Below are 68,897 nucleotides of genomic sequence, written 5' to 3' on the forward strand. Positions count from 1 at the left end.
GTTGGGGACAAGGGGGGTGGCAGCGCCGGGCCCGGGCTGGTGGTGGCCTCTGTTGGGACAGAGCCCTGGTGGCAGCCCGGGACTGTCCCAACCTGAGAAACTTTCAAATTTTGGGGGTTGGGACAGTGGCAATGCCACCACGAATTTCTGCCTTCAAAATCCTGAATTCCTCCCTTCCAAAATCTGAATTTCTCCCTTCAAAATTCTGAATTTCTCCCTTCAAAATCCTGAATTTCTCCCTTCCAAATTAATTCTGCATTTCTCCCTTCCAACCTCTGAATTTCTCCCTTCAAAATTCTGAATTTCTTCCTTCCAAAGTCAGAATTTCTCCCTTCCAACCTCTGAATTTCTCCCTTCCAACCTCTGAATTTCTCCCTTCCAACCTCTGAATTTCTGCCTTCCAACCTCTGAATTTCTGCCTTCCAACCTCTGAATTTCTCCCTTCCAACCTCTGAATTTCTCCCTTCCAAATTAATTCTGCATTTCTCCCTTCCAAAGTTAGAATTTCTCCTTTCAAAATTCTGAATTTCTTCCTTCCAACCTCTGAATTCCTCCCTTTCAAATCCTGAGTTCCTCTCCTCTAAATCCTGAATTCCTACCTTGTAAGTTCTCATTTTCTTCATGTCAAATTCCAAATTCCTCCCTTCCAACCCCTCAATCCCTCCCTTCCAACTTCTCCCTCTTCTCCCAAAACCCCCCATCTCCCTCCAGCCCCGTTTTCCACAGCACAGAGGATCAAACGCCGCCTTTCAGCTCCTTCGTTATATTTAATTTATATCCTCTCCTCTTTCCACCCAACAATGAACGGCCGCGAGCTGCCTGCACCACAATTAAAATAACAATACCGAATTTTGGCTGGGCGCGCTCAGGGGGGCCTCAGGTGCTCTCTTATCTTGTCCCTGTCTGATAAGGGACAGGGAAAGGTGGCAGGAGGCTGCGGCCACCCCCTGCATCTTTTATAAGCATCACACAGCCCGAGCAGGGCAGAGAATTAAATAGGGGAGAGGCAAAAGTTCAAATATTTCTGATCTGGGAATGGAGAATTGAATTGTGGAGAGGTAAAAATTCAAATATTTCAGACCTGGTAACAGAGCATTACATTGTGGAGGGGCAAAATTTCAATTTTGCCACAATTTAGTTCTCCATTCCCAGGTCAGAAATATTTGAAATTTTGCCCCTCAACAATTTAATGCTCCATTCCCAGGTTCAGAAATATCTGAAATTTTGCCTCTTCAGGATTTAATTATCCATTCCCAGGTCTGAAATATTTGAATTTTTGCCTCTCCACGACTCAATTCTCCATTACCAGGTAAGAAATATTTGAAATTTTGCCCGTCCACAATTTAGTTCTCCATTCCCAGGTCAGAAATATCTGAAATTTTGCCTCTTCATGATTTAATTCTCCGTCCCCATGTCAGAAATATTTGAAATTTTGCCTCTTCACGATTTAATTCTCCATCCCTATGTCAGAAATATTTGAATTTCTGCCTCTCTGTGATTCCCGGAGCTGCAGGAGCCCGGGGCGGATCCCGCCCCGAAGGGCTCGGGATGGGCTGAAAAGCGGAGCTCGTTCCCAGCGGAGCTTCGGGAGCGGCGCTGATTTATTCCCGTCCCGCGTGTTCCCGGCCGGGTTAAAACGGGCCGGGGATCGCACAAAAACTCCACGGCTCGGAGCTCCCTCCCCGCGGCGCCACGAAACCCAAAATCCTGGAAAATCCTGGGAAAATCCTGAGAAAATCCTGGGAAAACCCTGGGAAAACCCTGCGGGGAGAGCCCGGCCCGGGCCGCTCGGGGGTGGTCGCGCTGCTGCGGGACCCCCGGAACGGGAACGCCCGGTCCGGCTCGGCCCGGTTCGGCCCCGGGGCTGCGCCGCTCTCTGGGCTCTGCCTCCTCCTGAGCCCCGCGGCTCCTCCTGAGCCCCCCGGATACTCCTGAGACCCCCCGGATCCTTCTGAGCCCCCCTGGATCCTCCAGAGCCCCCCTGGATCCTCCTGAGCCCCCCCAGATCCTCTTGAACCTCACAGATCCTCCCGAGACCCCCGGATCGTCCTGAGACCCCCCCCCCCCCGGATCCGCCCTAGCCCCCCAAATCCTCTGGCCTCAGAGTGGAGCTCTGCAGCTCCTCCTGAGCCCCTCAAATCCTCCTGAGATCCCCCGGATCCTCCTGAGCCCCCCCAGATCCTCCCGAGACCCCTAAATCCTCCTGAGCCCCCCCGGATATTCCTGAGACCCCCCGGATCCTCCTGTGCCCCCCTCGGATCCTCCCGAGCCCCCCCAGATCCTCCAGTCTCAGGCTGGATCTCCCCAGCTTCTCCTGAGCCCCACAAATCTTTCAAAATCATCCCTGAGCCCCCCAGATCCTCTTCACTCCCCCAGCTCCTTCATACTCCTCCCTGAGCCCCCCAGTTCCTCCTGAGCCCCCCAACTCCTCCTGAGCCCCTCAGCTCTTCCAGTCTCAGACTGGATCTCCCCAGATCCCCCTGAGCCCCCAAATCCTTCATAATCATCCCTGAGCCCCCCTACAGCTCCTCCTGAGCCCCAGAGATTCTAAATAATCATTCCTGAGCCCCACAGCTCCTCCAGCCTCAGCCTGAACCTTCTCAGCTCCTCCTGAGCCCCCCAAATTGTCCTGAGCCCCCCAGATCCTCTTTACCCCCTCAACTCCTTCATACTTATCCCTGAGCGCCCCCCCAGCTCCTCCTGAGCCCCCCAAACTCCTCCTGAGCCCCCCAAACTCCTCCTGAGCCCCTCCAGCTCCTCCTGAGCCCCCCAAATCCTCCTGAGCCCCCCAAATCCTCCTGAGCCTCACAACTCCTCTGGCCTCAGCCTGGGCCTCCCCAGCTCCTCCTGAGCCCCAGAGATTCTTAATAATTATTCCTGAGCCCCCAAAACTCCTCCTGAGCCCCCCCAAACTCCTTCAGTCTCAGACTGGATCACCCCAGCTCCCCCCGAGCCCCCCCAACTCCTCCACCCTCAGCCCCCCCAGCCCCCATAACTCCCCCTGCCCCTCTCGGAGCCCCCCCAGCCGCTCTCAGCCCCCCCAAAAGCAGCAGCTCGGACACCCCGCTCTTCCCCCGGGGCACTCGAGGTGCCAGGCCCGGCTCTGGGGGCTGGACCGTCCCCAAGGTCCATCCCAGCCCGGGATTTGTGCGGTGGGAATTCCTCACCCCGGGATTTGTGCTGTGGGAATTCCTCACCCCGGGATTTGTGCGGTGGGAATTCCTCACCCCGACCCCCGGCCTGCAGCGCTGCTCCCTCGGAGCACAGAACAAAAGAGGGCAGCGGCTCCTCCGCGGGCTCGGGGCAGCGCCTGCCCTGCCGTGAGGGGATTGTTTTGCTCCAAAAATCACATTTTTTAAAGGAAAACCAGCAGCGGGTGTTCCCCCAGCTGGCAGGGGTGGGACAGCGGGAGCGGCGCTGCCAGCGCGGCCCCCGGGGGGATTTGGGGGTGGTCTCTGGGTGGTCGAAGCTTTTTGGGGAGCTTTTTTGGGAGCTTTTTTGGGGGGTTTCTGCAGCCCCACGTGCAGGCACAAAGCCCGGCTGGCACCAAGCAGCCGGGAATGCTCACAATGGGATGAAGCTGGAACGTGGCTTGGGACAAAGAGGCCACAGCCCCGAGGGGACAGCACCCCTGACCCCCCAAACCCACAGGGCCGGCTCTCAGGGACCCCCAAAGGTGACGCTGACAGCCGTGGCCACCCCGGCGTCCCTGGGAGTTTGTTTGGGTTTGTTGGTGGCGGGTTGGGATGGCAGAGCTGAGCACGAGGAGGGTCGGGACAGCGGCGGCTTCCAGAGCTCAGGGCACCCCAGAGATCCCGACTGCATCCCAGAGATCCCGACTGCATCCCAGAGATTCCCTTCACCTCCATCCCAGAGATTCCTGTCACCCCCATCCCAGAGATTCCCTTCACCTGCATCCCAGAGATTCCCATCACCTCCATCCCAGAGATTCCCTTCACCTCCATCCCAGAGATTCCTTTCACCTGTATCCCAGAGTTTCCTGTCACCTGCATCCCAGAGATTCTCATCACCTGCATCCCAGAGATTCTCATCACCTGCATCCCAGAGATTCCCATCACCTGTACCCCAGAAATTCCCATCACCTGCATCCCAGAGATTCCCATCACCTGTATCCCAAAGATTCCTTTCACCTGCATCCCAGAGATTCCCTTCACATCCATCCCAGAGATTCCCTTCACCTGCATCCCAGAGATTCCCTTCACCTGCATCCCAGAGATTCCCGTCACCTGCATCCCAGAGATTCCCGTCACCTGTATCCCAGAGTTTCCTGTCACCTGCATCCCAGAGATTCCCGTCACCTGCATCCCAGAGATTCCCGTCACCTGCATCCCAGAGATTCCCTCCTCACATCCCGACTGCATCCCAAAGATTCCCTTCACCTGCATCCCAGAGATTCAGGCCACTTGTATCCCAAAGATTCCCTTTACCTGTATCCCAAATATTCCCTCTGCAGAGCCTGCCTGCATCCCAGAGATTCTCTTCAGGTAACCCAGTGCATCCCAAAAATTCCTGTCTCCTGTATCCCAAAGATTCCCTCCACAATATCCCACCTGAATCCCAGAGATTCCCTTCACCTGTATCCCAAAGATTCCCGTCACCTGCATCCCGGAGATTCCCTCCTCACATCCCACCTGAATCCCAGAGATTCCCTTCACCTGGATCCCAAAGATTCCCTCCATACTGCCAAGTGCATCCCAAGCATTCCCATCACCTGTATCCCAAAGATTCCTGTCACCTCCAACCCAAAGATTCCTGTCACCCCTATCGCAAAGATTCCTGTCACCCCTATCCCAAAGATTCCTGTCACCCCTATCCCAGGGATTCCTGTCACCCCTATCCCAAAGATTCCTGTCACCCCTATCCCAAAGATTCCCTCCTCACATCCCACCTGAATCCCAGAGATTCCCTTCACCTGGATCCCAAAGATTCCCTCCATACTGCCAAGTGCATCCCAAAGGTTTCCCATCACCTGCATCCCAAAAATTTCCATCACCTGTATCCCAAAAATTCCCATTACCTGTATCCCAAAGATTCCTGTCACCCCTATCTCAAGGGCTCCTCTCACCTGTATCCCAAAGATTTCCATCACCTCTATCCCAAGGATTCCCGTCACCTTTATCCCAACAATCCCTGTCACCGCTATCCCAGGGATTCACTCTCCCACCCCACATCCTCACCAGGAAATTCCCAATCCTTGTGTCCCGACTCCCAGGGATGCTCTACCCCCACTCCTCACCCTTTTTTGGGGGGTTTTGGACCCCCCAAACCTCTCCTGGGGGGTTCAAACCAGCCCTGAGCCACCTTCACCCCACGGCTGCTCAGCCCTGGAGAGTTCCAGTCCCAGCTGAGCACGAGGAATCCCAGAAAACCCCAAAATTAAAAATAATCCCCCTGAAAAAGTGGTTTTAGTGTGGTGCCCTTCCCAGGGACCCCAGAAAGCCCCCAAATTAAAAATTATCCCACTTAAAAAGTGATTTTAGTGTAATGCCCTTCCCAAGGACCCCAGAAAACCCTAAATTAAAAATAATCCCACTGAAAGAGCGGCTTTAAAATGTTCCCCTTCTCAGAAATGCCAGCCAGCCTCAAAAGGAAATATAATCCCAGTGAAAAAGGGGTTTAAACATGCTCCCCTTCCATGAGACCCCAGAAAACCCCAAAATTAAAAATTATCCCACTGAAAAAGGGGTTTAAACATGCTCCCCTTCCTGGGGACCCTGGACAACCCCAAAATTAAAAATAAACCCACTGAAAGAGCAGCTTTAAAACACTCCCGTTCCAGGAGACCCCAGAAAACCCTAAAATTAAAAATTATCCCACTGAAAAAGTGATTTTAGTGTAATGCCCTTCCCAGGGACCCCAGAAAACCCCAAATTTAAAAATGATCCCACTTAAAATGTGATTTTAGTGTAGTGCCCTTCCCAGGGACCCCAGAAAACCCCAAAACTAAAAATAATCCTACTGAAAAAGGGGTTTTAGCATGGTGCCCTTCCCAGGGACCCCAGAAAACCCTAAAATTAAAAATTATCCCACTGAAAAAGTGATTTTAGTGTAATGCCCTTCCCAGGCACCCCAGAAAACACCAGAATTAAAAATAATTCCACTGAAAAAGTGGCTTTAAAACACTCCTGCTCCAGGAAACCCCAGAAAACCCTAAAATTAAAAATTATCCCACTGAAAAAGTGATTTTAGTGTAATGCCCTTCCCAGGGACCCCAGAAAAAGCCAGAATTAAAAATAACCCCACTGACAGAGCAGTTTTTACCCCTCTCCCTTCCCGGGGACAGAAACGCTTCCCCTGCAGCCCATAAATGAAATTTAAACCCCTCCAGCACATAACAGCTTTACGAGCTGCTCCATCTCCCCCAGCCTGGCAGGGCACAGATGGAATAATGGACATTTCGGCAGGGAGACAAAAAGTCCAGAAATTCCCCTCAGGACATCCCAGAGCTCCAGGATAAACTTAGGAAGAGCGGAGATGGATTTAGGGAGAGGGGAGGGTTTGGGTGGAAGTCAAAAAAGCAACGCTCGGGAGCTGAGTTTTTCCAAAAGAGGGAAAAAAGGGATTAAAATAAGAAAAAAATTGGGATTTCTGTGCTGTTGGGAAGGGAGAGGTGCCATGAGAGGGAGGTGATGATGATGATGGTGAAAATGTGTCAAGAAAAAAAGTCCTGTTGTCAAAGGGCAGCTGCTATTTTTAACCGCACAAAAGGCTCCGAAAGTCGCTGGGTTTTGAAAAGAAAAGAGGAGAAAAAGAGAATAAAAAGAGAGGAAAAATAAAAATACTGTATCAGTGCCGGCGGAATGGATCCTGCACCAAATGAAATCGAAGCGAGAGGAAAAGAATGAATTACAAACAGGAGTTATCGGCGCGATAGGAGAGGGAGGGAGGGGGGAAAAAATCACATTAACCGAGGTAATTCTGCTTTTTTCACTCCTCAGACCCATCGCTCCCGCTTTTCCTGCCTGGCACCAGCCCCTGGAAATCGCTCAGAAAAGCGCCCGAGGTTTCTGTTTATTCTCATTTTTTTCCCTTTTTTTCGCCTTTTTTCACTTTAAAACCCTCCCCGGCAGGACCGCGCAGCTCCCGCGCTTCTCTTCGCCGCTAAACTTGGCCGGGTTTAACTCGCTGAGATTTTTCAGCTCAGGGATGGAAAAAAACCGAATTTTCACCCAAATCTGCACCCGCGGCCCCGCCAGGGCCGTCCCCGCTGCTCCGCTCCCCCGAGACCCCCAGCTCCGGGGATGTCGCAGTGGCGGTGACAAGGTTTGTCCCAGCAAGGCGACAGAGTTCAGCGCTGTCACCGCTCCCAAAGCCTCCCTCCGGTCGCGCGCTGTCGCGACAGTGTCGCGGTGTTCGCGCCTCTCCAACACCCGCGTGTGGCACCGGCCGGGTTTTCCTGCCCTGCAGGGGTGGCCGGAGCCATCGTGTCCCCAAGCCAGGTGTCCCCTGTCCCCGCAGCGACACCTGGAAGGGGGGGATGGACCTGTCCCGTGGGGGGACAGGGACAGGAGGTGGCGACAGGGGGGACCCCAACCCGCTCCTGCCGTGTCCCCACCCCCGCCAGGACACACGCGGCTCTGTCCCCGCCACCACAGCGCGTCCCCCTGTCCCCGCACACAGCGGGGACACCCCCAGACCCCGCCGGGGGGGGTGGGCTGCCCTCCTGTCCCCCCTGTCCCCCTGTCCCCTCTGTCCCCCCTGTCCCCCTATCTGTGCCCGGGGCGAGGGCGCGCAGAGCCCGGGGGGTCCCGGTGGGGCTGTGGGACGGGGCTGGCGGGATTAACCCCTCTCCTGCCGGGTTTAACCCCTCTCCTGCCGGGTTTAACCCCTCTCCCGCCGGGTTTAACCCCTCTCCTGCCGGGTTTAACCCCTCTCCCGCCGGGTTTAACCCCTCTCCCGCCGGGCTCCCCCGGAGTTTGCAGCCCCGAACTTTGCGGCTGAGCGGGGCCGGACTCTCCGCCCTTTCCCCCCGTTTTCCCTTCTCCTCTTCAAGCCGAGGGGCTCCGGGCGGGTTCTCCCTGTCGGTTCCCCCAATCGCGACCCTCGAGGATGTTCCCCGATCCCTGAGAGCGCTCCGGACCCCGCACGGTGCTCGGACCACCGGGGCTGTGCCGGTGCCCCCGGACTGTGCCGGTGCCCCCCGGGGCTGTATCGGTGCCCACCGGGGCTGTGCCGGTGCCCCCCAGGTTGTATCGGTGTCCCCCAGAGCTCTGCCGGTGCCCCCCGAGCTGTACCGGTGCCCCCCGGGGTTATATCGGTGCCCCCCGGAGCTGTGCCGGTGCCCCCCGAGCTGTACCGGTGCCCCCCGGGGTTATATCGGTGCCCCCCGGAGCTGTACCGGTGCCCCCCGAGGCTGTATCGGTGCCCCCCGAAGCTCTGCCCGTGCCCCCGGCCGCACTCACGGCTCCGCTGCGCTGCCTCGCCGAGCCCCGCTCCTGCCGCCGCCGGTGCTGCCGGTGCCGGTCCCACCCCGGTGCCGCCGCCGGTGCTGCCGGTGCTGCCGCCGGTGCCGGTGCGGGCTCCGCCTCAGCTCAGCTCCGCTCCATGTCCCCAGCGCCGCCCGTGGGAGCTGCCCCGGCGCCGGGCGTAGAGAGGGAACGAGGAGGAGGAGGAGGAGGAGGAGGAGGAGGAGGAGGAGGAGGAGGAGGAGGAGGGGAGGGGAGGAGGAGGGGGAGGGACGCGGTCCAGCCAGCCAGCAGCCGGCTCCGGGGCGGCCGCTGTGCCCTGTCCCCTCCCCTCGAGAGCCCCCGGCCCGCCGGGGACCCGCGTGTGACAGCGCCGGCGGCTCCCACGCTCTGCCCGCAGCTCTGCCGGGACCCCCCAAAGGCCGGGGCGCCACTCGGGGGGTCCTGGGGGACACCCCGAGCCCCCAGCAGGGACCGGACCCCCCTCGCTCCCCGCTGGGGGTGGAGCCGTGCCTGGATTTTGGAGAGCCCGGCCCACATTCCCCAGGGAGGGGTCCCAAAATCACCACGCGCCCGCGGCAGACCCCAAAACCCGGCTGAGAACTGCCCAGATCACCCCAAATTTACTCCTCCGCTGGCGCTGGTTCCCCCCGCACCTCCCCTTTCCCAAAAATTCCTGCCCGTTCCCAGAAATTCCCGAGGAACCTCGGGCCCCGTGGGACGATCCCTGCGAGGGCAAAGGCAGGAGAGAAGCGGAAACCTCACCTGGGCAGGCCAGGTGGGAACAAAGGGGACTCCATCCTCCCCCAGCGTTTCCCTGGATGCCCGCCCGGCCCTTTGTGGGTGGCAGCCCGGGTGGAACGGTCCCGCCGCGGGGAATTCTTCCCGCTGCCAGCCGGGCTCGTGGCCAGCGTGGAAAAACTTCCTGCAGCCCCAAATCGATCATCCCCGGCCCGTGAACACCTCACGGGTGAGGCCCTCTGAGCTCACCTGCGCCAGCGCCTCCCAAACTCGCAGGGTTTGGGGTTTCTGAAAGATTTTGCTGGTTCCAATCCCTGAAAACATCTCCAGGCTCCTCCCCCAGGTGCAAACTTTCCCTGGTGGGGATCCCAAAAGGGTTTCCCTTTTCCAATCCCAAAAGGGTTCCCCCCTTTCCAATCCCAAAAGCATTTCCCCTTTTCCAGTCCCAAAGGGTTTCCTCTTTTCCAGTCCCAAAAGGGTTTCCCCTTTTCCAATCCCAAAAGGGTTTCCCCTTTTCCAATCCCAAAGGTTTCCCCTTTTCCAATCCCAAAGGTTTCCCCTTTTCCAATCCCAAAGGTTTCCCCTTTTCCAATCCCAAAGGTTTCCCCTTTTCCAATCCCAAAGGTTTCCCCTTTTCCAATCCCAAAAGGGTTCTCCCTTTTCCAATCCCAAAAGGGTTTCCCCTTTTCCAATCCCAAAATCCCCTTTTCCAACCCCAAAAGGGTTTTCCCCTTTTCCAATCCCAAAAGCGTTTTCCCTTTTCCAATCCCAAAAGCGTTTTCCCTTTTCCAATCCCAAAAGGGTTTCCCCTTTTCCAATCCCAAAAGGGGTTGGATGTGTTCCATCTATTCCATCATTAAATCAGAATTTCAGGGAAACCCATGGAATCATTCCTTTAAATGTTAAAATACTCAAGGATTAAGCGCTGCTAAACCCTTTTTTTTTTTTTTTTTTAAATTTTTTTTTTGCACCCACCCCCTTTTGTGTCCCATGGCGGGGCTGGCACGGAGCAAGGGGAACGGGCACCCCCCTGGCTGGACAGACAGACAGACGGACAGCAGGACAGCAGGACAGCATTCCCACCCTCCCTTTGTGATGGAAATCCGGGAGCCCGGCTGGATCCACGAGGGTTTTTCCTACCTGGGGGCCACCCAGGCTCCCCCCACGCCCCCAAATCCCCCGGGAATTCCATCCTGTCCTTCCCGAGGGAATGAAATCCCTTCCCGGGAGCCCCGGGAGAGGGAGAGGGGGCGGCTCGGACCCGCCAGTGTTGACAAGGAGCCTTTTTTTATTTTTTATTTTTTTTTCCCCTGCCGTGAAACCTTTAAAATGTTGTGTCAACACGGAAGAGCTGTTTATGTTCCACCAGCCGGGAAAGTTCCCATTGACTCCGGGCTCTTTCCTCCCCCACTCCGTTATTTTCTTCCCTGGGAATTTCTTTTCTTTTTTCTTTTTTTTTTTTTTTTTTTTTTTCTTCCCAAGTGTTTTTTGTTTAGTTTCTGTTTTTGTGGGGTTTTTTTTGGTTTTTTTTCACCCAAGGGCAGGAGAGAAGAGATGGAGCCACCAGGAACACTCCCATTAAAACCAGTGAAATATTTCCATTTAAACCGATGGGACGTTCCCATTGAAACCAGTGTGACATTCCCATTTAAACCAGTGGAACACTCCCATTTAAACCAGTGGAACACTCCCATTAAAACCAGTGTGACACTCCCGTTTAAACCAGTGGAACACTCCCATTTAAACCAGTCAAACATTCCCATTAAAACCAGTGAAATATTTCCATTTAAACCAGTGGGACATTCCCATTAAAACCAGTGAAATATTTCCATTTAAATCAATGGAACACTCCCATTAAAACCAGTGGGACATTCCCATTAAAACCAGTCAAGCATTCCCATTTAAACCAGTGGGACATTCCCAAATTCCCATTCCAAACTGGAGAAACTGAGGCCCAGAAAGACCCAGAGGCAGCTCCTCCCCCCCCCCCCCCCCAGAGCCCCTCCCCAGCCCTGGGGACACCTTGCCCCAGTGGGGACACCCTGTCCCAGTGGGGGACACCCTGTCCCAGTGGGGGACACCCTGTCCCAGTGCCACCCCTCGCACGGGCAGCCTGGGGTGTCCCCAAAGCCACCAACCCCTCTGTGTCACCCCCTGAACCCGAGAGGCCTCAGGAGTGGGGGGTTCATGGGGGACCCGCGCCCCCCCAGGCTCTGCTGTCCCCAAGGTCCCCAAAGCCACTCCAGGGGCGGGAGGGGACAGGAGGCGCTGTCCCCGAGGGGCAGGGACACGAATCCCGAGGGACAGGGACACGATTCCCCGAGGGACAGGGACACAATCCCCGAGGGACAGGGACACGATTCCCAGAGGGACAGGGACACGATTCCCGAGGGACAGGGACACAATCCCCGAGGGACAGGGACACGATTCCCGCGGGACAGGGACACGATTCCCGAGGGACAGGGACACGATTCCCGAGGGACAGGGACACGATTCCCGAGGGACAGGGACACGATCCCCGAGGGACAGGGACACGATTCCCGAGGGACAGGGACACGATTCCCGAGGGACAGGGACACGATTCGGGACAGGGACACGATCCCCTCGGGGCCGGGGAAAGAGGGAGCGGGAGCTCTGCTGGGGTGGCCATGGCAACAGCGCGGCCACCGCGGGTTTCACTTTCCGTCCCTTCCTCGCCCGGCCGGTGGCCCCGGTGGCCCCGGTGGCCCCGGGGCTGGTGGCAGTCCCCGCCGGCGCCTGGCGAGTCCCCCCAGTGCCACCCACCCTGCAGCCCCTGTGCCCGGCAGTGCCTCGTGGAGCTGCTGGACACCCCCAGGACCTGCTGGACACCCCCAGGACCTGCTGGACACCCCCAGGACCTGCTGGACATCCTCAGGATGTCCCAGGAGCAGCTGGACACCTCCAAGACCTGCTGGACACCACCAGGATGTCCTGGACATTCCCAGGATGTCCCAGGACCTGCTGGACATCCCCAGGACTTGCTGGATACCCCCAGGACCTCCTGGACACTTCCAGGACCTCCTGGACACTCCCAGGATCTCCTGGAGGTCCTCAGGACCTCCTGGACACTCTCAGGATCTCCTGGACATCCCCAGGACCCCCTGGACACCCCAGGACCTGCTGGACACTCCCAGGACCACAGGCCTGAGGTGCCAGGATGGGGACGGTGGCACAGACTCTGTCCCTGTCCTGTCAGACGGGGTCACGCTGGACCCGCTCCCCTCCTGCTCCCACCTGGCCGCACCTGGGCGAGGCAGCAGGACCGGCCCGAGGGCTCTCACCCCCCCTGCAGCTCCCCCTGTGCCCCCTGAGCCGCAGGAAGCCGGGACAATGGCTGGAGGGGCGGGCAGGGCCGGAGGGGGCAGCGAGGGGGAAAGGCTCTGCCAGCGCCCGCCTTCCTTTTCCCAAGCCCCCCGCCCTGCCCGCAGCCCCCGGAGCCGGCGGAGCTGAGCCGAGGCTCCGGCCCGGGGCTGGCTGGAGGCGCCCGGGGCTGGCTGGAGGCGCCCGGGGCTGGCTGGAGGCGCCCGGGCCGCGGGAGCCCCGGGCTGAGTCATGGAAAGGCCGCAGACAATGGCCGGGCCCCTTCGGAACCGGCCCGAGGGGGCAACGCCGCCAGAACAAACCCGGCCCGGCTTCCTGCACGGAAACGGAGCCATTGTTCGGGAATGGCACGGGCTGAGCTCCTCAGCGGGCTGGGAATGGCACAGCGGGACCCTCCGAGGGGACCCCGCAGGGTTCCTGTGTCCCCTCACCCCTGTCCTCGTGGGAACTCCATTCCAGTGTCCCTCAGCCACTCCTGTGTCCTCAGAGCCATTCCCGTGTCCATCAGTCATTCCTGTGTCCCTCTGTCCATTCCTGTGTCCCCAGAGCCATTCCCGTGTCCCTCTGTCCATTCCCATGTTCTTCCAGCCACTCCCGTGTCCCTCTGTCCATTCTCGTGTCCTTCTGTCCATTCCCATGTCCCCCTGTCCATTCCCATGTTCTTCCAGCCATTCCTGTCCTTGTGTCCTTTCCCATGTCCCCTCAGCCATTCCCGTGTCCTCTCTATCCATTCCTGTGTCCCCAGTGTCAGTCCCATGTTCCCTCACCCTGGTCCTCATGGAACTCCATTCCCGTGTCCCTCTGTCCATTCCTGTGTCCCTCTCTCCATTCCCATGTCCCTCTGTCCATTCCCATGTCCCTCTGTCCATTCCTGTGTCCCTCTGTCCATTCCTGTGTCCCTCTGTCCATTCCCATGTTCCTCTGTCCATTCCTGTGTCCCTCTGTCCATTCCCATGTCCTTCTGTCCATTCCTGTGTCCCTCTGTCCATTCCCATGTCTCTCTGTCCATTCCTGTGTCCCTCTGTCCATTCCCATGTCCCCCTGTCCATTCCCATGTTCTTCCAGCCATTCCTGTCCCTCTGTCCATTCCCATGTCCCCTCAGCCACTCCTGTGTCCCCTCAGTCATTCCTGTGTCCCTCAGTCATTCCCACGATCCTGCCTTGTGTCCCACCCGTGAGAATCCCGGGATGAGGCAGTGCAGGCACTGCCACTGCCACGGGGTCACTGCCACCCCCCCGAGTGCCATCAGCTGGCGTGGTGGCACTGGCCACCTTCCAGCACCCCAGTTCCACCTTCCAGCACCCCAAATCCACCTCCCAGCACCCCAAAATCCAACTTCCAGCACCCCAAATCCAACTTCCAGGACCCCAAATCCAGTCTCACCCCTGGCTCACCCCACCCCTGCCCACCCTGGATGTCCCCACCGTGTGTCCCCCCCCTCCCCACGTGTGACACCGCCTGTGCCACCCTGCAGGGACATCCAGCCCCAGGCAGGGCGCGGGAGCAAAGTGGCACCGCCGGGACTCTGTTCCCGACCTGGTTCGGATTGTCCCTGTCCCTGTCCCTGTCCCTGCCCCTGTCCCTGTCCCTGTCCCTGTCACCAGGGACCAGCCCAGCCACACACGCGGCAAAGCCACCACGGTGGGGGGGGACACACACAGCCAGCCTGGCACTGTCCCCACAGCCCGGGGACACGGAGGGGACACGGAGGGGGTGACACTGAGCGGGAGAGACACGTGGGGAGGGACAGGGGGACAGCGGGAGGGACAGAGGGGACAGCGGGAGGGACAGAGGGGACAGCGGAAGGGACAGAGGGACCGCGGGAGGGACAGAGGGACACCGGGAGGGACAGAGGGGACAGCGGGAGGGACAGAGGGACAGGGAAGGGACAGAGGGGACAGCGGGAGGGACAGAGGGACCGCGGGAGGGACAGAGGGGACAGCGGGAGGGACAGAGGGACAACGGGAGGGACAGAGGGACAACGGGAGGGACAGAGGGGACCGCGGGAGGGACAGAGGGGACAGCAGGAGGGACAGAGGGACAGCGGGAGGGACAGAGGGGACAGCCGGACCACACAGCGGGCCTGCAGGGGCAGCGGGGCCGAGCTGCGCCCCGACCTCCCCCGGGGCTGGAGCTTCAAAGGCGACACCGGGGCTGCGGCAGGGGCTGTCACCCTCCGGGGACAGGGACCCGGTGCCACCCACGGCCCGGCGGGCTCAGCGCCACCGAGGGGCTTTTCTTGTCCCCCCGCCTTTGTTTTGTGTTTCGTGCTTTTGTTCCCCCCTCTTTGGTGCTTTGTTCCAGCCCGTCCTTTGTTCCGACGCCTTTGGTTTCTCTCCCCTTTGATGCTTTGTCACTCCCTTCATCTTGGTGCTTTTCTTTTCCCCTTTTTTTGGTTTGTTTTGGGCTTTTTTTTTGCTGGGTTTTGGGTGTTTTTTTAAAGCTGGCTCTTGGGGTTTTTTTTGGGATTTTGTAGGGTTTTGTTTTTTTCTCTCCTGGCCTTGGCGTTTTTTCTCCTTTCTCCTGCCTCGTCCACTCCGCGGGTCACATGGACGGCCCCGGATTGTCTCAAAAATCCCCATTTGTCCTGTTTTGGTGCCTGCATTTCCCTGCCTTTATGTCCTTTTTTTCTTAAGAGACTCTCAGCGATTTCTCCTCGCGGCTGCTGAGGGAGGAGAGCGGAGGGGGGCTCGGGGCTTAATTAATTAGCGAGTGTAATCTTTAGCTGCGGGATGTGCGGAGCATCATTACGGCTGTCATTAGGGCGCTGAGGGTTAGCGAGGGTTTAAACACCAGCTAATTGCAGCCAAGAGCTCCCGACTCCGCAAAAAAATTAATAATAATAAAAATATCCAGAGGGAAGAACAGGGATTTTGGGGAGAATTGGGAGAAATTTCCGATGGGGAGGGTAAAACAGGGGAGACCCCAGTGGGTGAAATGTTGCTGGGAGTAAGGAGGGTGTTCATATCTCCCAAAAAAACCCCAAAATCGTCACTTTTAGGGGTGTTAAATGTCATTTTAGGAGACGGAACCCAGGGGAGCGCCAGCCCAGGGGCAGAGTCGGTGCCAGGGGAGGGTGGAGAGGGTTCGGCCGCCTTGAGGGAGGCGATTTTTCCCTGCTCCCATCACCCAGCAGGGCCGGGGAACCCTTTGGATCCGGGAATTCTGCGGGAATTCGGGGCTGGCGAGCTGGGGCAGGACAAGGCAGCGCCAGGGGGAGGTGACACCGAGGGGACAAGGACTGATCGGAACAACCGCCCCGAGGCTGGCGGGGCTCGGAGCCCACCGCAGGATCAGATACCGGGGTTCACTCGGGAGCCGTTTTCTCTCCAAAGCGCCCCAAATCCTCCCCCCCTGCCACCCCCCGTGCCCTCAGCGGGGCAGGGAAGGGGACGGTGGCACCGCTCAGATGTCGCATCACTCCCAAAACGAGCCCGGGTCGGTTTTTGGGCGCCCCAAACCCGCTCATCCCGCGGTTTCAGCAGCTGCCGAGGGGAGGAAACAGCAGAAATAGCAACAGGATGCGCCCCCAGATAAGGTGATCGATATCAGAGGGCGCCGCTGCTCGGAGGCAGAGCCGAGCCCGGCTGCTCGCAGCGAGCGGCTGCAGGAGATCGGCCCCGATAAGTTCATTGACACCCCAATTTCTGCCGTCCCCGCTCGGTTTTGGTGACGCGGTGACGTCCCCGGCGTTTTGGAGGGGGAGGATTTGGGAGTGGGGGAAAGGGCGGGAGGATTTTGAGCTGCTGAGCCGTGGGGTGTCCAAAGGAAGGGCCGGGGTGGGTCAGGGGGGGTCTGGGCGCACCCCGAAAGTGCTGGGGGTGACCGTGACCCGCAGCACGGCAGCTGGGAAGGGTCCAGAGGAGGATTTTTGGGATGGTGACGCCTCCATGGTCCCACGAACGAGCGCAGGCACAGCCGGAGCTCCCCACGGGATCGTCCCGAGGGAGAGGAATTCCAGGGAATGGGCACAGGCAGGAATTCCCGACCGGGAGGATCAGACACAGGAGCCGCCAGGGGGTAAAAGATTGCCGGGAGTAAGGAGAGCGCTCATATCTCCCAAAAAAACCCAAAATCGTCACTTTTGGGGGTTTAAATGTCACTTCAGGAGACAGAACGCAGGGCAGCGCCGGCCCAGGGGCAGAGCCGGTGCCAGGGGAGGGTGGAGAGGGTTCGGCCGCCTCGAGGGCGGCGATTTTTCCCTGCTCCCATCACCCAGCAGGGCCGGGGAACCCTTTGGATCCGGGAATTCTGCGGGATTCGGGGCACAGAGCGGCCCCAATCCCACCGGGAGCACCGGGAGCTGCCGGCCTCAATCCCACAAGGAACACCGGGAGTGCCAAAATCCCAGCCCGGCGCTGCCGGGATCACCCAGGACACCCCCGGTGACATCCCGGGGACATCCCGGGGACATCCCGGGGACATCCCCGCCCCTCCGCAGAGCCCTGACCCGCACTTTGTCCCCCCCAGGCTGTGCCACCGCCACGCTGGTGCCACCCGAGGGGTGCCAGGGGGCCGCACCAGCCCGGCCGGCACCTTCAGAGCTTAAAAACCAAAGCGCTGCCAACAAAACGAGTCGCCAAAACCCATCCTGCGGGCCCGGCTGCCAGCGCGAACTTTGGGCCGACAAACCCCGGATCGCCCATCCTAAAACCCTCGAGGGGCTCCCGCGGCCTGGTGGCACCGCCTGGATGCCACCACCTCCCGTGGCATTGTCACCGAGTCACCCTCAGCTCGCTCCAAAGCACTGAACCTGTTTGGACGGCAGAGCTGGCACCGGCAAGGCTAAAAAAAAAACCCAAAAAACCAAAAAAACCTCCTGATCTCTGTATCTGCAGCCATGCAAGGAATATTGTTCAGCGCAGCACAAAAGCATCCCTGAAAATAGAAGCGCCAGGGCCAGGCCTGCCAGTGGCAGTGTGAGATAACGTCTACTCGCAAACAGAGTGTCTTTGTGCCGCTGTCACTGTCCCCATTGTTCACCAGCCCATTGCCTCGGGGATATTGTTCCCTCCTTTTGTCTCAGCCCGGCTCCTTTTTGTTTGACTTTACTTTACCATTTCATTCCTCTCCTTTGTGGCGCCGTTCTTGCTTTTGTCTCTCTCTCTCTCCCTTTTTCTCTCTCTCCCTCTGCCTTTTCTCTCTCTGGCTGATTTGTATTTAGCGATTGTTCCCGGCTCGCAGCGAGCACAAAGTGCTGCGGGCTCTTTTCTCACTCCATTCATTCCCTATTCAGGTGCGTTTGTTTGCCCATAGGTACCGGCAGGAGAAGGGTTTTTTTTTGGGGGGGGGGATGAGGGATTTTGGGGGGTCCTGGAAGCCAGCGAGGGGTGCTGGAGGCTGCTGGTGGCCTTTGGGGACAGCCGGGTCCCCCATCCCAGAGACAAAAAATAAATAATAATAATAATAATAAAAAAATTAAAATAAATAAATAAATAAAAAGGACAAGTGAGACCCGGAGGAACGGCCGAGGATGGTGACAGGGACACGGCGGTGTCACCGGAGAGGTGACCGGGCCCGGTGCCAGCACCGGGATCCCAGAGCGGATCCCGGAGCTGATCCCGGAGCTGATCCCAGCCCGGATCCCAGAGCAGATCCCAGAGCAGATCCCAGAGCAGATCCCAGCTCCGCCGAGCATCCCGAGCCTGGATCTGCCCGCCCCGAGTCCCCACAGCCCCGGATCGCCACCAGCCCTGGATTTGGGGAGCCCGAGGAGAGAATTCCGTGCTCTCCTCCGCGGCTGCGCCCTCCCCGAGGGGCCCTGGGGGCACCGGGGTGGGCACGGGGTGGGCACGGGGTGGGCACGGGGTGGGCACCGGGGTGGGCACCGGGGTGGGCACGGGGTGGGCACCGGGGTGGGCACCACCCCCCGCCCGCTGCCCCCCGGTGAGGGGGATTCACCCCTCCCCTCCTCCGCCTGCTCGTGGAGACCACCGCGAGAGGCTGGAGGTGGCCTGGGGACATCTGGGGACATCTGGGCAGCGGCTACGGGGTGCCCCAGGCCCCGCAGGATGGGGGGCACCCCCTGCCCCGCGCTGCCTCCTCCGCGGGGCGCGGGGCGGGCTCGTTCCCAGCGCCACGAGGAGGAGGAGGAGGAGGAGGAGGAGGAGGAGGAGGAGGGTTCGGATTGCCCGGGAATCCTTCAGGGCGAGCTGACGAGCGGCCACCCCCGGAGACAACAAAGCCCCGCTGTTCTCCGGGCACGGCCCGCGTGACCCGACGGGACTTTTCCATCCCCTCCCCGCCGCCCACACCCCGGGGATGGGGAAGGGAAACCTCCTCCTCCTCCTCCTCCTCCTCCTCCTCCTCCTCTGCCTGGAACAACCCACGCGAGCTGGAAAGGCCGCGGGGACCCCCCCGTCCCCACCCCGAGACTCACCCCGGACCAAGGGAGCGAGCGGGACCGGGGCCACCGAGCGGGACCGGGGCCAGCGAGCGGGACCGGGGCCACCGAGCGGGACCGGGGCCAGCGAGCGGGACCGGGGCCAGCGAGCGGCGGCCGCGGTGGCTCCTGGGGGCCAGCGGGAGCCCCCGGGCCGGGCGGTCCCGGGGCGGCGGGGGAGGCGTGCCCGGGAACGGAGGGAGCGGACCGGGGCCATTGTCCCATTGTTCGGGCTGCAAAGGGACAATGGGCCATTGTTGTCCCCGGGGATGCCATTGTTCGCTCTGCCTGCAGAGCCTCGGGAGCTTTCCCGAGGGCCGCTCCGTGTGTGGGACGCTGGAGAACAGCGAGGCGGGAATGTTTCCTTCCCCATCCCCATCCCTCTTTTTCTTTTTGGCTCGGTTTTCCTTTCCTGAAAAGGCCCGGGAGCAGCCAGAGCCCCCCCAGACCCCGCGGGGAGGGGCTGGGAGTGGGAAAAAATCCATCCTGCATCCCTCCATCCCTGCGGATCCCAGAGTGAGGGCACAAACCCGGGATTGGGGTGGGACAAGGAGCCGCCTCTGGCTCCGGGAGCGTCCACCCGGCGTTATCCCGATTTTCCGGCCTCGTCCCGCCCCTGGCATCCCCCAGACCCAGATCGGGCCCGGCACGGCGCGGTTTGGCTCCGAGGAAAATCCCCCGGGCAGCGCGGGAAGCGCTCGGGGAGGGAGAGCCCGGCCCGGAGCGGCACCCCGGGGCTAAATCCCGCGGCTGCTCCCTCTGGAAAATTGAACCTTTCCCTCTGGAAAACGGAACTTTTCCCTCTGGAAAATTGAACTTTTCCCTCTGGAAAATTGAACTGAGGCGCTGAGCGAAGGTGGGGGGAGAGGGAAGGAGCGGAATTCCAGGAGCGGGGAAGGAGCAGAATTCCGGGAGTGGGGAAGGAGCAGAATTCCAGGGGTGGGGAAGGAGCAGAATTCCAGCCCGAGGCGGGCCGGGGATGGATGGAGCAGGAGAGGGATCCGCCGGTGTCCCCACTCCCGGTGTCCCCACCCCCGGTGTCCCCATTCCCGGAGCCCTGTGGGGACACAGTGCCAGGAATTCCCCTTGGAATTCCCGCGGCTGTGGCTGCTCCGGGGGATCCCGGGGGGTTCCCGCGGGGTTCCCGGGGGTTCCCGGGTCTCCATCCCCTCCAGCCGCCAGCCCGGGGAGGTGGCAGTGGCCGGGGACAAGAGGAGGTGACACAAACCAGGGAGGTGGCAGTGGCTGGGGACAGGGGGAGGTGACACAAACCCGGGCAGGTGACACAGACCCAGGCAGGTGGCAGTGGCCGGGGACAGGGGGAGGTGACACAAACCAGGGAGGTGGCAGTGGCTGGGGACAGGGGGAGGTGACACAAACCCGGGCAGGTGGCACAGACCCGGGCAGGTGGCAGTGGCCGGGGACAAGAGGAGGTGACACAAACCCGGGCAGGTGACACAGACCCAGGCAGGCGGCAGTGGCCGGGGACAGGGGGAGGTGACACAAACCTGTCCGAGGTTCTTTAACGCTCCCCGAATGTGATTTACACACTCACACCTGCACTCACACTCACACCTGCACTCACACTCACTCACACCCGCACTCACACTCACACTCACACTCACTCTCACACTCACACTCACACTCACTCACACCCGCACTCACTCTCAGTCTCACACTCATTCTCACACTCACACCCACACTCACACTCACACTCACACTCACTCTCAGTCTCACACTCACACCCACACTCACACTCACACTCACACTCACTCTCAGTCTCACACTCACACCCACACTCACACTCACACCCGCACTCACACTCACACTCACACTCACACCCGCACTCACACTCACACTCACACCCACACCCACACTCACACTCACACTCACTCTCAGTCTCACACTCACACTCACACTCACACCCGCACTCACACTCATTCTCACACCCGCACTCACACTCACACTCATTCTCACACCCGCACTCACACTCACACTCATTCTCACACTCACTCTCAGTCTCACTCTCGCTCCCCCCGGTTTCCTCTCCCCCCTCCGCCCCCGGTCCTTCTCTCACTTCCTCCTTATCAGATCAGCTCTGCTGATCACGGCTGTAAATCCAAGGAAAAGGGGTCGGGAAAAGCGGAGCCCGCCTGGAATCGCTGCCCTGCCCTCCTCCTCCTCCTCATCCCGGGAATTCCCGCCGGGATCGGGATCGGGCAGAGCCGAGCCCGCAGCTCCCCCTTCTGTCCGGAGCCCTCGGGAAGTTTATTCCCCGTTTTGGGAGAAATTTGGGATGCTCCAGGCAGAATTCCTGCGGAATTCCAGCAGAATTCCCTCAGAATTCCTGCAGAATTCCCACAGAATTCCCTCAGAATTCCCACGGAACTCCTGCAAAATTCCCGCGGAATTCCCGCAGAATTCCCACAAATTCCCATGGAATTCCCCCCTCCCTGCCCACGGCTCCAGCCGGGAATGCTGGAGGGGAGAAAAATCCCCCGGGTGAGGAGCGGGAAGGGATTTCTTGGGAAAAAGGAATTTGATTTTGGGGTGAAGAGATTGATTTTGAGGGAAAAAAAAGGATTATTTTTGGGATAAAGGGGGCAGTTTTCAGGGAAAAGGGGTTGGTTTGGGAAAAGGATTTTTTGGGGGGAGAAAGGGATTTGTTTTGGGAAGAGGGGATTGAGTTTCTTGGGGAAAATTTTTGGGAAGAAGGGATTTTTTAGGGTGGAAGAAGGGGCTGGTTTTGGGAAAAAAGGGATTTGGTTTGGAAAGAAGAGATTTGGTTTGGGATAAAGGGATTTTTGAGGAAGAAGGGATTTGTTTTGGGGGAAAAAAGGATTATTTGGGGGGAAATGGTTTTGGAAAAAGGGATTTTTTGGGGGGAAAAGGTGATTTGTTCTGGGAAAGAAAGGATTCTTTTTGGGAAGAAGGGATGGATATGGGGAAGATGGGATTGATTTGGGAAAACCAGGATCCAATCCCACAGGGAAAAACCCCTGGAAAATCCTTCCCCACCCGAGACCGAAACCCCAATCCCAACTTTAATGAAAAACCTTTTTTATTCCCCCAAAAAGAAAACCCCGAACTACAAAACAGAATTCCCAGAGGATCACAGGGATCTCCACCTCCGGCTCATCCCGGTTTTCCAGGCGGGAATGGCCCCGCCCTAGCTGGAGACGCTCTGCAGGAGGGTGATGTTGTCCCCCTTCAGCATGATCCGACCTGGAACCAACGGGATCAGGGAATTCGGGAATTCTGGGATGGGAGAGCCCCAAACCCCGCCCGGCCCACAGCTGGACTGGGGCCCCACAGCTGGACTGGGGCCCCACAGCTGGACTGGGATCCCACAGCTGGATCCCACAGCTGGACTGGGATCCCACAGCTGGATCCCACAGCTGGATTGAGATCCCACAGCTGGATCCCACAGCTGGACTGGGATCCCACAGCTGGATCTCGGCCCCACGGCTGGATCGAGATCCCACAGCTGGACTGATATCCCACAGCTGGATCGAGATCCCACAGCTGGATTTTAGGGTCCCACAGCTGGATTGAGGACCCACAGCTGGATTGAGGCCCCACAGCTGGATCAAGGCCTCACAGCTGGACTGAGATCCCACAGCTGGATCAAGGCCCCACAGCTGGATCGAGATCCCACAGCTGGACTGAGGCCCCACAGCTGGATTTTAGGGTCCCACAGCTGGATTTTAGGGTCCCACAGCTGGATTTTAGGGTCCCACAGCTGGATTTTAGTCCCATTCCTAAGGTCCACACCTGGATTTACAGGCTCCACATCTGGATTTTAGGTCCCACCCCCAGGTTTCAGGCTCCCAAATTTGGATTTCCGCTCCCAACATCTGGATTTCAGGTCTCACACCTGGATTTCAGGGCCCAATTCCCAGGTCCCCACAGCTGGATTTTAGGGTCCCACAGCTGGATTTTAGGGTCCCACAGCTGGATTTTAAGGTCCAACATTTGGATTTAAGATCCCACAGGTTCCCTCAGGTTCCAGGATCCCAAACCTGGATTTCAGGGCCCAACCCCTGGTTCCAGGATCCCACAGCTGGATTTTAGCATCTAACACCTGGATTTTGGGGTCTAACACCTGGATTTAAGGTCCCATACCTCGATTTCAGCCCCCAAACCTGCATTTCAGGCTCTGACACCCGAATTTCAGCTTTTAACACCTGGGATTCACATCCCACACCTGAAGTTCAGGATCCACAGCTGGATTTTGGGCCCCACACCCCAATCCCAGCCCCCACACCCCAATTCCAGCCTCCCACACCCCAAATTCGGGCCCCACACCCCAATCCCAGCCCCCCACGCCCCCCTGACCTACCCAGCTGCTTCCTGGACTTGGTTTTGGAGTGAATCTCCTCAGCATCGTCCAGCACCAGGTTCATGTACTCATCAAAACCCTGCAGGAGCAGCACCAGCCTCAGGCAGGGGGCTCAAAACCCCTCCCAAACCCCAGAATTCCCGGGAAAACAGGAATATTCTCACCCCACGCAGGTTTTTTTATGGGAAAGAAGGAATAAATGGGTTTAGGAGAAGCAGAAAAGCAGAGAGGTGGCCCCAAAGCAGAGGGGTGACAAAGGGACAGTGCCACTCACGATGATGCAGCCTTCTATCCTCATGTTCACCTGCTCGTAGAGCCACACCTGGATCCTGGATCTCTGGAAATGATGGAGAGGGAGGGGAAAAACAGGGATTGGGAACATCCCTGGGCAGCTCTGAGGGGTCCCTGAGGGTCCTCCCCACCCCAGGCCAGGCTTGGGAATGTCCCAAGGATGGAGGGGCATCAGGAACTCTCCTCACGTTTAATGGGTTTTAAAAGGAAAGAAAAGGGATTTAAATTGGGGTTTGGGAGGGAATTCTTCCCTGGGAGGGGCTGGGATGGAATTCCCAGAGGAGCTGTGGCTGCTCCATCCCTGGGAGTGTCCCAGGCCGGGCTGGAGAGTGGATAAAATGGAAAAAAAATGGATAAAATGGATGAAAAGGATAAAAAAAACTGGTTAAAATGGTTAAAATGGTTAAAATGGCAGCCTGGGATAGTGGGAGGTGTCCCTGCCCGTGGGATTGGATGATCCCTTCCAGCCCAAACCATTCCAGGATTCCATAAAAAATCCCAGTTCCAGGGCTCCTGACTCATTCCCAGCTCACAAATTCCCCCATCCCTGGGAGTGTCCCAGGCCGGGTTGGATGGTGGAAAAAATGGGAAAAAATGGATTAAAATGGTTAAAATGGCAGCCTGGGATGGTGGGAGGTGTCCCTGCTCATGGGATTGCATGATCCCTTCCAACCCAAACCATTCCAGGATTCCGTGTGCTGGTTTGGGTGGGATTTTGGGAATAAATCCTTCCCTGGGACTGGGATGGGATTCCCAGGGAATCCGTGGCTGCCCCTGGAGCCCTGGGAGTCCCCAAGGCTTTGGAATAAATTGGGATCATGGAAGGTCCTGCCCATGGCAGGGGTGGGAACAGGACAATCCTTAAGATCTCCCAACCCAAACCATTCCAGGATTCCATAAAAAATCCCAGTTCCAGGGCTCCAGCTCCCAAATTCCCCATCCCTGGGACACTTCCCACCCGAACCCCCCGGGCCCGTCCCGGTACTCACGTTCTGCAGGTAGCGGAAGATCAGGTTCTGCACCGGGAGTTAAGGACACAGCACGGCCGGGAGCCCGCGGGGACAGCGCCCGGGGAGGGGACCCGGAACCCCCGGCAGCTGAAACCCGAACCCCTGAGGGGAACCCGAACCCCTGAGGGGAACCTGAACCCCTGAGGGGGAACCTGAACCCCTGAGGGGAACCCGAACCCCTGAGGGGAACCCGAACCCGCCTGAGGGGGAACCCGAACCCGCCTGAGGGGAACCAGAACCCCCTGAAGGGAACCCGAACCCCCCTGAGGGGGAACCCGAACCCCTGAGGGGGAACCCGAACCCCCCTGAGGGGGAACCCGAACCCGCCTGAGGGGAACCAGAACCCCCTGAAGGGAACCCGAACCCCCCTGAGGGGGAACCCGAACCCCTGAGGGGGAACCCGAACCCGCCTGAGGGGAACCAGAACCCCCTGAAGGGAACCCGAACCCCCCTGAGGGGGAACCCGAACCCCTGAGGGGAACCCGAACCCGCCTGAGGGGGAACCCGAACCCCTGAGGGGGAACCTGAACCCACTGAGGGGAACCCGAACCCCTGAGGGGAACCCGAACCCCCCTGAGAGGAACCCGAACCCCCCTGAAGGGAACCCGAACCCCTGAGGGGGAACCTGAACCCCTGAGGGGAACCCGAACCCCTGAGGGGATCCGAACCCACTGAGGGGAACCCGAACCCCTGAGGGGAACCCGAACCCCTGAGGGGATCCGAACCCCCCTGAAGGGAACCCGAACCCCTGAGGGGAACCCGAACCCCTGAGGGGATCCGAACCCCCCTGAAGGGAACCCGAACCCCTGAGGGGAACCCGAACCCCTGAGGGGGAACCTCCAGAGGGGGAACCTGAACCCCTCTGAGGGGGAACCTGAACCCCTCTGAGGGGAACCCGAACCCCCCTGAGGGGGAACCCGAACCCCTGAGGGGGAACCCGAACCCCCTGAGGGGGAACCCGAACCCACTGAGGGGAACCCGAACACCCTGAGGGGGAACCCGAACCCGCCTGAGGGGAACCCGAACCCCCCTGAAGGGAACCCGAACCCCTGAGGGGAACCCGAACCCCCCTGAGGGGGAACCCGAACCCACTGAGGGGAACCCGAACCCCCCTGAGGGGGAACCCGCGGCCCTCAGGAATGAAAGCCGCGATCCCCCTGGATGGAGCCGTGATTAAACCCGCCAGCCCCGCCCGCGCTCCCCGCGCTCCCCCGGCGCCCCGAGGGGCTCGCGGCAGGATACGATGGGCTGCACCATCACCTTCTGCACCTTCTGGCCCTGCCCGCGGTACGCCATGGCTGCACCGGGCAGCAACGCGGGGCGCGGAGGGAGAGCGGAGGGAGAGCGGCGGGACAGAGCGGCACCACGCGGGGCACTGTGGGATAGTGGCGGTGTGAGGAGGATGGAACCGCGCGGGGCACTGTGGGATAGTGGCGGTGTGAGGAGGATGGAACCGCGCGGGGCACTGTGGGATAGTGGCGGTGTGAGGAGGATGGAACCGCGCGGGGCACTGTGGGATAGCGGCGGTGTGAGGGGAATGGGGGAGCGCGGGGCACTGTGGGATAGTGGCGGTGTGAGGGGAATGGGGGAGCGCGGGGCACTGTGGGATAGCGGCGGTGTGAGGAGGATGGAACCGCGCGGGGCACTGTGGGATAGTGGCGGTGTGAGGGGAATGGGGGAGCGCGGGGCACTGTGGGATAGTGGCGGTGTGAGGAGGATGGAACCGCGCGGGGCACTGTGGGATAGTGGCGGGACAGAGCGGCACCGCGCGGGGCACTGTGGGATAGTGGCGGTGTGAAGGGATGGGGAGCGCGGGGCACTGTGGGATAGTGGCGGTGTGAGGGGATAGAACCGCGCGGGGCACTGTGGGATAGTGGCGGTGTGAGGGGATCCGGGAGCGCGGGGCACTGTGGGATAGTGGCGGTGTGAGCGGAATGGGGGAGCGCGGGGCACTGTGGGATAGTGGCGGGACAGAGCGGCACCGCGCGGGGCACTGTGGGATAGTGGCGGGACAGAGCGGCACCGCGCAGGGCACTGTGGGATAGTGGCGGTGTGAAGGGATGGGGAGCGCGGGGCACTGTGGGATAGTGGCGGTGTGAGGGGATAGAACCGCGCGGGGCACTGTGGGATAGTGGCGGTGTGAGGGCAGCGGGAATTTTTTCTTACTTTTTTTAAATCATTATTTTCAGTTCGATTTTTTTGTTTTTGCTGTTAGTAGGGTTTTTTCCTCTCTATTATTAGGATTTATCTTTTTCTATTATTTTATTTGGTTTCAATAACCACAATTCTTGGAAAAAAAATTAAATTCAAATGTTCCTCTGGCTCAGAGCTACAGCAGAGCTCTGCCTTGAAGCACCCGAGCTTAAAATCAGGTGGATTTTTGTGCTCTTACAGACACCACAGTTCTCCTGTTGCTTTGTCCCACAAGGTCACAAAAGACCTGAGAAGCCAAAAATCGCTGAAATCGCCCAACCCCGGTGTCCTCCTGTCCCTGTGCCCTGGGATGAGATCCCAAATCCCCCCCGGCTGCCCCCTCCTGTCAGGAGCTGTGCAGAGCCAGAAATTCCCCCTGAGCCTCCTTTTCTCCAGGCTGAGCCCCTTCCCAGCTCCCTCAGGACCCTCCAGACCCTTCCCCAGCTCCCTCAGGACCCTCCAGACCCTTCCCCAGCTCCCTCAGGACCCTCCAGACCCTTCCCAGCTCCCTCAGGACCCTCCAGACCCTTCCCAGCTCCCTCAGGATCCTCCAGACCCTTCCCAGCTCCCTCAGGACCCTCCAGACCCTTCCCCAGCTCCCTCAGGACCCTCCAGACCCTTCCCCAGCTCCCTCAGGACCCTCCAGACCCTTCCCCAGCTCCCTCAGGATCCTCCAGACCCTTCCCCAGCTCCCTCAGGATCCTCCAGACCCTTCCCAGCTCCCTCAGGACCCTCCAGACCCTTCCCCAGCTCCCTCAGGATTTTCCCCATTCCCTTCCCTGGACAAGCTCCAGCCCCTCTGGCTGATCCCACCACCCCCTGCTCCTCTACCTCATTAATTTCTAATTAATTAAGTTGTTTGATCCCATTGTTTAAATAACGGAAAGCAGAGGGCTCTGCACAGACACCAGAGTGAGCAGCCTACCTTTAATCCCTTAAATAGAATCATACAAATATAAAATGGAAGAATAAAATATTTACAGAAGAAAAACAACAAAAAAAACCCAAAAAAAAAATCTAACGAAACCCACAGGGATTCCAGCCAATCCCATCTCCCAACGGGCTGGAAAAAGGGCAGCAGCCACGGGGGAACATTCCAGAAGCTTTTCCTCCCTCCCACAGCGATCCCGGGGGGATGTGGGGGGCTCATTCCAGTCCCTGGGCAGGGAGGGACCCTCAGGACCCCCGAGGCACTTGAAGCTGTCCCTGCTGTCCCCAAACTCCTGCGGCAGCCAGGGGGAGCTGGGGCTGCCCACGCCAGGATCCCAGCAGGGAAATTCCCCCTGCATTTCCCAGCCCTGGCAGCGTTTGGTCCAAAATCCCAAATAATCCCAAATAATCCCAAATCCTGCTCCCTGTCCCAGCCTGGTTTTCCTGAATTTCCCCCAATTCCGAGTCCGGAGGCAGCATCCATCCTCCAATTCCAGAGCTGACACAGTAACTCCGGGATTTTCGGGATTTGCTGTCCAGGAGGGAGCAGGGAGGGACCCGTGTCCCCCTGAGGGGACTCCAAGTGCTTTGTCCTTGGAGGAGCCGCCGGAATTTCGGGATAACAGCGCAGACTCTGCCTATTCCTAACAATCCAGCTGGGAAAAGCATCTCCTCCACGGCTCCAACAACATTTACAGGATTTGTGTGAGGGGTGAGGGAAGGAATTCTGTTTTTAGGTTGGATTTTTTGGTTTTGTCTCTTTTTTCCCCACATTGTAGTTTTTTTTTAAAATCCTCCCCCTCTCAGCTGTCGATCATCTCGGAAAGTTCCAGAAGGAGGTCGTCCTCGTCCTTGCCGGGGTCCAGGTCGATCTCTGCCTCCAGCTTTCCCCCGGAGATCTCCCAGATGAGCTTCTCGAAGTCGTCCTCCACCGACAGCGCCGGTTTGGCGGCGCCGGCCGAGCTCAGGCGCCGCAGCTTCAGCGGCACCTCCAGCGAGGAGGAGGAGGAGGAGGAGGAGGAGGAGGAAGAGGATCCCGACACCTCCGACTGCGCCACGGAACCCCCCTGGCTCCCAGCCTGCAGCTTGGGGCTGGGGCAAACAGGGGAAACAGGGAAAAATCAGCGTGGGAGAGGCCTGGGGTGGAGTTTAATGCTTGAATTTTGCACCCGGGTGGGAATTCCGGGAGGCTGGGGATGGTTTGGGGGGCTGGGATGGGTTTTGGGAAGTCCAGGATGGGGTTTTGGAGTCCTGGGTCGGTTTTGGGGAGTCCTGGGTCGGTTCTGGGAAGTCCTGGATGAATTTTGGGAAGCCCAGGATGAGTTTAGGGAAGCCCAGGATGAGTTTTTGGAGTCCTGGATCAGTTTTGGGAAGTCCAGGATGAATTTTTGGAGTCCTGGATGGGTTCTGGGAAGCCCAGGATGAGTTTTGGGAAGCCCAGGATGGGTTTTGGGAAGCCCAGGATGGGTTTTGGGAAGCCCAGGATGGGTTTTGGGAAGCCCAGGATGGGTTTTGGGAAGCCCAGGATGGGTTTTGGGAGTCCTGGATGGGTTTTGGGGAGTCCAGGGTGGGTTTCGGGGAGCCCTGGATGAGTTTTTGGAGTCCTGGATCAGTACTGGGAAGCCCAGGATGAGTTTTGGGAAGCCCAGGATGGGTTTTGGGAGTCCTGGATCAGTTTTGGGAAGTTCAGGATGAATTTTGGGAAATTCAGGATCCTTTTTGGGAAATCCAGGATGAGTGATTGGAGTTACCTGCTCTGGGAATTCTCTCCTCGAGGGATGGAGCCCGGGCTGTCCTCTGGAGAACTGGCAACAACAACCTGGGGATGAGCAGCAGGACAAATTTTAGGATATAAAAATCCCAAAGTTCAGGAGATTTTTTCTTTTCTGCTTCAGGGCACTCCCAAAATGAGGAATTTTTAAGGGATTTTTAGCTTGGAATGGACAAAACCCTTCCTAAAATCCCAGCAGGGAATTGTGGAGACGCCTCCAAAGCAGGAATGTGCTGCCCCCGACGCTCGTGGGGTGGAAAGGGAAGGGAGAGCTGGAGGAGGTTTCATTTTCCAGGGTTTTTTTTGGGAATAAGGAGGGGTTTGAGGCCTTACCTTGGCTGGGGGCTCCTGGGGGTCCCCGCTGGTGGCACTGAGTGGCTTCACGGCCACCACGGCCGGGGGGGGCCCCTCGGGGCCCTTCCTCTTCAGGGGCTGCTTGGGGGGGGCTTTGCCATCCAGAGGCTTCAGGCACACCTTGGATTTGGCTGGAATGGGAGGAGCAGGAATGGTAAAAAACTCAGATTTGGGTAAAAAAAAACACCAGGGTTTGTTCACAATCGCGGAATTCCGGGATGGTTTGGGGTGGGATCAGCCAGGGTCACCCTCTGTGCCCCCAGGGGTGACCCCAGGGTGGCCTTGGGCACTTCCAGGGGTGGAGCAGCCACGGATTCTCTGGGAATTCCATCCCAAAACCCCATCCCTGGCACTGGGGAGTCATTGGAAGCCATCCCCTGTGTCCTGTCCCTCCGTCCCTCATCCCAAAACTCCCTCCAGCTCTCCTGGAGCTCCTGGAAGGAGCTCTGAGCTCTCCCTGGATCCTTCTCTTCTCCAGGAGAACATTCCCAACATTCCCACAGAGAACGAGCTCCAACCCCTTTGTCCAACCCCTTTGTCCAACCCTTTTATCCAATCCCTTTGTCCAATCCCTTTGTCCATCCCCTCTGTCCATCCCTCTGTCCATCCCCTTTATCCAATCCCTCTGTCCATCCCCCTTTATCCAGCCCCTCTGTCCATCCCCTCTGTCCGTCCCTCTGTCCGGCCCCTCTGTCCATCCCCCCTGTCCATCCCCCCTGTCCATCCCCCCTGTCCATCCCTCTGTCCATCCCTCTGTCCATCCCCTCTGTCCATCCCTCTGTCCATCCCTCTGTCCATCCCTCTGTCCATCCCCTCTGTCCATCCCCTCTGTCCATCCCTCTGTCCATCCCTCTGTCCATCCCTCTGTCCAATCCCTCTGTCCAATCCCTCTGTCCATCCCCTCTGTCCATCCCCTCTGTCCATCCCTCTGTCCATCCCTCTGTCCATCCCCTCTGTCCATCCCTCTGTCCATCCCTCTGTCCAATCCCTCTGTCCATCCCCTCTGTCCATCCCTCTGTCCATCCCTCTGTCCATCCCCTCTGTCCATCCCCTCTGTCCATCCCTCTGTCCATCCCTCTGTCCATCCCTCTGTCCAATCCCTCTGTCCAATCCCTCTGTCCAATCCCTCTGTCCATCCCCTCTGTCCATCCCCTCTGTCCATCCCTCTGTCCGGCCCCTCTGTCCATCCCCTCTGTCCATCCCCTCTGTCCATCCCTCTGTCCATCCCCTTTATCCAGCCCCTCTGTCCGTCCCCAGCTCTGGATTTGCCCCGAACATTCCCCACCCTCCTCCCGGTGCCTGCAGCATTCCCGGGATCCCAGAGCCTCCCCCATTCCCTGGGAACGGATATTTGGGAATGAGTTATCCCTGAATCCCCACCCTGCTCCCAGGACATTCCCAGGATCCCAGAGCCTCCCCTGGGAATGGATTTTTGGGAATGAGTTATCCCTGAACCCCCAGCCCTGCTCCCAGAGCCTCCCCCATTCCCTGGGAATGAGTTATCCCTGAATCCCCACCCTGCTCCCAGGACATTCCCAGGATCCCAGAGCCTCCCCCCTTCCCTGGGAATGGATTTTTGGGAATGAGTTATCCCTGAATCCCCACCCTGCTCCCAGGACATTCCCAGGATCCCAGAGCCTCCCCCATTCCCTGGGAATGGATTTTTGGGAATGAGTTATCCCTGAATCCCCACCCTGCTCCCAGGCCATTCCCAGGATCCCAGAGCCTCCCCCATTCCCTGGGAATGGATTTTTGGGAATGAGTTATCCCTGAACCCCCACCCTGCTCCCAGGACATTCCCGGGATCCCAGAGCCTCCCCCATTCCCTGGGAATGGATTTTTGGGAATGAGTTATCCCTGAATCCCCACCCTGCTCCCAGGACATTCCTGGGATCCCAGAGCCTCCCCCATTCCCTGGGAACGGATTTTTGGGAATGAGTTATCCCTGAATCCCCACCCTGCTCCCAGCGCTCACCTCTGGTTCTCCTCTCTCCCAGCTGAGCTCCCTTTTTCCCTGGATCCTTCTCGGGGCTCCCCGTTCCATCCTCCTGGAATTTCCCCGCTTTCCTCCTGCCCAGGGCCGGCTCGGGGCTCCCCGATCCCGGCATTTTATCCTGGTTTTTATCCTGGTTTTTATCCTGGGTTTTATCCTGGGTTTTATCCTGGGTTTTATCCTGGGTTTTATCCTGGGTTTCAGCTGGAATTGTGCCGGGTCCCTTCTGCGCTTTCTCCTCCTGCCGCTGTTTCTGCTGCCGTTTCTCCCACATGATTTCCTCCAGGCTCTTCACCTGGATTCCAGAATTCCCTGAATTCTGAGAAGGAATAAAAACCAAAACACAACACCCCAAGAGGGTTATTAGGATAAAAATCTAGGGATAAAAACCTATGGATTCACTAAGGAATTTTGGGTGGTAATCCCCTCAAAATGGCTCCATGTGGCACCATTAAAATCCAATTTTTCCTTATTTTTTTTGCAAGATCCAGCCCATGGAAATGCTCTTTAAAAACTGCAATTCCCAAAAAAACAACTTTTCATGGAGCACAAAGCTCTGCCTGTAGCAAATCCAATTTTTTCAGGGAATATAAAACCATCCAAGCCCCTCCACAGAGCCTGATTTCCTCTAAAATTCCAATTTTGAGGGTTAAAATATCCAGCTTGGCATTTTAAAAATGGAAAAAAAATTCCAGGGAAAAATGACTGAAAACAAAAATATTTTGCCCACCTCTGGTATTTTATTCATTGTCAGGCATAAATGAAATAACTTAAGTGATTAATTAATTCAAAGGGAAGATGTGAATTAAGCATTTAGAATTTCACAATTCCCAGATGAGGAAAGGTGGGAAAAACAAGGAGGAGGAAACAAAAAAATGCCAAAATCATTGAGAAATTTTATTATTTTATGCCCCAAATGCTCAGGAATGTGAGGAATTAATCAGAAAATTGAGAAATTTTATTATAAATTTGTTCTCCCTCCCAGACTCACCTCAGCAGGTGCAGAGCTCCCCTTGAGGGAAGGTTTGTTCAGCTCCACGATCATTTTTTCTTCTCTTCCAGGTGCTTTAAATCAAGAAAAAACATCCAAAAGTTCATTTTTTGGTGTCTTGGGGGGGTTATTTCCCTGTTTTTATGATCAGGAAGCAATTCCTGCAGGATTTTGTCTCTCCTTCAGTCCCACTGTGGATTAAATAATCTGAATAATGAAATTTTGGATGCCCTCATGCTGATAAATCCTTCCCAAATTCCCAATATTCCAAAGGGGAATGGAATGGATTCCAGCACAGGGAAGATCCCACAAACCCAGGGCAGAAAAAAAAATGGGAATTACACCACAAAGCTCCTCAAGGAATGGATTTTCCAGTGGGAAACACAGGAAATTCATGGAGAATCACAAAATCCTTTTATAACTCTGGAAAAAATGAATTTTCCAGTGGGGAAATTATCATGGAATTCATGGAGAATCCTGTGATACTTTTAATTTTGGAGCCTGAAGGAATGGATTCAAGGAATCATTTTCCAGTGGGAAATACAGGAAATTATCATGGAATTCATGGAGAATTCCGTGATCCTTGGAACTCTGGAGCTCCTCAAGAAATGAATTTTCTTCGAGGAAACTCTCATGGAATTCATGGAGAATCCTGTGATCATTTTAACTCTGGAAGGAATGAGGGAGATACGGGAAATTCTCATGGAAATTCATGGAATTCATGGAGAATCCCACGACCCTTTTAACTCTGGAGCCTCAAACTTTTCAAGGAATGGGATTTTCCAGGGGCAAACACAGGAAACTCATGGAAAATCCGCAATTTTAACCCCAAAAGCCTGAAACCTTTCAAGCACACCCAGAAGGACAAATCCAAGCGATTCCTGAGCAAACAGGATTTGGTTTCAAGGAGAAGCAGAATTCCCAGGGGAAGGAGGCAGAATTCCCAAGGGAAAGCAGAATTCCCAAGGGGAAGGAGGCAGAATTCCCAAGGGGAAGGAGGCAGAATTCCCAAGGGGAAGGAGGCAGAATTCCCAAGGAGAAGTGGAGCTCCCAGGGGAAAGGCAGAATTCCCAAGGGGAAGGCAGAATTCCCAGCGGGACACAGAACTCCCAGGGGGAAGGAAGCAGAATTCCCAGGGGGAAGGAAGCAGAATTCCCAGGGGGAAGGAAGCAGAATTCCCAGGGGAAGGCAGAGCTCCCAAAGGGAATCAGAGCTCCCGGGGGGGAAGCAGAATTCCCAAGGGGAAGCAGAATTCCCAGAGGGGAAGGCAGAATTCCCAGAGGGGAAGGCAGAATTCCCTGCAGGGAAGGCAGAATTCCCTGCGGGACACAGAGCTCCCACGGGGACACGGAGCTCCCACGGGGACACGGAACTCCCTGGGGGACACGGAGCTCCCACGGGGACACGGAGCTCCCACGGGGACACGGAGCTCCCACGGGGACACGGAGCTCCCAGCGGGACACGGAGCTCCCAGCGGGACACGGAGCTCCCAGCGGGACACGGAGCTCCCAGCGGGACACGGAGCTCCCAGGGGGACACGGAGCTCCCACGGGGACACGGAGCTCCCACGGGGACACGGAGCTCCCACGGGGACACGGAGCTCCCACGGGGACACGGAGCTCCCACGGGGACACGGAGCTCCCAGCGGGACACGCAGCTCCCAGCGGGACACGGAACTCCCAGCGGGACACGGAGCTCCCTGGGGGACACGGAGCTCCCTGGGGGACACGGAGCTCCCAGCGGGACACGGAGCTCCCACGGGGACACGGAGCTCCCAGGGGGACACGGAGCTCCCAGCGGGACACAGAACTCCCAGGGGGACACACAACTCCCAGGGGGACACACAACTCCCAGCGGGACACAGAACTCCCAGCGGGACACAGAACTCCCAGCGGGACACAGAACTCCCAGGGGAAGGGAATTCCTCCTCACCCACGAGCTTGGTGACCCGCAGCAGTTTCCTGCCCCTCAGGGCGGCCTCGGCGGGGGCAGCCGGGGCAGGGCCGTTCTCCCCGCTCTGCTGCATCCTCAGCGCCTTCTCCCTCTTGATCTCCTCCAGGGTTTTGATCCGAACTTCTCCGGCCCCTCTGGCTCTTCCCGGCTCTGCCAGCTGCACCCTGCCTGGCACTGCTGGAGCAGGAATGTTCTGTTTCCTGGGATCAGCCTCAGCTCTGGCTCTGCTGGGGAATTCCTCGGCTTTCTCCTTCTCCTCTCCGGATCTTTTGTGGTTTTTCTCTGCCAGGGCTCCCGGCAGGGATTTGATGCGGGCGGCCGGGGAGGCTCTGGATGCCGGATTGGGATCTTCGTTTTTCCTGCCCTCCCCTGGGATCCTGCCCGGGGGCTCCCCTCGCCTCTGGTTGGCTTTTTCCAGCCGGATCTCCTCCAGGGTTTTCACTCGGATCTCCTCGATGGGCTTGGTGCCTTTGTCTGCGGGCAGGGAAATCAAAGTCCGGGAAATGAACTTCTCCTTGTCCCTCAAGGGCAGGGAAAAGCCTCCAGAGCTCCTCCAAGCACTCAGGGAATTCGGGATTGAGGCTCCCTTGGGTTGGGAGGACTTCAGGGATCACCCAGGGACATCTTCCCTATCCCAGGGTGCTCCAACCTGGCCTGGGACACTCCCGGGGATGGGGGAATTTGGGAGCTGGAGCCCTGGAACTGGGATTTTTTATGGGATCATGGAATGGTTTGAGTTGGAAGGGATCATCCCATGGGAAGGGACACCTCCCACCATCCCAAGCTGCCATTTTAACAGTTTTATCCATTTTTCCCCATTTTTTCCACTATCCAACTGGCCTGGGACACTCCCAGGGATGGGGGAATTTGCGAGCTGGAGCCCTGGAACTGGGATTTTTTATGGAATCCTGGAATGGTTTGGGTTGGAAGATCTTAAGGATTGTCCTGTTCCCACCCCTGCCATGGGCAGGACCTTCCATGATCCCAATTTATTCCAAAGCCTTGGGGACTCCCAGGGCTCCAGGGGCAGCCACGGAATTTCTGGGAATTCCATCCCAGTCCCAGGGAAGGATTTATTCCCAAAATTCCCAAATGGAATCCTGGAATGGTTTGGACTGGAAGGGATCATCCAATCCCATGGGTAGGGACAGCTCCCACCATCCCAGGCTGTCATTTTAACCATTTTAATCCATTTTTTCCCATTTTTTCCACCATCCAACCCGGCCTGGGACACTCCCAGGGATGGGGGAATTTGTGAGCTGGGAATGAGTCAGGAGCCCTGGACCTGGGATTTTTTATGGAATCCTGGAATGGTTTGGGTTGGAAGGGATCATTCAATCCCACGGGCAGGGACACCTCCCACCATCCCAGGCTGCCATTTTAACCATTTTATCCATTTTTTTAATCTTTTTCATCCATTTTATCCATTTTTTTTCCCATTTTCTCCACCATCCAACCCGGCCTGGGACACTCCCAGGGATGGGGCAGCCACAGCTCCTCTGGGAATTCCATCCCAGCCTCTCCCAGGGAAGGATTTATTCCCAAAATCCCATCCAAACCCATTCCCCTCATCCTTGGGAATATTCCCTCTCCACCTTTCCTGCAGGTGAATTCCCAAAATTCCTCCTCTCCAGGCTGAACAATCCCAATCCCCTGAACAATAAACTCTCCCTCCTTTACCCCACTTGGATTTGGGAATTCAGAGCCAGCCATCCTTTAAAATTTCCAATTTAAGGCTGCATGGAAGTTCTTGGAAGAAAAGAAAAAAGAAAGAATGTTTTAAATCTGATTTTTACCTGTCTCAGTGCTGCTCTGCTCAGAGGGCAGCCCCAGCCTCTCCTTCAGGGTCTTCAGGACTTGCACTAAAAAAAAAAAAACAGAGGAAAAGTTAAAAAGTGGCAAAAATCCCAATTTTGGGTGGGAAATGAGACAGGAGAGGATCTCAGTGGGATTCAGAGTGACCTTGAACCCTCAACCAATGTGAAAAAAGAAAGAGAAGAAGGAAGGAGGAACAGAAAATCCCAAACAGAGAAGCTGGAAAGAAAAACTGGACAGAAAATCCCCAATTTTGGGGATTCCAGGTGTGAAATTTAGATGTTTTTGGTACCTGTGCCTCTCCTCGGGGCTTTGTCTGCGTTTTCCTGCAGCTCTGCCTTCCTGCCCAGCCTGTCAGCAACGTTCCTCCTCAGGGGAAGGAAAGTTTTCCCTCCTTCAAAATGACAAAAAATGAGAAATTCTTTCAGAATGTTCCTCTGCAGGAGGGTTTAGAACAATCCCCCACTAACCTAAACCCTCCCAGATTAAATTTTAATATTTTTTGGGGTTTAGCTGCTAACAGAATTTGCTTTTTTTGATGGAAATACTTCACAAAAAGCTCTCACCCATGAGGGTTTTCCTTTTTCCCAGTCTGTCAGGAAGGTTCAGCTGGATCACGGGATCCTCCCCTAAAACAAGGAAAAACCTTTGCAGTGCACCAAAAACATCCCAATACAGCCTTTATTTCCCCCAAAATTCAATTTTCTGGCTGCCAAACCACAGGAATTAAGAAATGCTGGGAGGAGAAATTGTTTTAATGATAAAAAATCCTGAGATTTAATTCCAACCAAATTATAAATCCCCAACTTTTCCAACACAGCATTTAAAACTGAAATCAGGAAAGGTAGGAGCACATTTGAATTCTCTTAATTCTCAATAATTTGATTTAGGGGCTGGGAATGCTCTTGATTTTGGGAATTTTTGGGAATTTTTGGGATTACCTTCCTTGGAGGAGAGGGTCACAGTTCTCAGCACGGTCCGGACGTTTTCCTTCTCTGGCACGGGAATGTTCCGGGCTTGGAGGGGATCCACAGCCACTCCTGAAGGACCTTCTGCATGGAAAAACATGGAAAAATCCAAATATTTACCCATTTTCCTTGGATTTGCCCTCGGAATTCCAAGCAGATGCCAGAGTAGCCATTCCAAAAAAAAAAACATCCAAGTCTGTCCCTGCAGGATCTCCCAATTTCCAAATAAAAAATTTCCTTCCCCTGTAAATTATCCAAGGAAAATCAGGATTAAATAAAAGGATGAATGGAAGGCAGGAGGGATTTTAGGGATATTAACTCACCACCTTGTTTTTTGGCTTTTTCCTTGAGTTTCTTCAGTTTGATCTCTTCCAAGGTTTTTATCCCGAAATTTAAGTTGTCGTCTGGAAGCACAAAACAGTTCAGGAAATGGAGTTTATTTGGAATAAACTAAATAAATAAATTCCAAAATATTGGGAATAAACTCTGTCAACACCCCCCAGGAGTTAAACAGCCCCAGAACAGGAGGGATTTTGGAAAATTGGCAGCATTTTTCACCCTCCAGGGGAAAATCCAAACTCCTGAGCACAAATTCATGGAGAGGGATTAAAGATTCCTGAATTCCCTGGATCTGGATTTCCACAATGCCTCAAGGGACATTTTCAGACATTTGAACCCTTCAAATTCCACTTTTCAACCCTTCAAATTCCACTTTTCAACCCTTCAAATGCCACTTTTCAACCCTTCAAATTCCACTTTTCAACCCTTCAAATTCCACTTTTCAACCCTTCAAATTCCACTTTTCAACCCTTCAAACTCCACTTTTCAACCCTTCAAACTCCACTTTTCAACCCTTCAAACTCCACTTTTCAACCCTTCAAACTCCACTTTTCAACCCTTCAAACTCCACTTTTCAACCCTTCAAACTCCACTTTTCAACCCTTCAAATTCCAATTTTCAACCCTTCAAATTCCAATTTTCAACCCTTAAAATTCCAATTTTCAACCCTTTAAATTCCATTTAAACTCCATTTTCACCCACAAAACCAAACCAGGAGGATTTTTCCCTGCGATTAGATGGGAAGGAACTCCCGGATTCCATTCAGCCTTCCTGAGTCCTATTTTATTCTAGGAATATTTTAGGAAAATATTTTATTTTAGAAATGCCTCAAGGGACATTTTCAGACATCTGAACTCTTTAAACTGCACTTTTCAACTCTTTAAATTCCATTTTTGTCCCACAAAACCAAACCAGGAGGATTTTTCCCTGCGATTAGATGGGAAGGAACTCCCGGATTCCACTCAGCGTTCCTGAGTTCTATTTTATTTTAGGAAAATATTTTATTTTAGAAATATTTTAGGAATATTTCTGCTTTTAATTGTTAAATTCTTCTCCTGCAGCTCCTGGAATACCTTGCTTTGCACTGGGATTGGATTTCCTGGTGGAAATCACCCTCAGCCCGTTGTGGGTTTCTGTGGGGGGTGGCTGGACCGGGGTTTTGGTTTCTTCTCCTTCTTCAGAAAGTTGGTCTGGAAGGGAAAATAAACCCAAATAAAATCATTGATGGAGTAAGGATTTAGCCAAAAGTTTTTATTTTTAGGTGGTTCAAGATTTCAAGCTATTTGAGCCTCTTTTCTGCAGCTTAAATCGCTGCACAATCCACAAATTTTGTGATTTATATCTCGATAGAGAGCAGAAATATCTGAAATAAACTCAGGATTTCTCACCATCATCATCATCATCCTCTTTTCTGCAGCTTAAATTGCTGCACATTTCACAAATTTTGTGATTTTTATCTCAACTGAGAGCACAAATATCTGAAATAAGCTCAGGATTTCTCACCATCATCATCATCCTCTTTTCTGCAGCTCAATCCACAAATTTTGTGATTTACAGCTCAACTGAGAGCAGAAATATCTGAAATAAGCTCAGGATTTCTCACCATCATCATCCTCATCCTCTTTTCTGCAGCTCAAACCGCTGCACAATCCATAGATTTTGCGATTTTTATCCCGCCTGAGAGCAGAAATATCTGAAATAAACTCAGGATTTCTCACCATCATCATCCCCAGCTTCTTTTCTGCAGCTTAAATCACTGCAAAAATTCACAAATTTTGTGATTTCCAGCTCGACTGAGAGCAGAAATATTTGAAATATATTCAGGATTCCTCACCATCATCCTCATCCTCTTTTCTGCAGCTCAAACCGCTGCACAATCCACAAATTTTCTGATTTTTATCTCAACTGAGAGCAGAAATATCTGAAATAAACCCAAGATTTCTCACCATCATCATCCTCTTTTCTGCAGCTTAAACCGCTGCATAATTCACAAATTTTGCGATTTTTATCCCGACTGAGAGCAGAAATATCTGAAATAAATTCAGGATTTCTCACCATCATCATCCTCATCCTCTTTTCTGCGGCTTAAACTGCCACACAAATCACAGATTTTGTGATTTACAGCTCGATAGAGAGCAGAAATATCTGAAATAAACTCAAGATTTCTCACCATCATCATCCCCAGCTTCTTTTCTGCAGCTCAAACCACTGCAAAATCTATAAATTTTGCGATTTTTATCCCGACTGAGAGCAGAAATATCTGAAATAAACCCAGGATTTCTCACCATCATCATCCTCTTTCTGAAGCTCAAACCACCTCACAACCTATAAATTTTGTGATTTATATCTCGATAGAGAACAGAAATATCTGAAATAAACTCAAGATTTCTCACAATCATCATCCTCTTTTCTGCAGCTTAAACTGCCACACAAATCACAGATTTTGCAATTTATATCTCAACTGGGAGCAGAAATATTCAAAATAAATTCAAGATTTCTCACCAGCACCATCCTCACCCCCTCTTTTCTGCAGCTCAAACCGCTGCAAAATCTATAAATTTTGCGATTTTTATCCCGACTGAGAGCAGAAATATCTGAAACAAACTCAAGATTTCTCACCATCATCATCCTCATCCTCTTTTCTGCGGCTCAAACCACCTCACAACCTATAAATTTTGTGATTTATATCTCGATAGAGAACAGAAATATCTGGAATAAACCCAGGATTCCTCACCATCCTCATCCTCCTTTCTGCAGCTCAAACCGCTGCAAAATCCACAAATTTTGCGATTTTTATCCTGACTGAGAGCAGAAATACCTGAAACAAGCCCAGGATTTCTCACCATCATCATCCTCATCCTCTTTTCTGCAGCTCAAACCACCGCAAAAATTCACAAATTTCACGATTTTTATCCCGACTGAGAGCAGAAATATTTGAAATATATTCAAGATTTCTCATTATCCTCATCCTCATCCTCTTTTCTGCAGCTCAAACCACCTCACAACCTATAAATTTTGTGATTTATATCTCGACAGAGAGCAGAAATATCTGAAATAAACTCAGGATTCCTCACCATCATCATCCTCATCCTCTTTTCTGCAGCTCAAACCACCTCACAACCTATAAATTTTGTGATTTATATCTCGATAGAGAGCAGAAATATCTGAAATAAATTCAGGATTCCTCACCATCATCATCCTCATCCTCTTTTCTGCAGCTTAAACCGCTGCAAAATCCAGAAATTTTGCAATTTTTATCCCGACTGAGAGCACAAATATCTGGAATAAACCCAGGATTTCTCACCATCATCATCCCCAGCTTCTTTTCTGCAGCTCAAACCACCTCAGAACCTATAAATTTTGTGATTTATATCTCGATAGAGAGCAGAAATATCTGGAATAAACCCAGGATTCTTCACCATCATCATCCCCAGCTTCTTTTCTGCGGCTCAAACCACCTCACAACCTATAAATTTTGTGATTTATATCTCGATAGAGAACAGAAATATCTGGAATAAACCCAGGATTCCTCACCATCATCATCCTCTTTTCTGCAGCTCAAACCACTGCAAAATCCACAAATTTTGCGATTTTTATCCCGCCTGAGAGCACAAATATCTGGGATAAACCCAGGATTCCTCACCATCATCATCCTCATCCTCTTTTCTACAGCTCAAACCACCTCACAACCTATAAATTTTGTGATTTAAAGCTCGATAGAGAACAGAAATATCTGAAACAAGCCCAGGACTCCTCACCATCATCATCCTCGTCGTCGTCGGCGGCGTTGATGACCACGGGGGGGTGAGTGGGGCTGGGGACGCTCTCGGAGTTCTCCACCTTCATCACCCCCCGGAGCTGCGGGGACGGGTTGGGCTGCACCGAGAGTTTGCTCTGCTGCAGCTTCACCTCGTCCTCGGCGGCCTCGGGAGGGCTGGGCAGGGTGGCTGAAAAGGAAAAATATTCTAAATATTGCAAATTTTGACCCTCAAGATGAAAATTTGGTGGTAGAAACATCTGGGTTTGGTTCCTTATTCCTCACTCAGAAAGGAGAAGGGAAAAGGAACCTTGAAAAGCAAAAATCACCAAGACAGAGCAGGGAAAAACTTCAAAATTTGAATTTTGTTTCATTTCCCTGAGTGCAAACTTACCTCTTTCAGGTTGGCTGGGAAAAAACTCAAATGTGACTGAGAAATCCCAAATTTTGACCACAAACATTGTAAATTTGGTAACAGAACACTCCTGGATTCAGTTCCTTATTCCCCAGCCAGAAAGAAGGGAAAAGGAACCTTGAAAAGCGAAATCACCAAGCACAGAGCAGGAGAAAATTCACTTTTGCTCAGGGAGAAGTCAGAGCCCATCCACACAATTTTAAGGGATATTCACCATTAATTCTTGGATATTTTGAGGAAAAAAGAGATGGAGAACTCACTTCTGCTCAGGGGGAAGTCAGAGCCCATCCACACAATTTTAAGGGATATTCACCATGAATTTTTGGCTATTTAGAGGAAAAAGGAGGTGGAGAACTCACTTTTGCTGGGGTGAATTTAGAGCCCATCCACACAAATTTAAGGGATATTCAGCAGGAATTTTTGGATATTTTGAGGAAAAAAGAGATGGAGAACTCACTTCTGCTCAGGGTCAATTTAGAGCCCATCCACACAATTTTAAGGAATATTCACTATTAATTCTTGGATATTTTGTTGCAAATGAGGTGGAAAATTCACTTTGGAAGTCAGAGCCCATCCACACAATTTTAAGGGATATTCACCATGAATTTTTGGCTATTTAGAGGAAAAAGGAGGTGGAGAACTCACTTTTGCTGGGGGGAAGGAAGAGCCCGTCCACGTAGCGGCCCTTGGTGTGGTGGAAGGCGCAGTTGTGCTTCTGGCAGCCTCCAGGCTGGTTCTCCCAGTAACAGGCGATCTCACTGCGCTTTTTCTGAGGGAAAAACACAAATCCAGGCTCAGGGAATTCCCCCTCGGATCTCCAAACTGGCTCAGTTTGTCAGCAGGGCACAGAAAAGGGGGGAATTCACTCCTAAGGGCAGCTGGAAATATTTCAGGGATTCCAGACAAGGTTTTGGAGGCTGGAAAATGGAATTTATCTGGGTTTTTAAATTATTATTCAACAGGGCAATGTCCCAGAGTTAAATTAATCCAAAATCCAAAATAATGGGATTATTCAGCGGGAAAAATTCCATTTTCAGATTTCAATTGCTGGTGAAATCCGCCTGAATTTATCTTCCAGAGCTTTAGTTCCTTCCCTTTTTTTTTCTTCTTATCTTACACAATTCCAAGAGCTCAGGATAAAATTTTGGGGAGGAATCCCGAGCCATGGAATCTGATTCCCACCACATTTGAAGAGTGGGATCCATGGTGGGAAAAATCCTGGGAATAACAGCATTGGATCCCCCACTAATGAAGATCCCCGACTAATGAAGATCCCCGACTAATGAAGATCCCCGACTAATGAAGATCCCCGACTAATGAAGATCCCCGACTAATGAAGATCCCCGACTAATGAAGGTCCCCCACTCTAATGAAGGTCCCCCACTCTAATGAAGGTCCCCCACTCTAATGAAGGTCCCCCACACTAATGAGGATCCCCCACACTAATGAGGATCCCCCACACTAATGAGGATCCCCCACTAATGAGGATCCCCCCACTAATGAGGATCCCCCACTAATAAAGATCCCCCCCACTAATAAAGACCCCCCCCACTAATAAAGACCCCCCCCACTAATAAAGATCCCCCCCACTAATAAAGATCCCCCCCACTAATAAAGATCCCCCCCACTAATAAAGATCCCCCAATTAATAAAGATCCCCCAATTAATAAAGATCCCCCAATTAATAAAGACCTCCACTAATAATGATCCACCACTAATAAAGATCCCACGACTAATAAAGACCCCCACTAATAATGATCCCACACTAATAATGATCCCACACTTAATAAAGACCTTCACTAATAATGATCACACACTAATAACTCCATAATAATAATAATCATAATAATAATAAACATTTCCTGCTGAGACAAACACCTTAAAAATCCACTTTTTCCCTCCTCCACCTCCCTCCTGGTCACCCAAACCTCTGTAAATCTCTGCTGGAAAAGCACATTTCCCCCTGCTGCATCCCAGGGGGGCTCTGGCAGGTTTTTGGGGTGAGGAGGGGTTTTTGGGGAGCACTCACGTCGATCTCCATGTGCCTGAACCTGCAGACATTGCGGAAGCAGCGCCCCTCCTGCCACAGCGTGCACACGGTCTCGCTGCCCAGCGCCGCCTCGCAGTGGCGGAAGGAGCAGGAGTCTCCCTGGAATCCGCGGGAAAGCGGGGAAAAAAAAGGGGGAAAAAACACACTCAGCTTTAAAAAGTGATAGGGGTTGGAAGGGAGAATCACAGGGGGTAGAAAAAATGGGGTGGGAGAAGGAGAGGGGTTAAAAATGGGGTAGGAAAAGAATAAAGGTTAAAAAATGGGATGGGAAAAACAGAGAGGTTAAAAAATGGAATGGGAAAAGAACAAAGGTTAAAAATGGGGTGGGAGAAGTAGAGAGGTTAAAAATGGGGTGGGAGAAGTAGAGAGGTTAAAAAATGGGATGGGAAAAGCACACAGGTTAAAAATGGGATGGGAAAAGAACACAGGTTAAAAAATGGGATGGGAGAAGTACAGAGGTTAAAAAATGGGATGGGAAAAGCACAAAGGTTAAAAATGGGATGGGAGAAGTAGAGAGGTTAAAAAATGGGATGGGAAAAGCACAGAGGTTAAAAATATGGGATGGGAAAAGAACACAGGTTAAAGAATGGGATGGGAAAAGTGGAGAGGTTAAAAATGGGATGGGAAAAGTGGAGAGGTTAAAAATGGGATGGGAAAAGAGGAGAGGTTAAAAATGGGATGGGAAAAGAGGAGAGGTTAAAAATGGGATGGGAAAAGCACACAGGTTAAAAATGGGATGGGAAAAGCACACAGGTTAGAAAAAATGGGATGGGAAAAGAACACAGGTTAGAAAAAATGGGATGGGAAAAGCACAGAGGTTAAAAAATAAAGGGTGGTGGAAAGGGAAATCACACAGGTTAAAAACAATCCTGTTTTCAGAACTGGGGGCAGAATAATGAATGAACGAAGAGGGATTTGTTTCCTCCCTCCTCCCGCTCTTTGCCTGGACATCCCAGAGGGAAGGCAGGAATCCCAGAGGGAATCCCAGAGGGAATCCCAGAGGGAATCCCAGAGGGAATCCCAGAGGGAATCCCAGAGGGAATCCCAGAGGGAATCCCAGAGGGAATCCCAGAGGGAATCCCAGAGGGAATCCCAGAGGGAATCCCAGAGGGAATCCCAGAGGGAATCCCAGAGGGAATCCCAGAGGGAATCCCAGAGGGAATCCCAGAGGGAATCCCAGAGGGAATCCCAGAGGGAATCCCAGAGGGAATCCCAGAGGGAATCCCAGAGGGAATCCCAGAGGGAATCCCAGAGGGAATCCCAGAGGGAATCCCAGGGGAATTTCACAGGAATCCCAGGGGAATTTCACAGGAATCCCAGGGGAATTTCACAGGAATCCCGGGGGAATTTCACAGGAATCCCGGGGGAATTTCACAGGAATCCCGGGGGAATTTCACAGGAATCCCGGGGGAATTTCACAGGAATCCCGGGGGAATTTCACAGGAATCCCGGGGGAATTTCACAGGAATCCCGGGGGAATTTCACAGGAATCCCGGGGGAATTTCACAGGAATCCCGGGGGAATTTCACAGGAATCCCGGGGGAATTTCACAGGAATCCCGGGGGAATTTCACAGGAATCCCGGGGGAATTTCACAGGAATCCCAGAGGAATTTCACAGGAATCCCAGGGGAATTCCAGAAGGAACGCAGGAATTCCAGAGGGGTTCCAGAGGGAACTCAGGAATCCCAGAGGAATTTCACAGGAATCCCAGGGGAATTTCACAGGAATCCCAGGGGAATTTCACAGGAATCCCAGGGGAATTCCAGAGGGGTTCCAGAGGGAACTCAGGAATCCCAGAGGAATTTCACAGGAACCCCAGAGGAATCCCAGAGGGATCCCAGAGGGATCCCAGAGGGAATGCAGGAACTCCAGAGGGATCCCAGAGGGAATGCAGGAACTCCAGAGGGAATGCAGAAATTCCAGAGGGAACTCAGGAATCCCAGAGGAATCCCCGAGGGATCCCAGGCCCTGCTCACCTTGTTGCAGGTGGAGTAGAAGTAGAAGTAGCAGTCGTCTCCCTGCTTGGACATGCTGCAGGAATCCCTGGCACAGCTCCGGCTCTGCTCCTCCCCAGGGCTCTGCTCCAGCCTGGGACAGGACTGGCTTCTCTTCAAAGGCTTCTCCTGGCTTAGCAGTGACAGCTTCTTTTTAAAAGTAACCCTAAAAGCAGCGAGCAGCAATAAAAAATGTCATTTTTAGAGTTGGTTCCTGTTAATTGATTTATATCTGGAGGGAGGTAATGACCTGAAATCAGCTGGGCACAAAAACCAAGCTCAATTTGTTTAAAATTCCATTTTTAAAATGGAGTTGTTTGGGAAATGCAGACTAATTTTTAGTCAGATTTGTCTGAAATTGCAGGAGTTTTGTCAGCATAAATTCCAATTTGTGACCTTAGTAACAGTTCTGGGTCTTGAGGCAGAGAAAAATTAGGGTGTGAGCCAAAAGAGAGGCACTTCTTCAAAAACTGGGGTAAATTTGAGATCTCCAAAATATCCCTATTATTATAAATCCAAAATATATCCAAAATATCCATATTATTATAAAATAATATTTTATTCTTATTATCATGTATCATTTCATATTACATTATTAATACCATTTGTTATGTCACATTTGAAATGAAACTTTAATTCTAGGGTGTGACCCAAAAGTGCCTCAATTTCTTTAAAAATTGGTTGCAATTTTAAGTTATCAATGGCATAATTATATTTATTTTTATCATATATTGTTCCACACTATAATTTAATATAATACATTATTTCCCATATGAAATTAAATTTTCATTTTAGGGTTGTGACCTAGTTTCTTAATTAGTTGAACTCTGAGCTGTCAATAACCTGACAATAATTATACCTGACAATAATTAATATCACGTATTATTTCACACCATATTATTGATATAATCAATTATTTCCCATTGGAAATTGATCTCTAATTTTAGGGAGTGCCCCAAATTCTTCAAAAACTGGTTGTAATTCTGAGTTATCAATACTACTGATTCTGTAACAGTCATCAATAATGAGCTATCAATATTGATTCCACAAGACTTTATCATCATTATTTATTTATTCAACATTATTGATATAACCTCTCATCTCCCACCTGAAATGATACATAATTCATAATAATAATACATACTAATAATCACATATTAATGATCCTACACTAATGAAGATCCCACACTAATGAAGATCCCCCACACTAATGAAGATCCCCCACTAATGAGGATCCCCCACACTAATAAAGATCCTCCAATAATGAAGACCCCCCACTAATAAAGATCCCCCAATTAATAATGATCCCCCACTAATGAAGACCCCCCCACTAATGAAGACCCCCCACCAATAATGATCCCCCACTAATAATGATCCCCCACACTAATAAAGATCCCCCACTAATGAAGACCCCCCACTAATAATGAAGATCCCACTAATAATGAGGATCCCCCCCACTAATAAAGAAGATCCCCCACTAATAAAGAAGATCCCCCACTAATAAAGAAGATCCCCCAACTAATAAAGATCCCCCAACTAATGAGGATCCCCCAACTAATGAGGATCCCCCAACTAATGAGGATCCCCCACTAATGAGGATCCCCCACTAATGAAGATCCCCCACTAATAAAGATCCCCCACTAATAAAGATCCTCCACTAATAAAGAAGATCCCCCACTAATGACGACCCCCCACTAATAAAGAAGATCCCCCACTATTAATGAAGACCCCCCACTAATAAAGATCCCCCACTAATGAAGATCCCCCACACTAATGATCCCCCAACTAATAAAGATCCCTCACTAATAAAGATCCCCCAACTAATGAGGATCCCCCAACTAATGAGGATCCCCCAACTAATGAGGATCCCCCACTAATAATGAGGATCCCCCACTAATAATGAGGATCCCCCACTAATAATGAGGATCCCCCACTAATGACGATCCCTCACTAATGATCCCCCACTAATAATGATCCCCCACTAATAATCCTATAATAATAATAATAATAACAACAATAACAATAATAAGAATAGTAGTATTAATAATAATAACAACAACAACAATAATAATAATAATCACATACCACCACCCCATAACAACAGACTATCTCAAGCCCCAATAACGGATTTTGCAGGAACATTAATTACAAATATTCAGCTGCACTGATTTAATCACAATAACAATTCCCACATCCCGGATTTTCCCCATTCCAGGGATTTTGGAGCTCACCCACCTGGCCACGTTGAGCCCAGGCTTTGATCTTCCCAGCCATGCAGTTCCCTTCTCCTGTAGGCCGAAGGAGTCCGTGAATGAATAACAAAGGGGCAGAAAGAATTTGTTTTTTTTCCTTTTTTTTTTTGTTTTTTTTTTTCCTCCTGACAATTCCAAGGGAACCTCTCAGCCAACAATTCCAAACTCTGAGGTGCTCTCCCAACAATCTGACAACTAATGGAGGAATTGAGTCCATTGGAAAGCTGGCACACTGGAGACAGCCAGGGATATTAGAGCTCTTCCAATAAAAAAATAAAAATAACCAACAAAAAAATTCAAAAGAAAAAGCCCCAGCGCCTTTTTTTTTTTTTTTTTTTTTTTTTTTTAAACAGATGAATTCGGGATTCAGAGTGGCTGCAAAAATGAGGCTCCATCTTCCACAGCTGGGGAAATTTCTAATTTTTTTTTTTTTTAATTTTAATTATTTAATTCAGTAAGTTGCGATTTCGCGTCTTCTGAGATTTCTTCACCTATTGAGAAAACACAAAAACCTTCCCCCTTTTTACAGCAAAAAAAAAAAAAAACCCAAATTTTGTGTGTATAAACCCACGGCTGTGTTTATACACACCCCAAAGGAGGGAGGGACAGCAGAACAAGGAGAAAACCAGCAAAAAAAATAAAATAATCAGGGATTTTGGCCCATTTCCCACATCGAAAGAAAAACAGGGAGAAAATGAGATTATTTCTGTTGTTTTGGATGAGGGGAGGGGGTCAGGGGGGATTTGGGGACACGGGGACAGCACAGGGGACAAACACATCCATCCCTCGGGCAGGGAGAAGTTGAGAATTTGGGAATTTGTGGGGTTTGCCATTAAATATTCCAATTTTGCCATTTGTGCTGCTCCCTAATCCATTTATCCATCATTATCTTGCCTCGGATCCAATTCAGCAGCTGATGGGGGTTTGGTGCCAGCAGATATTGATTTTATTCAGCATTTTTTTCTTTTTTTTTCTTTTGGATATCCTCACAAAAATCGGATTTTTAGGGTTCTTTTCCACACAACCTGCAATCAAACCAGCTAAAATGCAAATAAAAGTCGATTTCACCCCTCTGATATTTCTGTGCAAAGGATTTCTGTCTCTTTGGGGAGGACAAAACTGAATAAAATTGTTTTTTACAGGTTAAGAAGAAACAGTTGGAACCTTTTACTCACACAAACACCAGGGAATATTCCCAATATTTTTTTTTTTTTTTGGGCCAGGGAAAGAGGAGAAGTTGGGTTCTCATATTAGTGATTTTTTTAGGGAATAAAACAGGAATTAAGTGCAGGGGTTCCCTCCCCTTCTTCCATCTCCACGGGGTTAAATTCACTTTTGGATGTTCAAAATTCCCGGGAATCTACTCCTAAAAATTCCTGCAGCTCCTCCTGGTGAAGTTCAACGTTTTTCCAACGCTCTTGGGAGTTAAAATTTCAATTTCAAGCCCGAATTCTTCGGTTTGCTCAAGCCAACACTGAAATCCGTGGGAATTAGGGATTATTCCTGGTTGGGAGCAGAAATTCCAACCCAAATCAGGAGGAATTTCCAGGCTGGAAGGTGAAATTTCCTTTTCTCAGGCAGACACACCTAAAAATTCAACATTTCTACATCCACCACCCTGGGGGAAAAGAAAATCCCTTCGGGTTTAATTCCTTTATCAATTAAATCAGCATTTTTCCATATTCCAGTTCAGAGTCTGAATCTTGATTAAAGAGTGAAAATAAATAAAATAAACAACAGCAACAGAAAAAAAATCAACCAAACCTCCTCCCCCAAAAAATCCCCTCAGGGTTCTAAACTCTATCAAGGTAATTTAATTATTTAAAAGATTCATTAAAAACCCTTTTTTTTTCTCTCATTTTAAATTAGTGTCAAGGTGGCAATCACAAAAAAATGGAAAATCTGAATAAAAATGAGTAACTCTGGTGCACTCAGCAGGTCTCAAATTAATTAATGAGGATTTAAAACACTTTTCTTATCCAGAATTCCATTAAAATGTTTGTAGTAAAATGCTTTTAAACCAATTAGTTGTAAAAAATCAAATAAAAAATGCAGCAGCTGAGGATCAGCAAAAACCAGGCCAAAAAACCAACACACACTTTTAATTTTAAGTTTTCCTGCACTTTCCTGAGAGGAATTTTTTAATTTAAAGCCTCCAAATTTCCCTGGAAAAACCTTTCCTGCTGCCTTGAATTCCTGACAAAGGCATCTGATGATTCACCTCCTGTTTATCAGGTGACAAAGAAGGAAAAGCACTAAGAATTCCACATTTTAAACCCATTTTTAGCCTTTTTTTCACTTTTCTCCAGCTTTTCCTCCTCAGGAATCAACCCCAAACCAAGGGAAGCTGCCACATCCACTCTTGATAAAATTAGAATAATTAAAGGAAATAAACTTCTTTTTTTTTTTCTGTTTCCAAGCTCAACCCCAAGGCCTGGCAGCGATTTCCTGTGACAATTCCGCCCCCTCACATTTAATGAATTAAATAAAACATTTAATGATTTATTAAATCCCAAAAACCCCTCGATTTTCCCTGGATTTCACCTTGGAAAAGTTGGGAATTGCCACCACCAGGGAAGTTTTTCCCAGGAAAACTCCTGGACAAATCCAGCAACACCTCCAGTCCACCTGCACTGCCTCAAACTCAACCCTAAAATCGTTTATTTCCCCAGGAATCTCCTTTTATTATCTTTTTTTACAGCGGAATAAAGCCGGGTTTTATTTAGGGAAGTGCAATTCTGGGAAAACCCGGAGGCTCCGATCCCTGCAGCAACAACAAAAAACTCCTTCTGGTGTTTCCATAATAAAAATCGACGGCAGAAAGCAGCAAAACTCAGCTCCAACCTTTAAAAAATAAGATAAACCCCCCAAAAAAATCCACCGAATCGCGTTGTTTTAACAACCTACGGGAGGAATTCGGCCCGGCTGCATCCAGAGTTACTCAGCTCCTGAAGTTCCTTTAGGGAGTGAGCAGTAATTAGGTGACTACATTAGAAATACTCTCTTAGACGCGTTGCTACAACAGGAAGGAAGAAGGTTTTAGCTGAAAATAAGGAGATTTTTAAAGCGCCTGCGCTTGGATTTGGAGGGGGTAAGCACTAAGGAAAGGCCTCAGGCCTACCCCGGACACACAGCGCCCCCTCCCCAAAGCCCCAGGGGTGGGAAACCCACCTGATCCCGTCTTTATTCCCACCTAATCCCATTAATTCCACCTAAACCCACTAATTCCACCTCATTCCACCAATTCCACCTCACCCGGGGGTCCCCTCAGCGCGCCGCTCCCGCTGTGTGGGGACAGCGCGGGGGACGCGCGGCCTGCGGAGGAACCGAGGCTGGGCCAGCAAACCCCTCCACCCCCGTGCCCCCATCTCCCGCCAGCCGCCGCGGGGCTCCGAAGCGCTTTATTTACGCTCGATCGGGGAGTTTTACCGAGCCCCCGGGGGCCGCCGTGCCGCTGTCGCCGCGCTCCGCCGGGGCCGCCGCCGCCGCCGCGTCCCCGCTGCTGCCCGGCTCAAAGATGGCGCCCGGCGCGCGCGCAGCCTCAGCGCGCCCGCGGCCAAGATGGCGGCCGGAAGTGGCTTCACCGCCCCCTCACGGGAAGGGAGAGGGCGGGGAGGAGGAGCGGGGGCGGAGTTTGCTGGGTTGTTTTTGCTTCAAAAATCCTTCAAAGAGCTTCATAAAGGGGGTAAAGCTTTTCCCTGTGAAGAGAACCGAACCGTGTTTCTCTTCCCTGCCCTGTGCCCGCAGAATTTAGGTGGGAAAATCCCTCCAGCATCATCAAGCTGCTCCCGATCCCCCCGAGCCCTCAGTGCCACGTCCAGTCCTTCCTTGTCACCTCCAGGGATGGGGACGACTCCAAACCTCCCTGGGCAGCTCTTTCCAAAGCCTGGTCACCTTTTCCATGAGGAAATTAAATTCCTCCCGATGTCCCAAGAATGGTCCCCACTCCCTGCCAGAGCCCCTCTGCCCTGAGGTGCCGCCTCCTCCCTCACACCTCCTCAGGGATGTGAATTCCAAACTGGAAGATATATTGAGTTCCCAGGCTTTTTTTTTTTTTTTTTTTTTTTTTTTTCCGTTTTTTTTCCCCATCCAGCCCAGATTATGTTTACAAAAAAAAAAAAAAAAAAAAAAAAAAAAAAAAAAAAAAAAAGGGAATTAAAGGAATTGTGGCTGCTGTGTTTATTTAAAAGCTGTGGGCACAGCCACCTCCATGGCATGGCAAAGCAAGGAAGAGAAGGTGACACTCTACAACAAAGCTTTTACACCCATTTTACCCATTTTACACCCCATTCCCGTCCCTTAGAAACAGCTCCAAAAATCAATTTGGAGATGTTTGGGAGGGAATTTTCTTTCAGCCCACTGGGATTTTCTCATCATGGCCCTGGGGTTTGATGCTGCTTCTCCATAAAAAACAGCTCCAGTGCAATCAATGCTTGGGAATGAGAGGATTTAAGTGGGAATGAGAGGATTTAAGGGGCTGGTTGATTTTATTTCACATTTCCCTTCTTTTCTGGACAAAATCCCTCTTTGAAGGGCAGGACTCTTGGGTATGGAAGCAGGACGTGGCCTGAAGCCGATTCCAAGGAGATGGAGATCCCAAGGAGATGGAAATCCCAAGGGGATGGAGATCCCAAGGAGATGGAAATCCCAAGGGAATAGAAATCCCAAGGAGATGGAGATCCCAAGGGGATGGAAATCCCAAGGAGATGGAAATCCCAAGGGGATGGAGATCCCAAGGGGATGGAGATCCCAAGGGGGTGGAGATCCCAAGGGGATGGAGATTCCAAGGGGATGGAAATCCCAAGGGGATGGAGATCCCAAGGAGATCCCAAGGAGATCCCAAGGGGATGGAGATCCCAAGGGGATGGAGATCCCAAGGAGATGGAGTTCCCAAGGAGATCCCAAGGGAATGGAGATCCCAAGGAGATGGAGATCCCAAGGGGATGGAGATCTCAAGGAGATGGAAATCCCAAGGGGATGGAGATCCCAAGGAGATGGAGATCCCAGCTCCACCAAGGATCACCTCAGCAGCTCCAGATCCTGCACTGGGAATGGCAAAAGGGAGCGCCCCTGATCCAGGGCAGCCCCTCAGGCACCTTTTGGTGCCATTCAGCATCAATCTGGGGACTTTACCCAGAGCTGGTGGAACAAGAAGCGACCAAACAACAAAAACCCTGCACCGAGGGCAGCTGGGGTTGGATCCCCACCCCTCCTTCCACCCCGTCGGACGGAGCCGCTCCTCGGGGAGGGTTTGGAGCCGCTCCTCGGGGAGGGTTTGGAGCCGCTCCTCGGGGAGGGTTTGGAGCCGCTCCTCGGGGAGGGTTTGGAGCCGCTCCTCGGGAAGGGTTTGGAGCCGCTCCTCGGGAAGGGTTTGGAGCCGCTCCTCGGGAAGGGTTTGGAGCCGCTCCTCGGGGAGGGTTTGGAGCTGCTCCTCGGGGAGGGTTTGGAGCCGTTCCTTGGGGAGGGTTTGGAGCCGCTCCTCGGGAAGGGTTTGGAGCCGCTCCTCGGGGAGGGTTTGGAGCCGTTCCTTGGGGAGGGTTTGGAGCCGCTCCTCGGGGAGGGTTTGGAGCCGTTCCTCGGGGAGGGTTTGGAGCCGCTCCTCGGGGAGGGTTTGGAGCTGCTCCTCGGGGAGGGTTTGGAGCCGTTCCTTGGGGAAGGTTTGGAGCCGCTCCTCGGGGAGGGTTTGGAGCCGCTCCTCGGGGAGGGTTTGGAGCCGTTCCTTGGGGAGGGTTTGGAGCCGCTCCTCGGGGAGGGTTTGGAGCCGTTCCTCGGGGAGGGTTTGGAGCTGTTCCTTGGGGAGGGTTTGGAGCCGCTCCTCGGGGAGGGTTTGGAGCCGTTCCTTGGGGAGGGTTTGGAGCCGCTCCTCGGGAAGGGTTTGGAGCCGCTCCTCGGGGAGGGTTTGGAGCTGCTCCTCGGGGAGGGTTTGGAGCCGTTCCTTGGGGAGGGTTTGGAGCCGCTCCTCGGGAAGGGTTTGGACAGACTCCCCGAGCTGCCGGACACACGGACGGCACAGTTACACGTGGGCACATTTTATTCTCCGGATGCACTCACATTGTTTCTGCTCAACAGCCAAAGCTTTATTGATTCCAAACCGTTCCCCTTCGCCCTCTTTCCCTCTTCATTTTTATTATTTTTCTTTTTTACTGCACCCCCTTTTTTCCAACCCCTCAACCACTCTGCTGCTTCCACTTTGGATTATTATCTCTGCTCGGACTCTGTTTTCTCGGAAGAAGCCAACGGACAATTCATTCAGATTCTTTTTTCTTTTTTTTTTTTCTCCCAAGATCCATATAAATTACATGCAAAACATTGTACATAGAGATTAATATCAAAATGCAATACAGATCAGGTGCACTTTAAGCTGGACTCTAGGATATGGCAAACACACCAGGGTACATATTGCTTTGAAACCACCATTGTTTTGTTTTTTTTTTAATGTCATGCATACCACATAATATTCAGTCTTTTGTTTTGTATTTTGGTTGTTTTTTTTCTTTTTTCTCTCTCCCATTTTTTTTATACAAAAATACCAGTGCTTATTATACTGAGTTACTGGAAAAAAAAACCAAAAAAACCTCTGCTCCACGTGCCCTCTTCAAAAGAAAGGTTTGTTTTTTGTTTGGTGAGAGCGTTGGATAAATATATATACACACACATAAATGTTGAGTTCAGACTGTATATATATATATATTTATTGAAGGGGAGGAAATAAACTAAAGGCAATTTTAGGCATGGGCTTTGCTGGGTGAAAATTGGGGAATTTGGGGAGAGCAGAGTCGGGGCGAGGGGATGATGCTGGAGAGGAAGAGGTGCCAAAATCCCCCCAGTTCGAGTGGAAAAGAAGCAGAAAAAAGCTTCCCCCGCATCCCCATGCCCCGAGAGGAGATTTTGGGGTGCAGGAGGGCGTTTTGGACACTCTGAGCTCCACGAGGGAGCAAAAGTGATGCAGGTCCAGGTGTCCCCCCAGAGGGACAAAACCCTGCCGAGGACCCGGGGTGGTGACAGAGGGTGACAGGAGCTGGCAGTGCCACCTCGGAGATGCCCTCCTGCTTTTGGGATTGGGGTTATTTTTTCCAGCTGTCCCCTCAAAGAAGGGCCAAACCCTCCAGGTCCTGGAAGGGGAAAAACCACCCATGCTAAAAATGCGCTTTAAGTTTGTTCCCTCCTCGAGACCAGTCGGAAAAATTTTCACTGGGAAGTTTTATTGCACGGAAAAAAAAAAAAAAAACAACAAAAAAAAAACTTTGGGAAGAAAAAAAGAATGGAATTAAACCCCTCCCTTCCCCGCACCTTTCTCCCTGTGCAAATCATAAAAAAAAAAAAACCTCAGCAGGAGAAAGCGGAAAACGCCTCAAGAGCAAACCGCGGTGGGATGTCTTTGGTACCAACTCCACGGGGAAAAATCCACGGAAAATCCGCCCCCGAGGGGCCCTGCTGGGATCAAGAACTGGATGCAGGAGGATTTTCAGAGTGTTTTAATCACAGAGCATTTCCGAGGCGAAGTCCGACACGGATCAGGAGGGGAGGGGGTGGCTTGGATTCCTGGCGGGCCCTCCCCTGCTCCGTGCGCGCTCGTGGCAGTTCAAGCAAAAAAACCCAAGAAATTATTCGTAATAATATATATTTATATATATTTATATCTCCCCCTAGTCGAGGCATGTTGCAGAGAGTCCCCAAAGTCCGTGCCGCCGACCATGCCTTTTATTTTTATTTTTTTGGAGCACCAATCTCCCCCAAATCTCTTTTTTTTTTTAGTGTGTAATGTCCTCAATAACTTAAGCCAAGAGTCAGCTGCTGCCAGGATATCACTGAAACTTAACCCGAAAAAAAAGAACAATTTAACAGGAAATCTGCACAAGAAACATTTATACTTGAAGCAACCAGCCATACACCAACATAATTTATAGATATTTATATAAAAAAACCCCATTTGTGTCATTCAACTCACAACTAGTAGAAAGATGGCTGCTCAGAGAAAAGGAAGCTGACTGGCATCCGATGGCTGAATTAATTAATCCACGGAATTAATTAAAGTGTCCCTCGCAACTGCCCTCACGCAGTGGTGGGACTCGAGATTTCTATATTTTCTTTTTTTTTTTCTTTAAACAAAATACATATGGCTGACGTAAAAATATCAGTTTCTGAGCTAAAGAAAACTAGATTTTTTTTCTTTTTCCTTTTTTTTTTTTTTTTTGCATAATATTTATATAGCGTTATTTCTCCCTCCCCCCCAACTCCTAAAATGGAAATTAGAACGACAAAAAGAGAGCAAACTAAAGGAACAACCAACCAGACCCTTTGTGGCAAACCCTGCCAGTCACAGATTTCTGGGAGTGACTTTGAGACCCTCCAAAGTTGGCTTGAAGTTGTTGTTGGTTTGAGTCTTTCTTCTTTTTTTTTTTTTCCTTTTTTTTCAACAGGTCTGAGGTATTAAAAAAATATCAAAAGAAAAAAAAAATCGGTGCATCCCCCCCAAAAAAGTATTTAATAAATATTTATGTAAGCTTGTAAGAACACCTTTTTTTTGGTTTTTTTTTGCAAGTATTTAAAATAGAAAAAGTGATTTTTTGTTGTTGTTGTTGTTTTTGAAGCACAGAACCAAAACCCCACAAACCACCTCTTGTTTGGGTATTTTTTTGTTTGGTTTTTTCTGTTTTTCCTGGTGTTTAACCCAAGATCCCCTCGCTCCCCTGGGTCATTGCTTGGGGGAGGGAGGGAAGGAGGAGCTGGGCATGGGGTGAAAACTGAATTTACACCGGGGACGGGCAGTGGTGGCAATTTCTCCTTGCTGTTGGCAGTGAACAAAGCCCAGCTCGCCAGCACCGGGATATTCAGGATATTCAGGATTTTTGGGATAAATCCTTTCCCTCGGCAGGAACGAGCTCGTCCTTCCTCCCTCCTCCTCTTCCTCCCACCCCACGGGAAGGACGAGGCGCTGCCGGGGCAGGGGGCAAAGAGAAGACACTTGGTTCTTGTTGTGGTTTAAGGAACACTTCAAAAAAATCTTGGCAAAGCTCTGGGCCCTGGCGTGGCAGGAGGTGCTGCAGGCAGTGCTCGGACAAGGCACGGGAGATTCCGCTGTGCGTTCCTGACGGGAAAGGGGAGGAGAACCCAGCCAGAGCCAGCCTTTCCCAAAAAAAAATAAAAAAATAAACACCAAAAAAACCTCTCTGCGCTCCCAGGGATGGGAATGAGCTCGGGAAGGAGCTTCCAGAACGTTCTCTCTGCTGCCAAGGTAGCCAGAGGGGATGGAGGTGAGGCAGGGCTCCAGGGGAAGGAGAGATGACCTCCAAAAAATACGCAGCCTCCAAAAAAAACCAAGAGATCCTCCAAAAAATCCAAGAGATCCTCCAAAAAACCTCCAAAAAACGCAGCCAGAGGGGATGGAGGAGAGCAGGGAGGTGGCAGCAGGGGAAGGAGAAGCTCAGGCTCTGCCTCCTGCTCTGGGGATGGCCACAGGGACAATCCAGAGCCAGGGACAATCCAGAGCCAGGGACAATCCAGAGCCAGCTCCAAGGAAAGGGATCATTCCCAGGGATGGAGGTGAGGCAGAGCTCCAGGGGAAGAAGAGATGACCTTCAAAAAACACTCAGCCTCCAGAAAAATCCAAGAGATCCTCCAAAAAACGCAGCCAGAGGGGATGGAGGAGAGCAGGGAGGTGGCAGCAGGGGAAGGAGAAGCTCAGGCTCTGCCTCCTGCTCTGGGGATGGCCACAGGGACAATCCAGAGCCAGGGACAATCCAGAGCCAACTCCAAGGAAAAGGATCATTCCCAGGGGTGGAGGTGAGGCAGGGCTCCAGGGGAAGGAGAGATGACCTCCAAAAAACACTCAGCCTCCAAAAAAATCCAAGAGATCCTCCAAAAAACGCAGCCAGAGGGGATGGAGGAGAGCAGGGAGGTGGCAGCAGGGGAAGGAGAAGAAGAGATGACCTCCAAAAAACACTCAGCCTCCAAAAAATCCAAGAGATCCTCCAAAAAACCTCCAAAAAACGCAGCCCAAGCCTCCAGCAGCGCCTTCTCTGCAGGACCTGCAGCCATCGAAGAGCCAAACCTCAGGGAAAATCCGGGATCATCCGTGGGCTTCCCTGCCTTGTGCTGGGCCATGGCACGGCTGGATTGATCCCTGCCAGGATCCAGGACTTGCTGTGCCCTGAGCTTCTCCACTCTCAGCCTCCCACGGCGTTTGGGGCATGGCTGGAGCCTCCTCCCGGATCCCTCCGTGCTTCCCTGGAGGCTGCGAGGCTGAGGGGGGCTGCACCCCAAGAAAAAAGGGCAAAAATCCCTCTGGGGAGGGCAGGAGGTGGGAGAGCTGTGATGCTGAGGGGGGCTGCACCCCAAGAGTGCAGGAAAAAGGGCAAAAATCCCTCTGGGGAGGGCAGGAGCTGGGAGAGCTGCGAGGTTGAGGGGGGCTGCACCCCAAGAGCGCAGAAAAAAGGGCAAAAATGCCCTGGAGCTGGGAGAGCTGCAAAAATCCTCTTGCCAAGAGTTTCCCCCTGACCAAGAGCAGCAGAGAGGCCTCTCCTAAAATCCATCAGGAAGGAGCTGCAGCATTCACAACTGGGGGGTTCTCTCCACCTTTCCCCTGGCAGGTTCACCTCCACCTCGGCAGGAAAAATCAGAATTTTTCCCCTGCAGCGAGGTCAGAGCCAAGCCAGGTTCATTTCTCATCTCCCAGTTTGGAAACGGAGAGAGGGAAACGTGGGCACACACAGAAAGGGAGCTGGAAAAAGCCCAGGTATCTTTTTTTCAGAGGTGGAAGACTGGGTGGGCATCCCTGGATCTCTCCAACTTTGGAGTAAAAACCTTCCCCTGGCTGGGAGTTTTTAGTTTATTCCTTAATTTTCGCACTGGAGCGGTGAGTGCCCCTCCCCACTTCCCACTGGGGAAGGGGGTAAATCCCACAAGCAAAGAGCAAACCCCAACGTTAGAAGAAAAATAAACCCTAAAAACCACGAGTGGAAAAAACGAAAAACCCACCAAAAAAAATAATTAAGATAAAATCACAAGTGCACCCCCAGCCTTCAGGCTGAGGGCGTGTAAGACTACAACAATTTGAATTTCCTTGGAACATGCATTTTTCCAAAGTGAAAACTCCCTGGCTCCAGGTGGCTGGAGCCCAACTCTCAGAGAGGAAAGAACCTGGCAGCTTCCCCTGGGTGAGTACCACGGAAAATCAGGGATGGAGATGCACAATTGTTGTTTTTTTTTGTTGCTTTTCGTTGGGCTTAGCCTCTCTCCCAACACCCAGCGTGGTGGTACTCTGGTTCCCACTGCTAAAAAATGGTAAAAAAAAAAGAACAAAATGAAACAAAACCCAGATAAAACCCCCAACCCTCCCCAAAAATAAACCCCAAAACCCCAACAAAACCCAGATGATGACACAGGCATGAGCAGTTTGACACGGAGCGACCGCAGCGTGTGATCAGTCCTGGTGCCGGCATCACACGGGGCCGAGGCGGATGAGGAAGATGACGATGATGAAGAGGAGGAGGAGGAGTGGGAATTCCGAGTTCCAAGGTCAAACGGACGTCTCCAGGCTGTGGAAGGGGCTCCCGGGCTCGGGGAAGCTGAACTGGCCGTCCACGGCGTTGTTGTTCCTGTTGAGGGCCGTCGAGCCGCGCTGCTGCTGCTGCTGGAGTCCGTCAGGCTCGGGCTCGTCGTCGGCGCCGTCCAGGAACGGTGTCCGAGGCTCGTCTTCCTCCAGGATGAACTCCGGGTGGGTCATGAAGTTATGGATGGAGCTTCTGGATTCGGGTTTCTCGAGGCCTTCGTAGAGGGAGCTACGGAACGCATTCACCACTTTGATCTGGGCGGCGGCGGGGAGAAAAAACAGGGGTCAGTCGGGGTTTGCCACGGGGCAGGCTCGAGGGTGGAAGTGGAAATAAATGATGAGAGACAACCATCGGACAAAGGAAATGAAAAACCAAAAATACAGCACGACCACAGGCAACGAAATCACCACTGGACAGACAGGTTGGTCAAAAATGAGACATCTACGGTGGGCTGGGGGCAGTCAGGCACTACGGGGCTGGTGGGGAACCCACCAAAGCTGCAAGGAAAGACACAGGACGACTCAAAAACGACTCAAAAACGACTCAAAAACGACTCAAAAACCACCACCCCCAACACCACCGCTCCGGAAGCCAAAATGCGTTAATTAGTCGCTCGTTAAATCTGTGTGTGTGTGTGGACGGACACAAGGACAACGAGGTGGGGGAACTACGGCTCCGGGAGGAGGTGGGTTAGGCAAACAGCGGGGAAAATCTACTGGGAGCCCTGGGTGGGGTTGGGCTGGGTCGTTCCTACACGTCTGGGGAGGAATGGGGGTTCCCAAAGGCGTCCCTGGATTTTTTGGGGGTTGTGGGAAGCACAAAATCCAGGTGCGTGCTGTGAGGAGGGAAGGGATGCAGGTGAACACCCAGGTCTGTGTGGGTTTCTCAGCACTGCTGGAGCTCTGGATGCTTCCCTGCACCTGCAGGAGATCCAGTGGTTTCCAAACTGGAACTGGAAAAATGGGGATTTGGTAGAGCTGGGAACCAGTTCAGGTTCTGTTGGGTATTTTCAAGGAATTCCAGCCACACACAAAATCCTGGGAAACCCCACGGATCCTTCCCTGCACCTGCAGGAGATGCAGTGGTTTCCAAACTGGAACTGGAAAAATGGGAATTTGATGGAGCTGGGAACCAGTTCAGATTCTGTTGGATATTTAAAATTCCAGCCACAATCCTGGGAAACCTCCTCCAAAATCCAGGCTGAAGCAGATTCAGAATAGATTCTGTTGGATATTTAAAATTCCAGCCACAATCCTGGGAAACCTCCACCAAAATCCAGGCTGAGGCAGGAGATGCAGAGCCAGGTTTGGAGCACCAGGGGATGGCTCTGGGGACACGCCGGGATGGCGACTGCCAGTGGATCCCCTGCTCCCTCCGGATCCTCTGCAATCCCACCTCAAACCCTTCCAGCTCCCAGATTTCGGATCAGGAGGGTGGCAAATTCTGGGATCTGCTGGGATTTTAGGGAAGCAAGAGAAGCCTCAGCTCCGTGGAGCAGAGCTCGTGTGGGACCAGGAAATCTCTGCAGACCCTGGAGGTTTGTCCAGCACCCCTGGAAGCAGCAGGGAAGGCTCCCTGGAGCAATTTTAATCACTGTGCTCCACAGAAGGAGCTTTGCTCCTCCCCAGCTGCCTCCCCTGCTCCCGTGGTGTCCCTGGGGCTGGAACTGCGGCACGGAAGGGAGGAGATGCAGATCCCACCAAAGGGAATCCTCTGTGGGAATCCTCTCCCCTGAGGGAGTGGAGAGGGCAGAGCTGGAGGGGAACGATCCAGAAACCCCCTGGGTGGTGGAGGAAACCAGAGGCTGTGTCCTGCCACCTCTGTGGGCTGCAGGCGTGGCAGGAGGGGGGAGCAGAGACCTCACCCCAAATCCTGGTGAGATGGGCTGGGCTAAAACATCCCTTGATTTCAGCTCTCCCTGGAATTCACCCCCCTCCTGAGGATCCTGGGGATCTCTGATCCCACAGAACCAGAGCAGGGAATTCCTTCCTTGCGCCTGGAACCCTGGAAGTTCTCCCTGCCCTCTCTCATCCCTGGTTCTTCCAAGGATCAGGAGGCATTTCCTGGCACGGGCTGGGCTCATCCCAGCTGGAAGCAGCCCCTGGAGCTCCTGCACAGGGAGCAGGGCACAGGCACCGAGGGGATGAGCCTGGGGCACCCCTGGTCTGGAAAAATGGGAATTGGAGGGAGCTGGGAACCAGCTCAGAGCTGGATTTGTGCACCCTGGATAAATTCAGGATGAATGCACAGGACAAGGGACACCAGCGAGGCCACCTCGGACTGGTCATCAGCAACCACTTGAGAACGGCAAGTCCTGACCCCTAAAAAACCAACTGGATCAAGGATAACCGAGCCAAGGAGAATCCAAGGAGAATCCAACAGAGCCAAGAAGAGCCCAGGGACTGCCAGAGCCACGAGGAGGTGGCCAAGGAGAGCCCAGGGACTGCCAGGGCCACCAGGAGGTGGCCAAGGACAGCCCAGGGACTGCCAGGGCCACCAGGAGGTGGCCAAGGACAGCCCAGGGACTGCCAGGGCCACCAGGAGGTGGCCAAGGACAGCCCAGGGACTGCCAGGGCCACCAGGAGGTGGCCAAGGACAGCCCAGGGACTGCCAGAGCCACGAGGAGGTGGCCAAGGACAGCCCAGGGACTGCCAGAGCCACCAGGAGGTGGCCAAGGACAGCCCAGGGACTGCCAGAGCCACCAGGAGGTGGCCAAGGACAGCCCAGGGACTGCCAGGGCCACCAGGAGGTGGCCAAGAAGAGCCCAGGGACTGCCAGGGCCATGAGGAGGTGGCCAAGGAGAGCCCAGGGACTGCCAGGGCCATGAGGAGGTGGCCAAGGATAGCCCAGGGACTGCCAGGGCCATGAGGAGGTGGCCAAGGACAGCCCAGGGACTGCCAGGGCCATGAGGAGGTGGCCAAGAAGAGCCCAGGGACTGCCAGAGCCACCAGGAGGTGGCCAAGGAGAGCCCAGGGACTGCCAGGGCCATGAGGAGGTGGCCAAGGATAGCCCAGGGACTGCCAGGGCCACCAGGAGGTGGCCAAGGAGAGCCCAGGGACTGCCAGGGCCACCAGGAGGTGGCACCTACGGGCTCAGATTTAGGAGCAGCTCCACAGAAGCTCTGTGTGGGACCAGATCTCCTCTCCCCAGGAATCACCCCCAGAGCTCTGCAGATTTGTCCAGCACCCCTGGGAGCAGCAGGGAAGGCTCCCTGGAGCAATTCCAGGGAATTTTGTGCCCGGTTTCCTGCTCAGTCCCCCCTCAAGGAGCTCCTGCTGCAGCTTCCCTCAGATTTTCCTCCTTTCTCCGTCGCCTGCTGCGAGCTGGATTCAGCTGTTCCCTCGTCAAAGGAAGGGAAATGTGCTCTGAATGAGGCAGGCAGAGCTGAATTCCAGCCCGGAGCCGCCCACGGGCCCGGCTGCCGCCTCCTCTCCACCTGGAAACTTCAAACGCAAGGAATTCATTCCCGTGAAACCTCCACGTGCTGGGCCAGCCCCACGGGAATCACATCCCACATCCCCTGCCTGGATCCAGGGCAGGATTCCTGCAAAACCTGAACCAGCAGAGACCTCTCCAGCAATTCCAGCAGGGACACAGCCAAGCCCAGCCCTGGCAAAACTCATCCACGGGAGAGGGACACCACGGATGTGCGTGGAGGGAAGAGGAGCTTTGGGAGAGAGGGAAGCAGCAGAGGGAAATGAGAGAAATCCAGGCAAGAAAACAGCAGGAAGATTCGGAGACCTGGGGTGGCTCCTGGTGAAGTTTAGCTAGCCAGGTTTTTTAATCCCTCGCTGCAAAAATGGGGAAAACACAGATCCACAGACTGCAAAAAAAAGCTGCATTTTGGTCTCGTCCCCACCCCCTCAAACCCTCCGCTCTGAGCCCCTCTAAGCAGATTTTATTCCAGCAGAAAATCCTGGAGGTTTTCCCAGATGCAGGAGGCAGCTGTGCTGCTCCAGAATCGCTGGGGTTAAACCCAATCAGCTGCCAGCCTCAGAGTCAGCTAAACAGAGAGAAAACAAAATTATCCCAAATTCTCTCTCCTCCCCCACAGTGCATAAACAGCGGAGCCTGAAAGCTCTCCAGAAAGTCACTGAGGGTATTTCTCTAATCAGAGGAGAGCGGGGATAAGTGAGTGTGCAATAAAAAAGCCAATTATCCAGCAGAGACACGTTCCCTGCTCCCAGCCTGCAGACACAACCCACGGCCACGTGCTCACCAGCCCCAACAAGGAACACACCCAGGGGCTGACATCAGACAGGGCCTTTTCTGGGGCTCTGGAAACCCGGGATCCAGCATTCCCATTGATATCCAGCATTCCCATTGATATCCAGCATTCCCATTGATACCCAGCAGGAATGAGGTTTCTGTGCCCATTTCCATGCACAGCTCTGTGTCTGCACGCCCCGGGATCCAGCGTGTGCAGAGCTGGATCAACACAGAGAGGGCGTTTTTGGGGGTCTGGAACCCCAGTGGCGGATCCAGGATTAAAAATTCCCACTGGGATCCAGCAGGAATTGTTTTCCATGCCCATTTCCATGCACAGTTTTGTCTGCACAACCCAAGATCCAGAGTGTGCAGAGCAGCCCACAACACAGAGGGGCTCTGCACCAGACAGGGCCTTTCTTTAGGGTTTGAAAACCCAGTACCAGATCCAGGATTAAAAATTCCCACTGGGATCCAGCAGGAATTGTTTTCCATGCCCTTTTTTCCATGCACAGTTTTGTCTGCACACCCCAAGATCCAGAGTGTGCAGAGCAGCCCACAACACAGAGGGCTCTGCACCAGACAGGGCCTTTTTTTAGGGTTTGAAAACCCAGTACCAGATCCAGGATTAAAAATTCCCACTGGGATCCAGCAGAATTTGTTTTCCATGCCCTTTTTCCATGCACAGTTTTGTCTGCACACTCTGGGATCCAGCACGTGCAGAGCAGCCCACGATGAACACACAGAGGGGCTCTGCACAGAGGGGCTTTTTTTTTTAGGGGTTTGGAACCCCAGTGGTGGATCCAGGATTAAAAATTCCCACTGGGATCCAGCAGAATTTGTTTTCCATGCCCTTTTTCCATGCACAGCAGTGTCTGCACACCCCAAGATCCAGAGTGTGCAGAGCACCCCACGATGAACACACAGAGGGGCTCTGCACCAGACAGGGCCTTTTTTTTAGGGTCTGGAACCCCAGTGGCAGATCCAGGATTAAAAATTCCCACTGGGATCCAGCAGGAATTGTTTTCCATGCCCTTTTTCCATGCACAGCAGTGTCTGCACACCCCAAGATCCAGAGTGTGCAGAGCAAGGTGGGCACCGAGGATCCTCCGGCTGCCCTGGGCACCAGCAGAACCCCAGGGATGTCCCCAGGGCAGCCCAGGGATGGCTCAGCTTTGTCCCCACGCCATGCAAGTCCCCAGGTGGGGACAGAGAAGGGGACAGCAGCCCCGAGGTGTCACAGAAAAAGGGACAGCAGCCCCAAGGTGTCACAGAGAAAGGGACAGCAGCCCCGAGGTGTCACCAGCTGAGCCCACAGGCAGCACCCACAGCAGGGGCAAACCCTGCTTGTCCCTCCTTGCTGTGGCTCAGCCTTGAGGACAGCCCCAAAGGCCACTCTGTCCCCAAAAGAGATTCAAGCGACGCCTCTGCCCATCCCTGGGTGTGCCAGGGCCGGGCAGAGGGAAGAACCAGCAGGATTCGGGCTCAGCCTTGCCCTTCTCCCAGCAGTGCTCCTGAACTGGGGCTTTTTTGAGGAAAAACCGCCAATTTTTGCTTTTTGCCCGCCCTCAGGACGGGGTGGACTCAAACACCAGCCCTGCAAAGGAGGAGAAGAGGTAAAACTGGAGGAAACAACGAAGAACCGGACTGGGGAAAGGACCAGAAATGCTCACAACTTTGTTGACAGCATAAAAAAAAAAACAACCTGGGGGGTTTTGAACAATTTCCCGCCCCGTCCTTCACGTTTTGGGGCTGAGTGTGCGAGTGAAGGCTGAGAGGGAGAGAGAGCAGGCGGGGTTAGGTGTGTGCAGGTGCTGTCTGTGGTTATTAGAAGTCATGCATTGTAATAGACCATCACTCACTGCCCGCAGGAGGAGATGCAGCAGCAGCAGCAACAGCAGAAGTGGTGGGAGTGGAATTGACGGAGGAAAGAGCTACATGGGTTGGGCTAGAAACATTTTTTACATCGTGGTGCTGGCTCACGATGGAAGGCTGTCTCCTGAGGGCTCCCTGCAAAGAGGAGGCGCCGGTCTGGAATGTGTAAACTACGTCCATCTGCAAAGAACCAGAGAGTGAGATAGCGACACCCGGCCGGGGACAGGGACAGGGACAGGGGACAGGGGACAGGGGACAGGGAGGCTGGGCAGACACACAGACAGCAAGGAAAGAGGAGGAGGAGGATGGAGAGGCGAGGAAGAGGAAAAAGGAAGAGAGGCCCCCCCCTCCATTCCACCACCCCACGCTCCCCCAAACCCTCGTGGGGTTTTGCTGGTGGTGCTGGGGGGGAGCAGAGAAATTCCTGCCCTTGCTGAGAGCAGCAGGGCTGGTCCCCCACCAGGGAAAGGCTGTGGCGGGAGGCGGTGGCAGAGGAAACACCCGGGGTGACCCCGAAAACCTGCAGGAGGAGCAGAGAGAGGCAGAGAGGGCGGGCAGAGGTGCGAGCAGAGGGCAGCTGGTGGGACAGGGCCTGTTGGGGACATTTTGGGGACAGTCCCCACAGCTCCCGTGGCAGCAGGAGATGTTCCAGCCCCTCTCCAGGGTTGTCCCTGTGGGTGTTTGTTTCAAGGCTTGTCCCAAGCAGCATCTGTGGCTTCCTGGGCGCTCTGTGGCCGGGTCACGCCAGCCCTGTGGCACCTTTTGGACGCCTCCTCCAGCCCCAGCTCTGGCTGTGGAGCTGCTCCTGCCCCACTCTGGTGTCCCTCTTCTCCCCCAGCCTGGGGAAAAGAGCCCTGTGCCCATTTCAGACACCCCCAGTGGGGACAGGAGCCCCCTCAAGGCTCGGGCTGGACCCTGAGGAGGCTCCAGGACGTGCCAGCAGCACCCAGGAGCATTTCTCGTGTGGCACGAGCTCATCTCGGCCCCACCACAGGGAAACACCTGCAAGCTCCAGCCCCAGGGGCACCTGTGGCACCGCAGCCCCTCAGAGCTCCCACATTTCCAGCTGGACCACCTCCAGAAGGTCCTGGAAGCTCCCAGCGAGTTGTTCCTGTGAGTGAAGCACTGGTTACCCCCACAAAAACCCCTCGGTGCTCACAGCCAGCCGGGAATCGAGGCTGAGCTCCACCCCGAAGCCATCGAGGTGACACTGTGGGGTGACAGCGCACAGAGGAGAAGGAAGGTTAACTCTGCCCCTGACCCTGTCCCTGGGCCGTGTGTTTGTCACAGGGACAGCGAGGAGGAGGAGCAAAGGTGACCCTTTGTCCCTTTGTCCCAGCTCTGCGTGCCTGGGGACACCATGGGACAGCGCTGTCCTGGCCTGCAGGGAAAGTGAGGGGCACGGAGCTCCCCCCGCTCAGTGGGAGCAAAAAATCCACCCTTTGGGGGTGGAGAAAAAGGCAAAAATCAGGGAAAAAGAAAAAAACCTCAGGGAAAACCAAGGGATGTCAGAAGAAGATGGAGAGATTTTCTCCCCTTCTGTGCCGTGGGGCCGAGAGCTCCGGGTGTGGGGCTGGCACAGAGGGGGTGGCACAGGGAGCGAGGGTCTGGTGCCACCAAATCCCTGCTGGGCACATTCCCACTGGGAACAGCACCCCAGCAGAGCCCAGGGGGGCTCCGTGGACCCCTCCTGTGCCACAGAGGTGACCACCAGTGGCACGTCCAGCCTCCTGCTGGCCACCCACCCAGCAGAACAGCCTCCCAAAAATCCAGATTTTCCTGGAGAGGCACGGGCAGCGTGCGGGGCTGGGAGCGACGCCACCCTCGGAGCGGCAGCCGCCGTCACTTCTGGGCAGAGAGAGCCCCTGGAGAGGGCGAGGCAGAAGGAGACAGAGCCCCCCTGTCCCTGCTGTCCCCCAGTACCTGGGTCTGGATCCTGTTGAGCCCCCGGAACCAGAGGATCTGCCCCCGCCGCAGCTCCATCTCGGCGTGGTCGATCTCGTCGGCGTCCTCGGGCAGCTCCTCCTCGGGGATCTCCTCCTTGGTGATGCCGTGCCCGGCTTCCTTCAGGAACTTCAGGTGGCTCGTGGGCACGGTGCAGATCACCTGAGGGGACAATCGGGGAATGAGGTGGTGGCAGTGCCATCGGCACCCCCGGGGAGCTGCCAGGACCCAGCGGGGATGTCACTGTCACTGCTGGGTGTGTCCCTGTGCAGCGGGGTGGGGACGAGAAGGTGTCTTGGGTTATATAACCAAAAATTGTGTGTTCTGTTTCATCTGTAGAAAGATGGTTTCTTTTTTCTTTATCTCTTATAACTCCAGGGGAGGAGGGTGGATTCCTTCTGATAAAAGCCCAGCTGATAAAACCAGGTGGGGCAGGGTTTGTGATCTCTGTCTCCACTGTCCACCCTCAGGGATATCTGCTGTTAATGGGCAATTAAAGGCTCACAATCACATCTCGGAAAAATCTATCTTGAATAAAAATAATTTATTATTTTTTAAGTCCAAAATAGCTTCGTGTCTGGTGTGTTCTGTCCGCCCTCAGGGATATCTGCTGTTAATGGGCAATTAAAGGCTCACAACTCACATCTTGTAAAAATCTATCTTAGATAAAAAATAATTTATTATTTTTAAATTCCAAAATAGCTTCATGTCTGGTGTGTTCTGTCCACCCTTGGGGGATATCTGCTGTTTATGGGACATTGAGGCTCACAACTCACACTTTGAAAAAATGTATCTTAGATAAAAAATAATTTATTATTTTTTAAGTCCAAAATAGCTTCGTGTCTGGTGTGTTCTGTCCACCCTCAGGGATATCTGCTGTTAATGGGCAATTAAAGGCTCACAATCACACTTTGTAAAAATGTATCTTGGATAAAAAATAATTTATTATTTTTAAATTCCAAAATAGCTTCGTGTCTGGTGTGTTCTGCCCATCCTCGGGGGATATCTG

At 53.3% G+C, this 68,897-nt stretch overlaps 5 protein-coding genes across 12 annotated transcripts in view; 1 reads left to right on the forward strand and 4 right to left on the reverse strand.

Annotated features, from left to right (window-relative positions):
* Nucleotides 1-18,908, reverse strand: part of SOX13 (SRY-box transcription factor 13) — a 48,537-nt gene extending 29,629 nt beyond the window's left edge. For 3 of the 4 annotated variants that reach the window (XM_063418470.1, XM_063418471.1, XM_063418469.1), the window contains exon 1: nt 18,890-18,908. The gene's annotated coding sequence lies outside the window, so the exon portion shown is untranslated. Of the gene's footprint in view, nt 1-8,423; nt 8,559-18,889 lie in introns of those variants that run through there. The other variant, XM_063418472.1, reaches the window with a different exon arrangement.
* A 3,027-nt stretch (nt 18,909-21,935) lies between these two features.
* SNRPE (small nuclear ribonucleoprotein polypeptide E) lies at nt 21,936-25,935 on the reverse strand. The gene is made up of 5 exons (XM_063418375.1): nt 25,778-25,935; nt 24,515-24,541; nt 23,509-23,571; nt 23,235-23,313; nt 21,936-22,117 (listed from the first exon to the last, which is right to left on the reverse strand). The coding sequence occupies exons 1-5, from the start codon at nt 25,829-25,831 to the stop codon at nt 22,062-22,064; spliced, it is 279 nt and encodes a 92-aa protein (XP_063274445.1). The 5' UTR covers nt 25,832-25,935; the 3' UTR covers nt 21,936-22,061.
* Nucleotides 25,936-27,638: 1,703 nt separating this feature from the next.
* Nucleotides 27,639-51,870, reverse strand: ZC3H11A (zinc finger CCCH-type containing 11A). 5 transcript variants are annotated; one of them, XM_063418687.1, is made up of 19 exons: nt 51,741-51,870; nt 51,219-51,327; nt 48,295-48,347; nt 46,042-46,225; nt 44,044-44,163; nt 42,660-42,783; nt 41,601-41,789; nt 38,916-39,032; nt 37,827-37,907; nt 37,477-37,587; nt 37,102-37,164; nt 36,828-36,929; nt 36,517-36,582; nt 34,700-35,194; nt 32,768-32,841; nt 31,759-32,095; nt 29,763-29,914; nt 29,410-29,477; nt 27,639-28,750 (listed from the first exon to the last, which is right to left on the reverse strand). In XM_063418687.1, the coding sequence occupies exons 2-19, from the start codon at nt 51,240-51,242 to the stop codon at nt 28,462-28,464; spliced, it is 2,649 nt and encodes an 882-aa protein (XP_063274757.1). In that variant the 5' UTR covers nt 51,243-51,327; nt 51,741-51,870; the 3' UTR covers nt 27,639-28,461. The 5 variants fall into 5 exon arrangements, with proteins under 5 accessions (XP_063274757.1, XP_063274758.1, XP_063274760.1 ...); XM_063418688.1 differs by having other exon boundaries at nt 51,219-51,268; nt 51,741-51,815; XM_063418690.1 differs by lacking the exon at nt 51,219-51,327 and having other exon boundaries at nt 51,741-51,841.
* A 4,825-nt stretch (nt 51,871-56,695) lies between these two features.
* ATP2B4 (ATPase plasma membrane Ca2+ transporting 4) overlaps nt 56,696-68,897 on the reverse strand; it is a 69,112-nt gene continuing 56,910 nt past the window's right edge. Inside the window, 3 exon segments of the mRNA XM_063418699.1 lie at nt 56,696-60,117; nt 66,035-66,124; nt 67,868-68,050. Coding sequence (XP_063274769.1) covers nt 59,830-60,117; nt 66,035-66,124; nt 67,868-68,050 — 561 coding nt within the window. The 3' untranslated portion in view covers nt 56,696-59,829.
* LOC134561464 (uncharacterized) lies at nt 57,560-58,808 on the forward strand. Its single transcript, XM_063418491.1, has 2 exons — nt 57,560-57,790; nt 57,825-58,808. The coding sequence occupies exons 1-2, from the start codon at nt 57,560-57,562 to the stop codon at nt 58,806-58,808; spliced, it is 1,215 nt and encodes a 404-aa protein (XP_063274561.1).

This window comes from Prinia subflava, chromosome 23 (genome assembly GCF_021018805.1).
Source record: "Prinia subflava isolate CZ2003 ecotype Zambia chromosome 23, Cam_Psub_1.2, whole genome shotgun sequence".
In the NCBI taxonomy this organism is placed as follows: Eukaryota; Metazoa; Chordata; class Aves; order Passeriformes; family Cisticolidae; genus Prinia; species Prinia subflava.

Excerpts from the sequence above, each read along its gene's own strand:
- SNRPE (XM_063418375.1), bottom strand. The coding sequence starts at position 25,831 with ATGGCGTACCGCGGGCAGGGCCAGAAGGTGCAGAAGGTGATGGTGCAG. Across the intron at positions 23,314-23,508 it reads GGATAGAAGGCTGCATCATC|GGTTTTGATGAGTACATGAA; the intron begins GTGAGTGGCACT and ends CTGCTCCTGCAG. Across the intron at positions 22,118-23,234 it reads CAAGTCCAGGAAGCAGCTGG|GTCGGATCATGCTGAAGGGG; the intron begins GTAGGTCAGGGG and ends CGTTGGTTCCAG.
- ZC3H11A (XM_063418687.1), bottom strand. The coding sequence starts at position 51,242 with ATGCAGCCGGGCCGAATTCCTCCC. Across the intron at positions 42,784-44,043 it reads TCAGGCACATGGAGATCGAC|AAAAAGCGCAGTGAGATCGC; the intron begins GTGAGTGCTCCC and ends TTTTTCCCTCAG. Across the intron at positions 29,915-31,758 it reads GGGAGAGAGGAGAACCAGAG|CCAAATCCAAGGTGTGCCTG; the intron begins GTGAGCGCTGGG and ends CTCCCATTCCAG.
- LOC134561464 (XM_063418491.1), top strand. The coding sequence starts at position 57,560 with ATGGAGGTGAGGCAGGGCTCCAGGGGAAGGAGAGATGACCTCCAAAAA. Across the intron at positions 57,791-57,824 it reads GGACAATCCAGAGCCAGGGA|CAAGGAAAGGGATCATTCCC; the intron begins CAATCCAGAGCC and ends CAGAGCCAGCTC.